This window comes from Aotus nancymaae, unplaced genomic scaffold, assembly GCF_030222135.1.
Source record: "Aotus nancymaae isolate 86718 unplaced genomic scaffold, 86718_ANA_hifiasm-v0.15.2.pri h1tg000028l, whole genome shotgun sequence".
NCBI classification, from domain to species: Eukaryota; Metazoa; Chordata; class Mammalia; order Primates; family Aotidae; genus Aotus; species Aotus nancymaae.
The window spans coordinates 31,367,261-31,437,658 of NW_026988441.1; the positions used below are offsets into that span (position 1 = coordinate 31,367,261).

Below are 70,398 nucleotides of genomic sequence, written 5' to 3' on the forward strand. Positions count from 1 at the left end.
AGAATCACTTGAACCCAGGAGGTGGAGGTTGCAGTGAGCCCAGATCACACGACTGTACTCCAGCCTGGGCGACACAGCGAGACTCAGTCTCAAAAACAAAACCCTAAAAGTAACATGCACGGAAGGCTTTTCCATGGGCTAGGGATAATAAACATCTCACACCCGTGTGCTCCAGCCCCTGCTGCATCTGGCACAGATCTTGGGTACCCCGTGTGCCTCCTCCCTGGCCTTGTGCGGTTTCTGCTGCCTGGCCCCCATTTCACCCTTCACACTTGATCCATGCTGCCTCCTCCAGGAAGTCTGCCCTGATTCCTGGTCAACCTGAACCACCACCTTGAGACTCTCGTCACTGGATGGGGACCACATCCGTGGTCATAGCTATGACCCTATACCAGCATTTGCTGATGAGAGGCCTGCCAATCTTGGTCAAGTGGAGGGGCTGAGGGACAGCCGCAGGGCCGGTCTAATAACCCAAGACAGGGAAAAAGAAACAGGGCTTTAATGTACGAAGTCTGACAAGGCACAGACATCCTCACCAGGACCAAATAAATAACAACTCCACGGTTGCAGGAAGGCGAGGTCTGGGGAGGGGGCGGCGTCTGAGCTCTCCCAGGGCTGGTGAGCAAGCAGAGCGCCTACAGTCTGTGAGGGGCCTCCTGGGTGTGTCCTGGCCGCTGGAGCAGGTCCAGTTCCCAGGATGGGGATGACTCAGTCACTCTCAGAGTCGGAGTAGTCCGCCACGAGGGAGGAGCCGAGGCTGCAGGCGTGCCGCGTGTTTGGGGCGTCAGCTGTTTCTTGGGAGGAGCCTGCTGGGGACAGGGGCTTGTCCTGACGACTCCCTTCCTGCCCCTTCGGCCCGCTGCACTTAGGGGTCTCAGCTGTTTCCCGAGGACAGTCTCCGGGGAAAACGGGCTTGTCTTGCGCAGTCTCCTCTGGTACCCGCGGTTCTCCAGACTTGGGGGTGTTGGCCGCATGCTGTGGGCTCTCCGGGACGTTCCGAGACCGCCGCCGCACGATGCCCAGGTCCCCCACGGTGATGGGGGAGGTGGCAGGCGCAGTTCTGCGGTTCTGCGCCAGCTTCTTCAGGACGCCGCTGACCTTGCTGCTGGAGCCGGATCCGGGGGTGGAAGGGAACCAGGAGCGACTGATGATCTCGGTCCGCTTGAGCTTCTGCTTGTCCTCGTAGGCTGGAGGAAAAGAGAGGGCATTTCAGGGGCGGCAGGGGAGGAGGTCCAGAACTGCCCTCTGCTAGAGCAGAGCCCACTCATGGCTGAGGAAGCCCCCATCTCCAGGCAACTGTGAGCCTCCCTGCCCACTTTCCCCCGGCTCCCCACGCACAGTCCAGGGTGTGGAACTTCAGCAGGGCCGCCAGCCTGCGGTCATCCTCCGTCTCTGGGACCAGTGGGATGGTCAGGCTCGCCTTGGTCTGCAGGGCCTGGTCTCTCTCCTCCTCCTCCTGGATGGCTTTTTTCTTTTCCTGTGTCGGGGCCAAGAACACGGGAGACAGCAGGTGTGTCAGAGCCGGCTCCTCCTGGGCTAGCGGGCACTGCTCCAGCTCTCGGCGTCTCCATTTACTTTTCTTTCTCTTTTTTTTTGAGACAGAGTATTGCTCTGTTGCCCAAGCTGGAGTGCAGTAGCTTGATCTCAGTTCACTGCAACCTCCGCCTCCCTGGTTCAAATGATTCTCCTGCCTCAGCCTCCCGAGTAGCTGGGACTACAGGTGTGCACCACCACAACTGGCTAATTTTTGTATTTTTAGTACAGACCAGGTTTCACCATGTTGGTCGGCTGGTCTGGAACTCCTGACCTTGTGATCCACCCGCCTCGGCCTCTCAAAGTGCTGGGATTACAGGCATGAGCCACCGCGCCCGGCCTTCAATTTACTTTTCTTTTTTGAGACAGGGTCTCATTCTGTCACCCAGGCTGGAGTGCAGTGGCACAATCATGGCTCACTGCAGCTCCAACTCCTGGGCTCAAGTGATTCTCCCATCTCAGTCTCCCGGGTATCCAGTACTACAGGTGTGCACCACCATGCCCAGCTAATTAAACAATTTATTTTTGTAGAGGCTGGGCAGGGTGGCTCACACTTGTAATCCCAGCACTTTGGGAGGCCGAGGCGGGTGGCTCCCTTGAGGCTAGGAGTTTGAGACCAGCCTGGCCATCATGGCAAAACCCTGTCTCTATTAAAAATACAAAAACTATCTGGGCATGGAGGCATGCACCTGTGGTCCCAGCTAATCAGGAGGCTGAGGCAGGAGAATCTATTCAACCTGGGAGATAGAGGTTGCAGTGGGCCGAGATCGCGCCACTGCACTTAAGCCTGGGCGAAAGAGGGAGACTGTCTCAAAAAAAATAAGAAAATGCTTTTTGGCCGGGCGCAGTGGCTCACGCCTGTAATCCCAGCACTTTGGGAGGCCGAGGGGGGCGGATCATGAGGTCAAGAGATCGAGACCATCCTGGCCAACATGGTGAAACCCCGTCTCTACAAAAAATACAAGAATTAGCTGGGCGTCGTGGCGCGTGCCTGTAGTCCCAGCCACTTGGGAGGCTGAGGCAGGAGAACTGCTTGAACCAGGGAGGCGGATGTTGCAGTGAGCCGAGGTCTTGCCATTGCATTCCAGCCTGGCGCCAGGCAGCAGAGCAAGGCTCTGTCTCAAAATAAATAAATAAATAAATAAATACATAAAAAAAATAAAAAAAATTTTTTTTGTAGAGATGGGGTCTCACCATGTTGCCCAGGCTGGCCTCCAAAGCATGGCCTCAAACAGTCCTCCCACCTGAGCCTCCCAAAGCACTGGGATTACAGGTGTGCGCCACGACACGCAGCCTCATTCCACAGATACTTCTGGGACACCCACCTCGTGCTAGGCTTTGTTCTAGACTCTGGGGACAAAGCAGCAGGCAGAGAATAACCCTTGTCCGGGTGGAGCTGACCGTCTAGTGGTGAGACAGTGATAAGGAGAAAAAAAAAATGCAGGACAGTCGGGTAGTGGGTGGGCTGGGAGGTTCCATTTAAAATGTGGTGGCCACGGTCAGGTGCACCGACTCACACCTGTAATCCCCACACTTTGGGAGGCCGAGGCGGGTGGATCATATGAGGCCAGGAGACTAGCCTGGCCAACATGGTGAAAACCCGTCTCTACTAAAAATACTCTGGAGGATGAGGCAGGAGGATCACTTGAACCAGGAAGCGGAGGTTGCAGTGAGCCAAGATTGCGCCAACGCACTCCAGCCTGGGTGACAGAGTGAGACACCCAATGTCTCAAAAAAAAAAGTCCTATTTTTTATTTTTAAATTTTGAGATGCCGGGGGGGGTCTCACTATGTTGCTCAGGCTGGTCTTGAACTCCTGGTGTCAGGTAATCCTCCCAATGTGCTGGATTGTAAAAGCGTTAGTCACTATGCCCAGCCAAATTTCTACTATTTATAAATTACCCAGTCTGTGTTTTTTTTTTATTATAGCAGCTAGAATGGATTAAGACGGGGCATGATCACCATGTAGCAGATGGGGAAACTGAGGCTCAGAAGGTACAGTGGTCTGCTCATAGCTAGGATGCAGTGGGGAGGGCTGGCCCGGGCCTGGGCCCACCGTGTGTCCCCCGACCTTGGGCTGGAGCCCTGCTCACCCGGAACCGTCTCCGCAGCATGCTGTTGAGGGCGAAGTCGTCCTTCCAGGCGCTCTGAGCCTCCTGGATGTGGCTCAGCGTGGGCAGCGCCTTCTTGAGCGTGCTCCGGTCGGCCTCGCCGTGCTCCAGCCGGAACATGGCGTCCGTCTCCAGCTTCTGCTTCTTCTCATGCTCTGCAACGACCAGAGCTCGGCTGGGCCTTTGGGCCCCGGCGCAGACTCAGGGCCGGGGCCCCCAGGCAGGTAAGTGGGTGGCGCTCACCTGTGGTCAGCACCTGCTCGTTGTCCGCCATGTCCCAGCGCTCCTCCTTGCGCTGGGCGCCACTCACGATCACGTAGTCGCAGTTGGCCGGGTCAGTCTGCATCTCGATGTAGTTGACACAGAGGTGGCATTTCATCCGGAACCTGGGAGGGAGCGGTGGGCAGAAGGCAGGAGGCTGAGGCTGTGCCCCAGGACAGCCCTGTCACCTCTGCCTGCTTCCTTCCACCCGATGGACAAGATTCATTTGACAAGAATTCACTGAGCACCCACTATGTGCTGTGTAGAGCCATGGGCAAAAGGGGCACATCTGGGCACCCAGAATGGACCCGCTATCAGTGGAGCTGCGGTTGACTTACTCATTTGTTCATTCACCTGTTCATTCATTCATTCATTCACTCATCCGTTTTATTTTTTGTTTTTGAGATGGAGTTTCACTCTTGTCGCCCAGGAGTGCAACAGTGCATTCTCGGCTCACTGAAACCTCTGCCTCTCAGGTTCAAGTGATTTTCCTGCCTCAGCCTCCCAAGTAGCTGGGATTACAGGCACTGCCACCATGCCCAGCTAATTTTTTTGTAGTTTTAGTAGAGATGGGGTTTCGCCATGTTGACCAGGCTGGTCCTAAACTCCTCACCTCAGATGATCCACCTGCCTTGGCCTCCCAAAGTGCTGGGATTACAGGCATGAGCCACTGCATCCATTTTTAAAGTTCATTCAATCATTAGTTTATTTGTTCATTCATTAATGCATTCGTTTGTTGGTTCACTGATTCATTTGTTAAGTTAATTCATACATTCATTTGCTCATCTGGATCCATTTGTTAATTCATTCATCATTTGTTCATCCATTCATTTGTCCATTAGTTCATTTATTCCACAAACGCGCCCAAGACAGGCTTCTCTGTGGCAGGCTCAGTGCCAGCTGCTGGGGACATTGCTGAGTAGTGGAGAAGCCAACCTGCTTGTGGACAGGCTGATGTCCCAGCAGGGGCCACCTTGACAGCAAGGGCACAAGCAACTGGTTTTGAGTCTCACTTTAGAAAAGGTGTCTCTGAGCCGAACACGATGGCTCATGCCTGTAATCCCAGCACTTTGGGAGGCTGAGGCGGAGGGAATCACCTGAGGTCAGGAATTCAAGACCAGCCTGGCCAACATGGTGAAACCCCATCTCTACTAATACAAAAAATTAGCCGTGCTTGGTGGCACATGTCTGTAATCCCAGCTGCTCTGCGGCAGAAGAATCGCTTGAATCCGGAAGGTGGAGGTTGCAGTGAGCCAAGATCACACCACTGCACTCCAGCCTGGGGGACAAGAGCGAAAACTCCGTCTCAAAAAAAAAAAAAAAAAAAGTTCACACATGTAACTACAAAAAAAGAAAAGCCAGAAAAGTTGTCTCTGAGGGGTGGTGTTTGAGCAGAAACTCCAGGTGAGGGAGGAGCCTTGGAGCTACCTGGGTAAGAGCATTCCAGGTGGAAGCACAGAAGTGGGTGTGTCCATAGGGTGTGTGACGGACAGCGAGGAGGCCAATTAATGAGGGGACAGTGGGAGGAGGTTAGGGTGGAGAAAGGATAGGCACAGTGTGCAGGGCCTTGTGAGCCGGGAAGAGGACTTGGGCTTTTACTGAGGAAGGTGGGAGCCATGGAGGGTTGGAGCTGGGGCATGCCCTGATTGAGAAACCAGGGCGGTTTCCAGGAGAGTCCTGCAGGGAATGGCTTCCCTCCCACCCAGGCTCTTTGTAGCCCCCTCGCCCTGTGGCCACCTGACCTGCTCCCAAGACGCCACCAAGCCGCCCTTACCTGTAGATGGGGGTTGTGTAGTAATTGCCCACCTTCTTCTTTTCTGCGTTGTAGCGAACACCTGGAAGGGGGTCGGGTGGGGGTGGTTATTTCATTGCCGTCTGAATTTTGCAGATGGGTAAACAGAGGCACAAAGAGGCTCCCTGTCACTTGCTGAGGTTTCCCCAACTAGGAGGAGTCAGAGATGGGATTGGAAGCCTGAACCTGGCTTCCATGGCCAGACAGTCACTTGTGTGCCCGTCTCCTCCCTCATTCCTGATCAGGACCCTCCCACCCCCACCCCGGCGGCGCCCAGCAGTTTAGGGGTCTGATGTTTGCAGGAATGAATGGACGGGGCGGGCGGAGGCTCACCCATGCCGATGTGGTTCTTACAGCCGTCGCACCAGATGTTATAGGGCATCTCAAATCTGCAACGACAGACAGGATCTTACTTGCACTTGTCCACTTGGACACTCCCTGGGTCTCCACACCTGCAACTCCAGTTGCGGTTGTGATTCGAGGGGTGGGGCATTAGACTGCCCCAGCCTCATGAGAGTTGCTGCAGTCATATCACACAGGAAATGGATATGAGGAGAAAGAATCACAGCCACTGTAACTGAGTGGGAACCTCCCGCCCTGCTCTACAGCAGACTGACCATGTCCAGGGACAGTCGCCCTTGGGTGCTGCTGCGAGGTTTTTTTTTTTTTTTTTTTGAGACAGAGTCTTCCTGTCACCCAGGCTGGAGTGCAATGGCGTGATCTTGGCTCACCGCGACCTCCGCCTTCAGGGTTCAAGCGATTCTCCTGCCTCAGCCTCCCAAGTAGCTGGGATTATAGGTGTGTGCCACCACACCCGGCTAATTTTTTCTATTTTTAGTAGAGACAGGGTTTCTCTGTGTTGGCCAGGCTGTTCAGCCTCAAGTTATCCACCAACCTCGGCCTCCCAGAGTGCCGGAATTACAGGCATGAGCCATTGTGATTGGCTGGTGCTGTTTTAACACCTCACCACGTCAGTGAAACCAACTTCTGAACAAAGGAGGAAGCAGTTTTCAGGGCGCTGTCCGCAGGCAGTTGTGTCTGATTAGAGTTAGAAAAGCTGCTGTGTTATCGCTGTATTTCTTTATCACAGATGTATGTATGACATGGGATCCCAGCTTTCCATTTAACAGCAGTGAGATAGCTTTCCCTTTATTTATTTACTCTTAATTTTTTTTTTTTGGCTAGGGTCTCACTCTGCTGACCAGGCTGGAGTGCAGTGGCACGATCACAGCTCACCGCAGCCTCGACCTTCTGGGTTGAAGTGATCCTCTCCTGTGTTAGCCTCCAAAGGTGCTGGGATTACAGGTATGATTATTGGCTTTTTAGTTCTTTTTTTGAGACTGAATCTCACTCTGTTGCCCAGGCTGGAGTGCAGTGGCATGATCTCAGCTCACTGCAACCTCTGCCTCCCAGGTTCAAGCGATTCTCATTCCTCAGCCTTGCCAGTAGCTGGGATTACAGGTGCAAGCCACCATGCCTGGATAACTTTGGTATATTTAGTAGAGAAGGGGTTTCACCTTGTTGGCTAGGCTGGTCTCAAACTCCTGACCTCAGGTGACCCACCCCGCCTTGGCCTCCCAAAGGGCTGGGATTACAGGAGTGAGCCACTGTGCTCAGCCACGATCACTGTCTTTTTTGAGAGTCCTGTGGGATCAAGTCCAGGCTGGCCTGCTACAGGATGAGATACAACATGAAGCAGAGCCCAGTTGTACAGGTCAAGGCCCTGCTAGACCAGCCAGTCCCCAGCTAGCCAGCTCTGAAACACATGGGAACCCAGGCCAGATCAGCCCAGCCTAGCCCAGCCAAGCCCTGCCCAGCCCTTCCAGCCCCAGCAGAGGTATTTTGCTGAGCTGCAGACATGTGAGCAATAACAAATGCTTGTTTTGTTACGTGGCAGTAACTGACTCGTACAGTGACTTTCCACATTATGGAATGAAGACCCTGCAGCACTGGGCCAATGGGCACTGAATTCTCCTTGAGACTGAAGGAAGGGGGCAGGATGGTGGCGTCCTCAGGTGATGCCAGGCCTTACCGGATGATGAGGATGCCCTGTGACAGCTTCCGAGCCCGCTCCCGAAGCGGGTGGCTGTTGTGGTACCGGTTGAGAGAGCCATGCTGTGTGGAGAGGATGAGGGAGTGGATTAGTGCTGCCGAGTTGGGGGGGCTCATGCTTTTCCGCCACCCCCACTGCTTTGGGACAAGTGCCTCACAGGTGGGAGAGGCCTCGTTCTTACGTCCTGCACAATGGTGTTCACAGCAATACGGGAGGCACCCAAGTCTTACTGGAACACATGTGCTTGGAACCAGGAATGTGAGTTTCAATAGTCCCCCTCCTATTTATTTATTTAGAGATGGAGTCTTGCTCTGTTACCCAGGCTGGAGTGCAGTGGTATGATCTCGGCTCACTGCAATCTCCACCTCCCAGGTTGAAGCGATTCTCCTGCCTCAGCCTCCCGAGTAGCTGGGATTATAGGTGCTTGCCACCATGCCCGGCTCATTTTTGTACTTTTAGTAGAGACAGGGTTTCACCATGTTGGCCAGGATAGTCTCGATCTCCTGACCTCGTGATCTGCTTGCCTTGGCTTCCCAAGGTGCTGGGATTACAGACATGAGCCACTGTGCCCAGCCCCATTCCCATTTATGAACTGAAAGAGCCAGGGGACCCTGGGTGAGTGACCTCATGTTTTGCCTTCCTGAGACTCAGTTTCCCATCTGTCAACTATGTATAATGGTCATCATTACTTCCAGGTTTATGGGGAGGATGAGGTGAGGCGACAATACTGGCGAACATTCCCTGGGGACTTCATGTGTATCACTTCATTTTTTTTTTTTTTTTTTTTTTGTGGCAGGGTCTGGCTCCGTAGCCCAGGCTGGGGTGCAGTGGCGTGATTATGGCTCACTGCAGTCTCCACCTCCTGGGCTCAAGCGATCCTCCCACCTCAGCCTCTCGAGTAGCTAGGATTTATCCCTCAATGATTCTGTGAGGTCAGCTCCTTTTATTTTCCCCTTCTGACATACGCAGACACTTTGGCATAGAGAGACCAAAGTCCTATACTCAGGACTAGGCAGTGGGACACTCGGGCCCTGACTGAGCACCTACTGTGTGGGGACACAGCCATGAACAGCTCTGTCCTCATGGAGAGAATGTTCTAGTGGGAGAGATGGATAAGACACAAATAAATCAACAATAAGGGAGGGAATTCTAAGGGCTGTGAGGTTATATAAAGTGCTCTGCCATGCCACAGAGAACGAGACAGTGGTCAGGGAGGGCCTCTGTGAGGAAAGCCCTTAAGGAACTGAGGGGATGGTGAAATGGAGGAAAAGATTCCAGGGAGAGGGGACAACCAGGACGCCAGAGGTGCTGGAGCTGGGGGAGCCAGGGGGTCTGACCCTTCATCCATGCGCCCTGCCTTATCCTGGGCCCCTGCTGTAAACACACTATGCTCCTTGCCGGACATGGAGTGACAGGTCCCTCAGGAGAGCCCCAGTTACCACCCAGAAGTGAAGACAGCCCGAGCCTCATGTAATGAGCGGAGTACAAAAAGACCCTGGGGGCCGCCCATCCTTCCGCAGCAGCGGCTCTGACCCCAAGGGGGATGACGTGGGCCTTTCTGCTACTGTGGAGCTGGAGGAGGGAGCCTGCTCTTACCTTTTCAGGGTTGAAGTCCGGAGGATAGTACTTGTTGACCCCTTTTCTTTCACCCTGCAAAGCGGAACAGAGACATGACTGAGAGAGAGGCGGATTTGGTATGGCTGTGTCCCCACTCAAATCTCATCAAAAAAATTTTTTTTGATTATTTATTTATTTTATTGAGATAGAGTCTTCCTTTGTTGCCCAGGCTGAGTGCAGCGGCGCGATCTCGGCTCACTGTGATCTCAGCTCACTGCAACCTCCGCCTCCTGGGTTCAAGCAATTCTCCTGCCTCAGCTTCTCGAGTAGCTGGGATTACAGGTGCCTGTCACCACGCCCGGCTAATTTTATATTTTTAGTAGAGACAGGGTTTCACATGTTGGCCAGGCTGGTCTTGAACTCTTGACCTCAGGCGATCCACCTGCCTTGGATTCTCAAAGTGCTGGGACTAGAGGCATGAACCACCATGCCTGGCTTAATATTTGTATTTTTTGTAGAGACAGAGTTTTGCCATGTTGGCCAGGCTGGTCTCAAAACACCTAATCTCAAATGATCCGCCTGCCTTGGCCTCCCCAACTGCTGGGATTACAGGCGCGAGCCACTGCGCCTGGCCTCATAATGGTTTATTTTATGTTATATGAATTATACCTTTTAAAAAAATGAAGGAAAGAAAGAGAAAGAAGGGGACGGGGAAAGGGAAATTTAGGCTGAGCGTAGTGGATTACTTGAGGACAGGAGTTTGAGACCAGCCTTGTTAACATGGTGAAACCCTGTCTCTACTAAAAATACAAAAATTAGTGGGATGTGCTTGCTTGAACCCAGGAGGTGGAGGTTGCAGTGAGCCAAGATCGTGCCATTGCACTCCAGCCTGGGTGACAAAGTGAGACTGTCTCAGAAGAAAAAACAACCAAAGGAAACATTTTAAAAGCACCCCTGGGTGATGTTAGTGCACAGCAACATTTCAGACCCACTGCACCAAAAGAGGGTGACCCCGACATAGCATCATCTTAGAGCTGTGGGAGGGGAGGAGGGGCTGCTTCCAGGGTCCAACAGACTGGGAGAGGAGCCCAGGGCACATGAGGCTGTCTACTCACCATCTTGGCAGCTGCCTACTGGTCCTCACCCTCAGGGCGGACGGTCGGAAATTGGCCTTGTGAGCGCACTGCCCTGTCCTGGCCTCCTGCGGAGCCTCGCAGAGGGTCCACTGGCTTCCCTGCAAAGATGTCGTGGGCCGTGTGGTGGAGCCGGCTCACACAAGACTCCTGCCAGGCGTTGGAGGCATCCAAAAAGCGGCGTGTGTCTGTTCAGGAAGAGGAGTCCTGCCTACTCAACAGCCAGTGTACGCATCACATCTGACACTTTCATCTCTCTGTGGCCCCGACCGGTCCAGCACCCATCATCACTCACGTGGGCCAGCGCCGTCTTCTCGTCTCCTGCCCTGCCCCTGATGCTTGCTCACCCTACAGCGGCCCGGGGGATATTTTAAAATATGGACAGCCAGGCGCGGTGGCTCACGCTTGTAATCCCAGCAGTTTGGGAGGCCGAGGCGGGCGGATCATGAGGTCAAGAGATTGAGACCATCCTGGCCAAAATGGTGAAACCCGTCTCTACTAAAAATACAAAATTAGCTGGGCATGATGGCGGGTGCCTGTAGTCCCACCTACTTCGGAGGCTGAGGCAGGAGAATCGCTTGAACCCAGGAGGCAGAGGTTGAAGTGAACCAAGATGGTGCCACTGCACCCCAGCCTGGGCTACAAAGTGAGACTCCATCTCAAAACACACACACACAGACTCATCTGACCACTCAATCCATAGTCACTAGTTTCCTGGAGTTGTTTTTTTTTTTTTTTTTTTTTTTGAGAGGGAGTCTCACTCGTTGTTGGCTGGATTGCAGTGGGGTGATCTCGACTAACTGCAATCTTTGCCTCCTAGGTTCAGGTGATTCTCCTGGTTCAGCCTCCTGAGTAGCTGGGATTATGGGTGCCTGCCACCATGCCCAGCTAACTTTTCTATTTGTAGTAGTGGTGTTTCACCATGTTGCTCAGGCTGGTCTCGAACTCCTGACCTCATGATCCACCTGCCTCAGCCTCCCAAAGTGCTGGGATTACAGGCGTGAGCCACCGCACCTGGCCTGTTTCCTGGAGTTCTGATCACATCCCCTGTGTCTGTTCATGTCTCCCCAGCCAGGTTACACTGTGCCATATCCCCAACACCTAGGACAGTGCCAGGCCCAGATAAACGTCAACGGGGTGAGCGACTGAGAGAACTGATTGAGGCTCCATAAGGGTCACAGTCAGTGCAAGTGACACAGGTAACAAATGTGGGGGCTCCTCAAGCTAGGGGTGGTGAGACGCCCTCCCAGGTTTTGGAAGGGAGCCTTTTAGGTCAAGTAGAAGGAAGTTCAAGTTTACACTAAAGAGAGATGCTGTGAGGCAGTGAAGTGTATTCTAGAACAAAGATTGGCAAAGTTTTTCTGTCAAGGGGGGAGACAGTAAATATTTCTGGCTTTTTAGGACAGATTATCTCTGCTCCAACAACTCAACTCTGCCCTTGTAGCTAGAAAGCAGCCCCAAACAACATATAAATGAATGGATGTAGCTGCATGCCAATATAAATTTTATTGACAGACACAGAAATTTGAACTTCACATACTCGTCACCTGTCACAAAGCATTATTCTTTTGATTTTTTCCCCAACCACTAGAAAATGTAAAACCATTCTTAGGGGCTGGGCACAGTGGCTCACACCTGTAATCCCAGCACTTTGGGAAGCGGAGGTGGGTGGATCAATTGAGGTTGGGAGTTCAAGACCAGCCTGGCTAACATGATGAAACCTGATCTCTACTAAAAATACAAAACTTGGCTGGGCACGGTAGCACACACCTGTAATCCCAGTTACTCAGGAGGCTGAGGCAGGAGAATTGCTTGAACCTGGAAGGCAGAAATTGCAGTGGGCCAAGATCATGCCACTGTACTCCAGCCTAGGCGAACGACAGAGTAAGACTCCGTCTCAAAAAAAAAAAAAAAAAAAAAAAAAAAGGAAAGAAAACAAGCAAATGAACGAGGTTCTGATGGAGTGGGGGCTATGTGATGAGGTGGAGAGGCAGTGGTGCCAAGTCCTGGATATAAACTGTTCTGCTCTCATCGTAGTCTTGGATACTCCAACTATAAAGTATGCCCCTTAGCTTAGATTATTCCAAGGTTCGAACCTATAAATACTTTTGCCAACAAAATAGGTAAGTGCCTCTTGAGGCGTTAGGGGTCACGGCGCCCTGGGCTTGAATCCCAGCTCCACTCAGCTGGGTGACCTTGGTCAGTGTCTGCACTTCCCCGGGCTTGTATTTCGTCCCTAGTAAAGGGCGAATGATGACAAGACTGACTTTCTGGGGTTGCTGCGAATCAAATAACACACGGGAAGAGCCTGCAAAGAGCAAAAATATTCCGTTTACAGGAGCGTGAGGGTGTGCGTGTCTTAAGATGGTTTTACTGGCTCAGTAAATGACAGACGGGGCTATGGGGGGGGTGCGTGTAGATATCTCTGGTCCTTCGTGCAAAAGTAATTACCGACCCTGTTTGTCCTGGGCTTCCAGCTCGGGCTCGGAGTGCCACCGTGCTGCTGCCCATCTGCTTGACTTGGGGCAAACTGTTTTCTCTAAGCCTCGCTTTCCTTATGTGTAAAACAGCTGGTTAAGGCATTTAGAGCAGCGCCTGACACCGAATTAAACGTTGGCAGTTTAGTAATTTATCTTGCTCACGGTTTACAAGCATCATTTTTAAACAATCTGGTGAGGTAGGGACTTATTGGTCCCATTTTCCCGATGCGGAAACCAAGGGGCCTTTCAGGCATAATATGGATGCGGGCTAGGATGGGGCCGGGGCCCGGGCACTTGGGTCGGGGGTCTCAGCTGGGGCCTCGGGGACTTTGGTCGTGGCTGGGACCTGGGCCGGCTCCGGGCATCCAACTCGGGTCCTCAGCTCCGCGTCCCGCGACGCGGACGGGCGAGCCAGGCGGCTCCTAGGCCAGGGTGAGGCGGCGGCTGGACCCCGGCCTTCCCCGATCCTCCGCACTTACCTGCCCTCCTCCCGACGTCACGCCCCGACCGTGCCCGGAAGTGAGCGCTGGGAGCTCAGTGAAACTGGGCGCCCTCTTCGCACCACCCAGACGCCGGCGCCAGGCGGGGCGAGACAACAGCACCGCGCTGATTGGCTGAATGCCGATATGCCGCGCGTTCTGTGACGCCGGAGTGGACCAATCCGAGCATTCCCCGCCCAACCGCGCTTACGGCAAGATGCCGTATCCTCTGTCCCGCCCAGTACGTGAGGCCCAATCCGAGGCCCACCTGCTGGCACCGCCCTCCCAGGAGTGTTGGCCTACGCGCGGCAGGGGGTCAGCTAGGGTGAGCAAACTATAGCCCGCGTCCCGAAGCGCACTAGGCCGTGTGTTTGGACGGCTAGTGAGCTAAGAATTGTTTTTCCAGTTTGTTTTTATTTTTTATTTTTGAGACAGGGTCTCTCTCTGTCGCCCAGGCTGGAGTGCAGTGGAGCAGTCATAGCCCACTGCAGCCTCGAACTCCTGGGTTCAAGCGATCCTCCCACCTCAGTCTCCCAAATAGCTGGGACGACAAGCGCGCGCCACCGTACCCGGCTAATTTTTAAAATCATTTGCTGCTGGACGCGGTGGCTCACGCCTGTAATCCTAGCACTTTGGGAGGCCGAGGCAGGCAGATCATGAGGTCAGGAGTTCAAGACCAGCCTGGCCAGCATGGTGGAACCCCGTCTTTACTAAAAAAAATACGAAAATTAGCCGGGTGTGGTGGCGGGCGCCTGTAATCCTAGCTACTCAGGAGTCTGAGGCTGGAGAATCGCTTGAACCCGAAAGGCGGAAGTTGCAGTGAGCCGAGATTGCGCCACTGCGCTCCAGCCTGGGCAACAAGAGCGAGACTCCATCTCAAAAAATATATATATATATTTGCACAGGCAGAGGGTTTTACTATGTTGCCACAGCTAGTCTCGAACTCCTGGACTCAAGCAATCCGCTGGCTCCCAAAGTGCTGGGATTATAGGCATGAACCACCGCTCTGTTTTTGCATTTTAAAATGTTTAGGTGGGAGAAAAGATATTTTGTGACTCGTGAAAATTAAAAAATCCAGTTTCAGCGTCCATAAATAAAGTTTTATTGGAATACAGTGATATGCACTTTGATCTGCTGATCTGCTGATTGCTTCAAAATAAGGGCACTTGAGGGGAACAGCAAATGCAGGAAGGAGGGGTTTTTCTCTGAACTGAATTTATCTTATCTGCCTAAAGACAGAAAGATGAATCCTTTCTCACGGTCTTATTAACTAGGGAAGAGTGAAACCACTCCCAGTAATCTATTCTGAGGGCTGCTCTGAGACAACTTTTTTTTTTTTTGAGACAGAGTTTTGCTCGTGTTGCCCAGGTTGGAGTGCAATGGCGCCATCTCAGCTCACCACAACATCCACCTCCTGGGTTCAAGCGATTCTGCCTCACCGCAGCCTCCACCTCCCGGGTTCAAGCGATTCTGCCTCACCGCAGCCTCCACCTCCCAGATTCAAGCGATTCTGCCTCACCGCAGCCTCCACCTCCCAGGTTCAAGCGATTCTCCTGCTTCAGCCTCCTGAGTAGCTGGGATTACAGGCATGTGCCACCACACTGGCTAATTTTGTATTTTTAGTAGAGATGGGATTTCTCCATGTTGGTCAGGCTGGTCTTGAACTCCCAACTTCAGGTGACCTGCCAGCCTTGGCCTCCCAAAGTGCTGAGATTACAGGCGTGAGCCACCGCGCCTGGCCTGAGACAATTTTTATTACCTGCAAGACTTTTTATTTGCTTAACAAGACAGACTTTTTCATCATACAATTTGTCCCCTCACGCTCCCATAACTTGTGTTGCCACCACCCTCCCAGAAGCCCCAAACCCTTATTCTTTTCTCTGATACTCTTTTTCCTTTGTTGAAAGGGAATCTCCCTCTGTTGCCCAGGCTGGAGTGCAATGGCATGATCTCAGCTCACTGCAACCTCCACTTCTGAGGTTCAAGTGATTCTCCTGCCTCAGTCTCCTGAGTAGCCGGGATTACTACTCAGGCGCCTGCCACTATGCCCAGCTAGTTTTTGTAGAGATGGGGTTTCATTATGTTGGTCAGGCTGGTCTTGAACTCCTAACCTCAAGTGATCCGCCTGCCTCGGCCTCCCAAAGTGCTGGGATTACAAGCTTGAGCCACTGTGCCCAGTTACTCTGATCCTTTTCGGAGTCTTGTATTTTATGGGACTCTCCTGCATAGGTACATAATTAAATATGCCTTTTGTTATGTTTACATGTCAGTTTAATTCGTAGCCCAGCCAAAGATCCTATAAAGGTGAAGGGAAGCCATTTTTCACCTACCTACAACAGCTGGGCCCATTCATTTATCTGTTTCATTTACCTACTGTCTATGGCTGCAACAGGGCTGAATTGAATGGTTGCAGCACAGTAAGAGAGAGCCCAAAGAGTCTGAAATATTTACCATCTGGCCTTTTTCAGAAGTGGGTGGATAACTTCTCTTAGGGCCTCCAAAGTAGCCTGGCCCTGCCTTCTGCACAGGTGAATGGCTTTTGAATTTACTTTTTTTCTTTTTTTTTTTGAGACGGAGTCTTACTCTGTTGCCCAGGCTGGAGTGCAGTGGCGTGGTCTCAGCTCTCTGCACCCTCCGCCTCCTGTGTTCAAGCAGTTCTCCTGCCTCAGCCTCCCAAATAGCTGGGATTACAGACACCCACCACCACACCTGGCTAATTTTTTTTTTCCCCTCAGGAGAGTCTCACTATGTCACCAGGCTGGAGTGTAGTGGCGCGATCTCAGCTCACTGCAACCTCCGCCTCCTGGGCTCAAGTGATTCTTCTGTCTCAGCCTCCTGAGTAGCTGGGACTACAGGTGCACACCACCACGCCCAGCTAATTTTTGTGTTTTTAATAGAGATGGGGTTTCACCATGTTGGCCAGGAGGGTCTTGATCTCTTGACCTCGTGATCCACCTGCCTTAGCCTCCCAAAGTGTTGGGATTACAGGCGTGAGCCACCGCGCCCGGCCTATATTTTTAGTAGAGATGGGGTTTCACCATGTTGGCCAGCTGGTCTCAAACTCCTAACCTCATGTGATCTGCCTGCCTTGGCCTCCCAAAGTGCTGGGATTACAAGCGTGAGCCACCGTGCCCGTACTGAATTTACTTTTATGCCCTGTAGAGCCTCACAGAATCTGTTTGTTCATTCAATGGCTGTTCATTAGGCACCTGCTATATGTCAGGTCTGGGGGATTCAGAGAAGAAAGAACACCTTCTCTCAGCGATGAAGGAGACACTTCAATTGACAGTTTCTCAAAAGCAGGATCAGAAGTGATCACGATATTGCTACTGTTACTCCTGCTATATTATTCAGTACCAAGCTCCATCTCTGTTCCAAAGCCGGGTTCTACTGACAAGTGAATTCTCATGGAATCATGGTGCTGCATATTGAGTGCTCTCTATTCACTAGGCACCACTGAGCAATGCTCGGTACTCACTTACATGCATAACCCCAGAAAATGCCCCTAGAACGTGGATACTTTTCATCATTTCTGTTTTACAGATGGTGAGACAGGCCCAGAGAGGTTTAAGTAACTGGCTCAAGGTCACACAGTGAGTGAGGGGTGGAGGAGCTGAACTACGACTGCTCATGCTACACCTTGTTCCCTTCTCCTCTGAGCTATCTGTTTTGGGTTGTATGCCTTCAACAAATCTTTAACAAGTACGAGGGTATAGTGTTTGGAGTGGGCTGGAGTGAGACCCTGAGACAGGGCAGGGATCCCCTTTTTTTAGGGGACCCCAAGCATGGAAATAAAGGAAATTCCTGAGTTCCTTCAATGGAAATTCCAGGCACCTAGCTAGCCCTGAGAAGTAAATAAGTAACTCGTTCAACAACAAAGTTGTAATGACCTAAAACAAAAGCTAAGGAAGTTAGGGTCCCAGAGATGTTTGTTTTTTTAATAGAAATGAAAGATACCATCTTAACACATGTCCCTGAATTGTCTTTCAGGGGCTTGGAGCCCCACTGAATAAAGCCAATGGCACATAGAACCCAGATAAGGCGGAAATGAAGACTAAACTTTAGCTATCCCCTTTTTGTTCCACATTTCCTCCTGAGGGGCTTGGAGAAACTTCCCCTAACTAGCTAACATTTTTCTACTGACCCCCGATTTTTTTTTTTTTTTTTTAGCTGGAGTTTCGCTCTTGTTACCCAGGCTGGAGTGCAATGGCATGATCTCGGCTCACCGCAACCTCCGCCTCCTGGGTTCAGGCAATTCTCCTGCCTCAGCCTCCCGAGTAGCTGGGATTGCAGGCACGAGCCACCATGCCCGGCTAATTTTTTGTACTTTTAGTAGAGACGGGGTTTCACCATGTTGGCCAGGATGGTCTCGATCTCTTGACCTCATGATCCACCTGCCTTGGCCTCCCAAAGTGCTGGGATTACAGGCGTGAGCCACCGCGCCCGGCCTGACCCCAAATTTTTAAACAAAGCTTCTCTTCCTTAACCCATTGCAAATCAGAAGATGTTTAAATCTTTTTCTTTTCTTTTTTTTTTTTTTCCGAGACAGTCTCGCTCTGTCGCCCAGGCTGGAGTGCAATGGTGCGATCTCGGCTCACTACAACCTCCAACTTGCTAGGTTCAAGCGATTCTCCTGCCTCAGTCTCCAGAGTAGCTAAGATCACAGGCATGCACCACCATGCCTGGCTAATTTTTGTATTTTTAGTAGAGATGGGGTTTCCTCATGTTGGCCAGGCTGGCCTTGAATTCCTGACCTCAGGTGATCCTCCTGCCTCGGACTCTCAAAGTGTTAGGATTACAGGCATGAGCCACAACACCCAGCCTAGAAGATGTTTAAATCTATTTATGAGGCCGGGCGCGGTGGCTCACACCTGTAATCCCAGCACTTTGGGAGGCTGAGGCGAGTGGATCACGAGGTCAAGAGATCGAGACCATCCTGGTCAACATGGTGAAACCCTGTCTCTACTAAAAATACAAAAAATTAGCTGGGCATGGTGGTGCGTGCCTGTAATCCCAGCTACTCAGGAGGCTGAGGCAGGAGAATTGCCTGAACCCACGAGGCGGAGGTTGCGGTAAGCCGAGATTGCACCATTGCACTCCAGCCTGGATAACAAGAGTGAAACTCCGTCTCCAAAATAAATAAATAAATAAATAAATAAATAAATAAATAAATAAATAAATAAAAATAAATAAAGAAATCTATCTATGACCTGTAAGCCCCCACTTTAAGATATTCTGCATTTTTTTTTTTTTTTTGAGACACAGTTTCGCTCTTGTCGCCCAGGCTGGAGGGCAGTGACACGATCTCGGCTCACTGCAACCTCTGCCTCCCGGGTTCAAGCAGTTCTTCTGCCTCAGCGTCCCACGTAGCTGGGATTACAGGCATCCACTGCCACACCCAGCTACTTTTTGTATTTTTAGTAGAGATGGGGTTTCACCATGCTGGCCAGGCTGGGCTCGAACTCCTGACCTCAGGTGATCTGCCCGCCTCAGCCTCCCAAAGTGCTGGGATTACAGATGTGAGCCACTGCGCCCAGCAAACATCCACCTGCTTTTCTATGTACTCCACAGTGGCTGGACTGGGATAATGGGCCAGAAGATTCTATGAATACATGGGAAGAACAGGAACTTGAAGAATTGGGATCCTGCTCCTAGAAAATGGTCTGATCAGTATAATCCAAACCGAAGACACTAGAACAAAAGCTGGAGTGCAGGGAAGTGGCCAGGCACGGTGGCTCATGCCTGTAATCCCAGTATTTTTGGGAAGTTGCAGTGGGAGGATCGCTTGAGCCCAGGAGCTCAAGACCAGCATGTGCAACATAGCGAGATGCTCTCTCTCTCTCCTTTTTTTTTTTTCCTACAAAGACCACAGGTAGATAGTGAGATGCTCTCTCTACAATAAAAAAGTTTAAAAACTAGGCTGGGTGTTGGATCATGTGCTTGTAGTCACAGCTACTGTGGAGATTGAGGCAGGAGGATTGCTTGAGCCCTGGAGTTCGAGGCTGCAGTGAGCTATGATGGTGCCACTGCACTCCAGCATGAGTGACAGAGAGAGACACTATTCTCTCTCTCTTTTTCTTTTCTTTTCTTTTTTTTTTTTTTTGAAATGGAGTCTTGCTGTGTTCCTCCTCAGGCTGGATGGAGTGCAGTGGGATGATCTCAGCTCACTGCAGCCTCCGCCTCCCGGGTTCAAGCAATTCTCCTGCCTCAGCCTCCCAAGTTGCTGGGATTACTGGCGCATGCCACCATGCCTGGCTAATTTTTGTATTTTTAGTAGAGACGGGATTTTGCCATGTTTCCCAGGCTGGTCTCAAACTCCTGACTTCAGGTGATCCACCTGCCTCAGCCTCTCAAAGTGTTAGGATGACAGGCGTGAGCCACTGCACCCGGCCGCTTGGATGTTCTTTAAATTGCTACCTTTTTGGGTCCTTGTTATAGTAGCTTAGTTTAGTTTAGGTTATGTTTTTTTTTTTTTTTTGAGACGGAGTTTTGCTCTTATTACCCAGGCTGGAGTGCAATGGCGTGATCTCGGCTCACCGCAACCTCTGCCTCCTGGGTTCAGGTAATTCTCCTGCCTCAGCCTCCCGAGTAGCTGGGATTACAGGCATGCGCCACCATGCCCAGCTAATTTTTTGTACTTTTAGTAGAGATGGGGTTTCACCGTGTTGACCAGGATAGTCTCGATCTCTTGACCTCGTGATCCACTCGCCTCAGCCTCCCAAAGTGCTGGGATTACAGGCGTGAGCCACCGCGCCCAGCCAATTTTTTTTTTTTTTTTTTTTGAGACAGGGTCTTCTTGTTCAGTCATCCAGACTGGAGTGCAGTGGCATGATCATGGCTCACTGCAGCCTCAACCTCCTGGACTTAAGCAATCCTCCTGACTCAGTTTCCCAATTAGCTGGGGCCACAGGCATGCACCACCATGCCTGGCTAGTTAAAAGAAAAATTTTTTTCATAGAGACAGGCATCTTGCCATATTGCCTAGGCTTGTCTTGAACTCCTGGTTTCATGCAACCCTCCTGCGTAGGCCTCCCAAAGTTCTGAGATTACAGGTGTGAGCCACCATGCCAAGCCAGCTTTATCATTATTTTTGAGATGGAGTCTCACTCTGTCACCCAGGCTGGAGTGCAGTGGTGTGATATTGGCTCACTGCAACCTCTGCCTCCCAGGTTCAAGCAATTCTCTGCCTCAGCCTCCCAAGCAGCTGTGATTACAGGCGCCTGCTACCATGCCTGGCTAACATTTTTTGCTTTTTTTTTTTTTTAGTAGAGATGGGGTCTCACCATGTTGGCCAGGCTGGTCTTGAACTCTTGACCTCGTGATCCACCTGCCTCAGCCTCCCAAAGTTCTGGGATTACAGGTGTGAGCCACCACGCCTGGCCTATTATTATTACTATTATTATTATTTTTGAGACAGAGTTTTGCTCTTGTTGCTCAGGCTAGAATGCAATGACACAATCTCAGCTTACTACAACCTCTGTCTCCCGGGTTCAAGTGATTCTCCTGCCTCAGCCTCCTGAGTAGCTGGGATTACAGGCTTGCGCCACCATGCCTGGCTAATTTTGTATTTTTAGTAGAGACAGTGTTTCATTATGTTGGCCAGGCTGGTCTCGAACTCTTGACCTCAGAGTTGATTTACCTGCCTTGGCCTCTGAAAGTGCTGGGATTACGGGCATGAGCCACTGCGCCTGGCCTATTTTTTTTTTATACTCTGCTAATAGAGTTTGCGACATAGAACACTAATGTTTCTTTCTCCTGGAAGCTCCTCCTTCATTTTCCTTCTTCCTTTTTGGCTCTCTCCATCTGTTCTGGGAAAGTTAACTTTCTCCTGTCTTGGAGTATCCCTCATTGAGTACTCTATCTTTCTGACTGTCTGCTTTTGAGTACTGCTTTCGAGAGAGAATAGTAGAAGTTGTAAGAGACGTGTGTGACAAATTTGGCATCCTGTAAAACCAAGAGGATTACCAGTTTTTTAGAAAGCAGCATGAATCAACCTCAATTATTCGTAAGTAAAATTAGAGTAGTTTCAAGCTGTCACTTCTTTCTGTCCTACACACGTTATTCAAATAAGTTGCTGGAAGAATGTTGTTTGGGTTTACAATAGGGAATTATGGGGACACAAATCTGGGTCTAAATCAGTGAAATGTAAAATGGGAAATTGCTTAACTCTTAGAGGCGGCATAGTGTAGTGATCGAGGGCTAGACTGTGGCAGTGGGTTGTCTGGTTGGAGCCTTATATCTGCCATTTTTTGGCTGTGTGGACTTGGGAAAGCTCCTCAACTTTTCTGGTCCTGATATGGTTCAGATCTGTGTCCCCTACAAATCTCATGGCAGACTGTAGTCCCTAGAGCTGGAGGTGGGGCCTGGTGGGAGCTGATCGGATCCTGGGGGTGGAGTTCTCATGGTACCATCCCCCCTTGGTGCTAGACAGTGTGTGGGTTATTGTGGATCTGGTTGTGTGGAAGTGTGTAGCACCTCCTGCCTCACTCCCTCTTCTCCTGCTCTGGCCATATAAGACATACCTGCTTCCCCTCCTTCACCTTCGGCTATGACTGTAAGTTTCTTGAGGTCTTCCCAGAAGCCAAGCAGATGCCAGCATCGTGCTTCCTGTACAGCCTGTGGAACCGCAGCTGTACCGTGGGTAAAAGAGCTAATTAAACCTCTTTTCTTTGTAAATTACCTAGTCACAGGCATTTCTTTTTTTTTTTTTTTTTGAGATGGAGTCTGGCTCTGTCGCTCAGGCTGGAGTGCAGTAGCGTGATCTTGGCTCACTGCAATCTCTGCTTCCTGGTTCAAGAGATTCTCCTGCCTCAGCCTCCCAAGTAACTGGGATTATAGGTGCCTGCCACCATGCCCAGCTAATTTTTTTTTTATTGTATTTGGGCTCTGGGGTACACGTGCATGTCCCGCATCCTGCAGGATTGTTGCATAAGTACATACGTGCCCTGGTGGTTTGCTGTCTCCATCCCCCCTCACGGTTGCCTACATCAGGCATTTCTCCCGGTGTTATCCCTCCCCCTCCTCCCCAACCCCCGCTGTCCCCCCACCCCTCCCGTCCACTCCCCCCGACCTAGCCCTGTGAGTGTTGTTCCCTTCCCTGTGCCCAAGTGTTCTCATTGTTCATCACCTGCCTATGAGTGAAAACATGCGGTGTTTGGTTTTCTGTTCTTGTGTCAGTTTGCTGAGAATGATGGTTTCTAGGTTCATCCATGTCTCTACAAAGGACGTGAACTCATCGTTTTTTTATGGCTACATAGTATTCCATGGTGTATATGTGCCACATTTTTTATTTTTTGTCCAGCCTATCATTGATGGGCATTTGGGTTGGTTCCAGGTCTTTGCTATCATAAACAGGGCTGCAATGAACATACGTGTGCATGTGTCTTTATGATAGAACAATTTATAATCCTTTGGGTATATACCCAGTAATGGGATTGCTGGGTCAAATGAAATTTCTATTTCTAGGTCCTTGAGGAATCACCACACTGTCTTCCACAATGGTTGAACTAATTTACACTCCCACCAACAGTGTAAAAGTGTTCCTATTTCTCCACATCCTCTCCAGCATCTGTTGTCTCCAGATTTTTTAATGATTGCCATTCTAACTGGTGTGAGATGGTATCTCAATGTAGTTTTGATTTGCATTTCTCTAATGACCAGTGATGATGAGCATTTTCTCATATGTTTGTTGGCCTCATGTATGTCTTCTTTTGTAAAGTGTCTGTTCATGTCCTTTGACCACTTTTGAATGGGCTTGCTTTTTTCTTGTAAATCTGTTTTAGTTCTTTGTAGATTCTGGATATCAGCTCTTTGCTAGATGGGTAGATTGCAAAAATTTTTCCCCATTCTGTTGGTTGCCAATTCACTCAAAGGACTGTTTCTTTTGCTGTGCAGAAGCTGTGGAATTTGATTAGGTCCCATTTGTCTATTTTGGCCTTTGTTGCCAATGCTTTTGGTGTTTTGATCATGAAGTCCTTGCTTACGCCTATGTCCTGAATGGTTTTGCCTAGGTTTTCTTCTAGGGTTTTTATGGTTTTAGGTCTTCTTTTCTTTTTTATTAGTGTAGTTAGGGGTCTGTCTATTTTGTTGATCTTTTCAAAAAACCAGCTCCTGGATTTATTGATTTTTTGGAGGGTTTTTTGTGTCTCTATCTCCTTCAGTTCTGCTCTGATCTTAGTTATTTCTTGTCTTCTGCTGGCTTTTGAGTTTTTTTGATCTTGCTCCTCTAGCTCTTTCAATTTTGATGATAGGGTGTCGATTTGAGATCTTTCCTTGTTTCTCATGTGGGCATTTATTGCTATAAATTTCCTTCTAAACACTGCTTTAAATGTGTCCCATAGGATCTGGTATGTAGTGTCTTCATTCTCATTGGTTTCAAAGAACATTTTTATTTCTGCCTTCATTTCATTGTTTATCCATTGGTCATTCAGGAGCAAGTTGTTGAGTTTCCATGTGATTGTGTGGTTTTGAGTGCTTTTCTTAATCCTGAGTTCTAATTTGATTGCACTGTGGTCTGAGAGAGTGTTTGTTATGGTTTCCATTCTTTTGCATTTGCTGAGGAGTGATTTACTTCCAATTATGTGGTCAATTCTAGAGTAAGTGCAATGTGGTGCTGAGAAGAATGTGTATTCTATGGATTTGAGGTGGAGTGTCCTATAAACGTCTATTAGGTCTGCTTGGTCCAAATCTGCGTTCAAGTCCTGGATATGCTTGTTGACTTTTGGCCTTGTCGATCTGTCCAATATTGTCAGTGGAGTATTAAAGTCTCCCACTATTATTGTGCGGGAGTCTAAGTCTCTTTGTAGGTTTTTAAGAACTTGCTTTATGTAACTGGGTGCTGCTGCCTTGGTGCATAAATATTTAGGATAGTTAGCTCTTCTTGTTGCATTGATCTTTTTACCATTATGTAATGTCCTTCTTTGTCTCTTTTGATCTTTGTTGGTTAAAAGTCTGTTTTATCAGAGACTAGGATTTCAACTCCTGCTTTTTTTGCTCTCCATTTGCTTGGTGAATCTTCCTCCATCCCTTTATTTTGAGTCTATGTGAGTCTTTGCATGTGAGATGGGTCTCCTGAATACAGCACACTAATGGGTCTTGAGTTTTTAATCCAGTGTGCCAGTCTGTGTCTTTTGATTGGGGCGTTTAGGCCATTTACATTCAATGTTAATATTGTTATGTTTGAATTTGATCCTGCCATTTTGTTACTGGCTGGTTGTTTTGACTGTTAATTGACATGGCTCCTTCATTGCATCGTTATTCTTTACCATTTGGTACGTTTTTGCAGTGGCTGGTACCGGTTGATCCTGTCCCTGTTTAGTGCTTCCTTCAGTAGCTCCTGTAAGGCAGGTGTTATAGTGATGAAATCTCTCAGCAATTGCTTGTCCATAAAGGATTTTATTTCTCCTTCACTTATGAAGCTTAGTTTGGCTGGATATGAAATCTGGGTTGAAAGTTCTTTTCTTTAAAGATATTGAATATTGGCCCCCGCTCCCTTCCAGCTTACAGGGTTTCTGCCGAGAGATCCGCTGTGAGTCTGATGGTCTTTCCTTTGTGGGTGACTCGACCTTTCTCTCTGGCTGCCCTTAGGATTTTTTTTCTTCATTTCAACCCTGGTGAATCTGACGATTATGTGCCTTGGGGTTGCTCTTCTTGAGGAGTATCTTTGTGATGTTCTCTGTATTTCCTGGATTTGAATGTTGGCCTGCCTTGTTGGTTGGGAAAGTTCTGTTGGATAGTATCTTGAAGAGTGTTTTCCACCTTGGATTCATTCTCCCCGTCACATTCAGGTACGCTGATCAAGCGTAGTTTTGTTTTTTTCAAACAATCCCATAGTTCTTGGAGGCTTTGTTCATTTCTTTTCACTCTTTTTTCTCTAATCTTGTCTTCTCATTTTATGTCATTGATTTGATCTTCTATCTCTGATATCCTTTCTTCTGTTTGATCTATTTGGCTGTTGAAACTTGTGTATGCCTCGCGAAGTTCTCGTGCTGTGTTTTTCAGCTCCATCAAGTCGTTTATGTTCTTCTGTAAGCTGGTTATCCTAGTTAGCATTTCGGCTAGCATTTCCTCAAGGTTCTTAGTTTCTTTGCATTGGGTTAGGACATGGTCTTTTAACTCAGAGAAGTTTGTTCTTACCCACCTTCTGAAGCCGGCTTCTGTCAATTCGTCAGATTCATTCTCTTTTTTTGTTCCCTTGCTGGTGAGGAGTGGTGATCCCTGGGAGGAGAATAGGTGTTCTGTTCTTTGATGGTTTCATCCTTTTTGGGCTGTTTTTTCCCATCTGTGTGGATTTATCTCCCTTTAATCTTTGAAGTTGGTGATTTCAGGAGGAGTCTCTGAGTGGATTATTTTTTCTGTTGAGGCGGAGCTGTATCTTTTTTGGCCTGTAGAGGGCGTTGCTGGGCTCTCGGGTTCAGTTAGGTTGCTGGGTGAGCGGTCCTTTCTTGGAGTTTGTTTGCAGGTGAGATTGGCCCCGCCTTCCCAATGACGTCTCTCCCAGAGCTCGATCTTCCTGGTTGGTGTCAAGCTGGTGTGTTTGCTGCCAAGCGCTCTAGCAAGGGCAGTTTGAGCTCTGTGGAGGTGGGGCCTGCCAGGCTTTAGGGTCTGTTTCCCTGCTTTGGACTCTGCCTCCCTCTGTGGGATGGTCCGGCCCCCCGGCATTAGTCGAAACTCCCTCCCAGGTCCCTGAGATAATCTGTCATGCCTGGCGGTAGCCGCTGCTCAGATTTCCATTGACTACCCGTGGCGCTCCACTGTCTGGCAGGGCTCTCGTGGACCGTGGGTTGCAGGAGGGATGAGGTAAGCACAGGATCCGAAACGGAGCACCGAGGGGGTGAAGTCCCCCGACCCTCCGAGCCGGCTGCACCTTTCAGGTGGGGACGTGCCCCCCAAACTTGATTTGCCCCCCTGGGCGGCTCTAGCCCTGCGGCTCCTTCCCTGGGCCTACATTCAGTGCCATATGAATCCCACAGAAAAGAACCTGGCACCTCGTTTGGAATCGTTAAGTCCTCTAGCCTTCTGAGTCTCATTCGCTGGGAGTTGCATTCAGGTGCTGGATTCTCTTGGCCATCTTGGCGCCTCTCTCCCTAATTTTTGTATTTTTAGTAGAGCCAGGGTTTCACCATCTTGGCCTGGCTGGTCTTCAACTCCTGACATCGTGATCCACCTGCCTCAGTCTCCCGAAGTGCTGGGATTACAGGCATGAGCCACAGCGCCCGGCCAGGTATTTCTTTATAGCAATGCAAGAATGGACTAATACAGGGCCTCATGTCCTCATCTGTTACATGGGATTGTCTTAGTTCTTGGATCACTACAACCTCCACCTCCGGGTTCCAGCAATTCTCATGCCTTAGCCTCCTGAGTAGCTGGGATCACAGGCATGTGCCACTACGCCTGGCTAATTTTTGTTTGTTTGTTTTTTGAGACAGAGTCTTGCTCTGTCACCCAGGCTGGCGTGCAATGACGTGATCTCTCTCAGCTCACTACAACCTCCACTTCCCAGCTTCCAGCCATTCTCCTGCCTTAGCCTCCCGAGTAGCTGAGACTACAGGTGTGTCCCATCACACCTGGCTAATTTTTTGTATTTTTAGTAGAGACGGAGTTTCACTGTGTTAGCCAGGATGGTCTCAATCTCTTCACCTCAGGTGATCTGCCTGCCTCACCCGCCTCAGCCGCCCAAAGTGCTGGGATTACAGGCATGAGCCACCACATCTGACCAAACAATTCTTTCTCTAATTGTGGCAAAATATACACAATGTAAAATGTACCATCTTTTTTTTTTTTTTTTTTTTTGAGACGGAGTTTTGCTCTTGTTGCCCAGGCTGGAGTGCAATGGCACGATCTCAGCTCACCGCAACCTCCGCCTCCCAGGTTCAAGCAACTCTCCTGCCTCAGCCTCCCGAGTAGCTGGGATTACAGGCATGCGCCACCACACTCAGTTTTTGTATCTTTAGCAGAGAAGGGGTTTCTTCATGTTGATCAGGCTGGTCTCCAACTCCTGAGCTCAGGTGATCTGCCCACCTCGGCCTCCCAAAGTGCTGGAATTACAGGCATGAACCACGGCACCTGGTCAAAAATGTACCATCTTAATCTTTTTTTTTTTTTTTTGGAGATGGAGTCTCGCTATTGGGAGATGGGGTTGCCCACGGTGGTCTCAAACTCCTGGCCTCCAAAAGCCTTGGCCTCCTAAAGCACTGGGATTGCAGGCATGAACCATTGCCCCCAGCCCATCTTGACAGTTTTTAAGTGCCCAGTTCAGTGACATTAAGTACATTTCACCTCGCTGTGCATCCGTCACCACTATCTTTCTCCCGGATGTTTTCATCTTTCCAAACTGAAACCCTGTACCCATTGAGCAATAATTCCCCATTCCCTTCTTTCTCACAGTCCCTGGCAAGCACTATTCTACATTTTTGTCACTGTGAATTTGACTACTCTGCATATGTGGTTATGCATTTCTGGCGAGAATTCCACAGAAATGATGCGTCCTTTTGAGTATAGCCTACAAGCGGACATATGATAAGATGGGCTGATGTTAACTGTGATCAGTTACGCCCTGGGGTCTTCTGTCTTTTTTTTTTTTTTTTTTTTTGAGATGGAGTCCCGCTCTGTCATCCAGGCTGGAGTGCAGTGGCACATTCTCGGCTCACTGCAACCTCCGACTCCCTGGTTCAAGTGATTCTCCTGCCTCAGTCTCCCGAGTAGCTGGGATTACAGGCATGCACCATCACACCCAGCTAATTTTTGTATTTTTAGTAGAGACAAGGTTTCATCATGTTGGCCAGGATGGTCTTGATCTCCTGATCTCGTGAACCACCCAACTCAGCCTCCCAAAGTGCTGGGATTACAGGCATGAGCCACCGTGCCCAGCCTTTTTTTTTTTTTGAGGCAGGGTCTCACTCTGTCACCCGGGCTGGAATGCAATGGCACATCTTGGCTCACTGCGCCCTCCGTTTCCCAGGTTCAAGCGATTCTCCTGCCTCAGCCTCCTGAGTAGCTGGGATTACAGGCCCCTGCCACCACACCCAGCTAATTTTTGTATTTTTAGTAGAGACGGGGTTTCACCATGTTGGCCAGGATGGTCTCCATCTCCTGACCTCAGGTGATCTGTCCGCCTCGTTCTCCCAAAGTGCTGGGATTACAGGCATGAACCACTATGCCGGGCTGATAAATATTTCATAAATAATAGAACTAAGGAAAGTATAATAACGGAAGTTCAGGAACTAAGGTATACCCTCCAGCTTCCTGAGGACCATCACGTTCCACTTCTGCCTATAGCGTGGTCTATTCTCCATACTGCCGCCAGGGGGAGCCTTTGTTTTTCCTTCTTAGCGAAAGTTTTCAAATTTGTATATCAAGTTTTTTCTTTTTGAAATTGAGCCAGACAGGGTGACTCTTTCCTTTAATTTCAGCACTTTAGGAGCCAAGGCGGTAGGATCACTTGAGACTAGGAGTTTGAGGCCAGCCTGGAAAACACAGTAAGACCTCATCTCTACAAAAATACATAACTGTAGCTGGGAGTGGAGGTTGGTGCCTGTAATCCTGGCTGCTCAGGAGGCTGAGGTGGGAGGATGACTTGTGCCCAGGAGATCGAGGCTGCAGTGAGCTGAGATCGTGCCACTGCACTTCAGCCTGGGTGACAGAGAGAGACCCTATTTCAATAAACAAACAAAAGTTGAACTGAAATTCACAAAACATAAAATTAAGTTTAAGACTGGGCGTGTTGGCTCATGCCTGTAATCCCAGCACTTTGGGGGGTTGAGGTGTGCAGATCACCTGAGGTCAGGAGTTCGAGACCAGGCTGGCCAAAATGGGGAAATTCTGTCTCTACTAAAAATACAAAACATCAGCCAGGCATGGTGGCGGGTGCCTGTAATTCCAGCTACTCGGGAAACTGAGGCAGGAGAATCACTTGAACCCGGGAGGCAGAGGTTGCAGTGAGCCAAGATCATGCCACTGCACTTCAGCTTGGGCGACAAGAGCAAAACTCTGTCTCAAAAAAAAAAAAAAAAAAAAAACCATGAGTTTAAAAAGAGCAGTTTAAAGGCAGTACATTTGCACTGTTATGCAACCGCCACAACATTAAAAAACAAACAAACAAAAAACCAACACCACAAAATTAGACAAAGTCTCCCTATTGTGCCCAGGCTGATCTCGAATTCCTGGGCTCCAGTGGTCCTTCTGCCTTGGCCTCCTGAAACTAAACAGAGGTGGTTAGCCAACTCTGATCACTTGGGACGGTTTTTGAGGCCAGGAGTTTGAAACTAAATAGAAAATGTTCTGAAACTAAACAGAAGTGGTTAGCCATCTGTGATCCCAAGTGATCACCTGGGAGTCTCGAGCCCCCAAGTGATCACAGGTGGCTAACCACCTCTGTTTAGTTTCAGAACATTTTAATCACCCCAAAGGAAACCTGTTGTCAGCAAACTTGTGTTGAAGGCAGTAGCCAGAACCCCTGTAGTAGGAGGGGGTCCTGGGGAGGTGTTCTGCGTGTGGCGTTGGGGGTCATCATTCGCTCTGCCCTTCTATTATTCTATTTTGCTTTCCGCCTCTTCCCATTGAGGTCTGAGCTGGGTAAACAATTAACTGACTCACTCATTGATTTGTTCATGGATGATCATTTATTTTGTGTCAGGCGTTGGAGCAGATGGCAGGGTTACCAGGACGGAATCACTTGCCCTTGCACTCAAGGTAGTTTCACCTGACAGGAGAGACAGATGAAACAGCAAGTGGTATAGGCCAGGCATGGTGGCCCGCGCCTGGAATCCCAGTGCTTTGGGAGCCTGAGGTTGGAAGATTGCTGAAAGCCAGAAATTTGAGACCAGCCTGGGCAATACAGCAAGACCCCTGTCTCTACAAAAAAATTAAAAAATAAAAATTTGCTGGCTTTGGTGGTTCATGCCTGTAGTCCCAGCCACTGGGGGGCTGAGGTAGGAGGATCCCTTGAGCCCAGGAGGTTGGGGCTGCAGTGAGCTACGATCATGCCACTGCACTCCAGCCTAGGCAACAGAACAAGATCTGTTTCAAAAAGAAAAATGTGATATATATTAGAGGCCAGCAAAGTATTGCCTGAGGGCCAAATCTGGCCTCCTGTGTTTCCTTGTAAATAAAGTTTAATTGGCACAGAACTGTCAGAGGTGTCTGAACCAGAGCAACTCCACATTGAATAGGGGCTGGGTAAAATAAGGCTGACACCTGCTGGGCTGCATTCCCAGGAGGTCAAGGCATTCTCCGTCACAGGGTGAGATAGGAGGTTGGCACAAATACAGGTCCTAACGACCTTGATGATAAAACAAGTTGCGGTAAAGAAGCTGGCTAAGGGTTCGATGAAGTACGTGGAGGCCGGGCTTGTGGGGCACCTGTGGTGAGGGTTCTGAATCCCGCCGGGAGATGAGGAACCTGGGGCCACGAGAGGTGAAATGATGACTTATCCAAGTCACGCAGCTAATTAAGTAGCAGAGCTGGGGTTAGAACGCAGGTTTCCTGCCTCCGAGGATTGTTAAAATGAATCTTCGGAGCAAACTCCTAGTGACTTCTTAAGGCAAATCATCTGACGACCAGTTGTGGTGAAATTGAATTCTGGACTGGATTATCAAGCGGTCCTGGCTTGCCTGGATGGCTACATGAGTATGGTCCTGGAGCAGACAGAAGAAGAAGTAAGTGGACAACTGAAGAATGAGTGTGGGGATGCTTTTTTCCGAGGAAACAATGTGCTGTACATCAGTACACAGAAGAGAAGGATGTGAAAACACCAAGAGAGCAACACTTTTCGCAGTTGGATATGTGTGTGTGTGTGTGTGTGTGTGTGTGTGTATTTTTGAGTCTCGCACTGTAGCCCAGGCTGGAGTGCAGTGGCATGATCTCGGTTCACTGCAATCTCTGCCTCCTGGATTCAAGCAATTCTCCTGCCTCAGCCTCCTGAGTAGCCGGGACTACAGGCATGTGCTACCATGCCCAGCTAATTTTTTCTGTATTTTTAGTAGAGACAGGGTTTCATCATGTTGGCCAGGATGGTCTGAATCTCCTGCCTCAGCCTCCCAAAGTGCTGGCATTACAGGCGTGAGCCACCTTGCCCAGCCAGATAGAGTATTTTATGAATTTTTTCTAATTTTTGCTGCTTTTGTGACATAATTTGTCTTCTTTATAATAATTGATTTTTCACTAACGTGAATAAGATAAATGTTTACAATTGTAGGTTTAATTGTGAAGTGTTCTTTCACATTTACGTTTCAGTCACTTTCTTTTACCTCTTGTCAGTGTACAGAATGCTAAAAGAATTTAAAAAAGACAAAATATATCTCTTCCTACAGGATTATTTAAAAAAAAAAAAGAAGCCATCTAAAACCCACCGACACCAAGATGGTAATGAGAGTGACCTCTGGTCGTCCTCACTGCTACAATCCCACCAGCGCCATGACAGTTTACAAAGGCCAGGGCAACGTCAGGAAGTTACCCTCTATGGCCTAAGAAAAGGAGGCATGAATAATCCACTTCTTGTTTTTAGCATATCATCAAGAAATAACCGTAAAAATGGGCAACCAGCCACCCTCTTTTATTCCTTCACTTTCCTAATAAACTTGCTTTCACTTTTTATGGACTCGCCCTGAATTCTTTCTTACGTGACATCCAAGAACCATCTCTGGGGGGTCTGGACCCCGACCCTGTCCCTGTAACAGAGCCTTGCTCATTTCTTTCTGTGTCGTCTATGACTGTTTTCACGCTGCCATGGTAGAGTTGAGTTGCTGGGGCAGAGACCCTCTGGCCTGCAAAACTAAAAATATTTACTACCTGGCCCTTTAAGGAAAAAGGTTTGCTAACCCCTTGGGGCGAATTTAAAGTGTGGACAGAAAGCCTTGGAGACTGAAAGGGTCAACTAATAGCTGGGGTTGGGGATGGTTGCAAGGGTGGAAAAGGGTTGCTGGGGCTAAAACTTAGGTAAATAAATGCATAAACCTTAGCATATGGCTTGATGAGTTTTTTGCATATTGTGGGAAGTAAAAAAGTTCCTCTTCAGAGTTTCCCTTCTTGTTAAAGAATAAATCCTTCTTTTTTTTTGTTTTTTTTTTTTTGAGATGGAGTTTTGCTCTTGTTGCCCAGGCTAGAGTGCAGTGGCACGATCTTGGCTTACTGCAACCTCCGCCTCCCAGGTTCAAGCAATTCTCCTGCCTCAGCCTCCTGAGTAGCTGGGATTACAGGCATGCGCCACCATGCCCAGCTAATTTTGTGTTTGGGCTCTAGGGTACATGTGCCCGTCCTGCATCCTGCAGGATTGTTGCATAGGTACATACATACCATGGTGGTTTGCTGTCTCCATCCCCCCTGCCTCTGTTGCCTACATCAGGCATTTCTCCTGGTGTTATCCCTCCCCCTCCTCCCCACCCCCCCTGCTTTCTCCCCTCCCCTCCCCTTTACCTCCAACCCAGCCCTGTCAGTGTTGTTAACTTCCCTGTGCCCAGTGTTCTCATTGTTCATCACCCACCTTTGAGTGAGAACATGTGATGTTTGGTTTTCTGTTCTTATGTCAGTTTGTGGAGAATGATGGTTTCTAGGTTCATCCATGTCTCTACAAAGGACATGAACTCATTGTTTTTTATGGCTGCATAGTATTCCATGGTGTATATGTGCCACTTTTTTTTGTCCAGTCTATCATTGATGGGAATTTGGGTTGGTTCCACATCTTTGCTGTCGTAAACAGCACCACAATGAATATACGTGTGCACGTGTCTTTATGATAGAACGATTTATAATCCTTTGGGTATATACCCAGTAGTGGGATTGCTGGGTCAAATGGAATTTCTATTTCTAGGTCCTTGAGGAATCGCCACACTGTGTTCCACAATGGTTGAACTAATTTACACTCCCACCAACAGTGTAAAAGTGTTCCTATTTCTCCACATCCTCTCCAGCATCTGTTATCTCCAGATTTTTTAATGATCACCATTCTAACTGGCATGAGATGGTATCTTAATGTGGTTTTGATTTGCATTTCTCTCATGACCAATGATGATGAGCATTTTTTCATATGTTTATTGGCTGCATATTTGTCTTCTTTTCAAAAGTGTCTGTTCATATCCTTCACCCACTTTTGAATGGGTTTGTTTGTTTGTTTGTTTGTTTTTTTCCCTGTAAATCTGCTTTAGTTCTTTGTAGATTCTGGATATTAGCCCTTTGTCTGATGGGTAGATTGCAAAAATTTTTTCCCATTCTGTTGGTTGCCGGATTACTCTAATGATTGTTTCTTTTGCTGTGCAGAAGCTCTTATGTTTAATTAGGTCCCATTTGTCTATTTTGGCTTTTGTTGCCATTGCTTTTGGTGTTTTAGTCATGAAGTCCTTGCCTATGCCTATGTCCTGAATGGTTTTGCCCAGGTTTTCTTCTAGGGTTTTTATGGTGTTTGTTCTTATGTTTAAATCTTTAATCCATCTGGAGTTAATTTTTGTATAAGGTGTAAGGAAGGGGTCCTGTTTCAGCTTCCTGCATATGGCTAGCCAGTTTTCCCAACACCATTTATTAAACAGAGAATCTTTTTCCCATTGCTTGTTTTTGTCTGGTTTGTCAAAGATCAGATGGTTATAGGTGTGTGGTGTTGCTTCTGAGGGCTCTGTTCTGTTGGTCTATGTCTCTGTGTTGGTACCAGTACCATGCTGTTTTGATTACTGTAGGCTTGTAGTATAGTTTGAAGTCAGATAGCGTGATACCTCCAGCTTTGTTCTTTTTGCTTAGGATTGTCTTGGCTACACGGGCTCTCTTTTGGTTCCATATGAAGTTTAAAGTGGTTTTTTTCAGTTCTGTGAAGGTCAATGGTAGCTTGATGGGGATAGCATTGAATCTATAAATTATTTTGGGAAATATGGCCATTTTCACAATATTAATTCTTCCTAACATGAGCATGGAATGTTTTTCCATCTGTTTGTGTCCTCTCTTATTTCCTTGATCAGTGGTTTGTAGTTCTCTTTGAAGAGATCTTTTCCCTCCTTTGTTAGTTGTATTCCTAGGTACTTTATTCTCTTTGTAGCAATTGTAAATGGGAGTTTGCTCATGATTTGGCTCTCTGTTTGTCTGTTATTGGTGTATAGGAATGCTTGTGATTTCCGCACATTGATTTTGTATCCTGAGACTTTGCTGAAGTTGCTAATCAGCTTAAGGAGGTTTTGGGCTGAGACGATGGGGTCTTCTAAATATACGATCATGTCATCTGCAAATCAGGACAATTTGGCTTCCTCCTTTCTTATTGAATGCCCTTTATTTCTTTTTCTTGCCTAATTGCTCTGGCTAGAACTTCCAGTACTATATTAAATAGGAGTGGTGAGAGAGGGCATCCTTGTCTAGTGCCAGTTTTTAAAGAGAATGCTTCTAATTTTTGCCCATCCAGTATGATATTGGTTGTGGGTTTGTTGTAAATAGCTTTTATTGTTTTGAGATACGTTCCATCAACACCTAGTTTATTAAGAGTTTTTAGCATAAAGGGCTGTTGAATTTTGTCAAAGGCTTTCTCTGCATCTATTGAGATAATCATGTGGTTTTTGTCTTTGGTTCTGTTTATGTGGTACATTATGTTTATAGATTTGCATATGTTGAACCAGCCTTGCATTCCCGGTATGAAGCCTACTTGATCATGGTGGATAAGCTTTTTGATGTGCTGCTGGATTCAGTTTGCCAGTATTTTATTGGAGATTTTTGCATCAATGGTCATCATGGATATTGGCCTATAGTTTTCTTTTTTAGTTGTGTCTCTGCCAGATTTTGGTATCACGATGATGTTGGTCTGATAGAAAGAGTTAGGGAGGATTCCCTCTTTTTGTATTGTTTGGAATAGTTTCAACAGGAATGGCACCAGCTCCTCTTTGTATGTCTGGTAGAATTTGGTTGTGAACCCGTCTGGACCTGGACTTTTTTGGTCGGTAGGCTATTAATTGCTGCCTGAACTTCAGACCTTGTTATTGGTCTATTCAGGGTTGCAACTTCTTCTTGGCTTAGTCTTGGGATTGTGCAAGTGTTCAGGTATTTATCCATTTCTTCCAGATTTACTGGTTTATGTGCATAGAGCTGTTTGTAGTAATCTCTGATGGGAGTGTGTATTTCCCAGGAATCAGTGGTAATCTCCCCTTTATTATTTTTTATTGCATCTATTTGATTCTTCTCTCTTCTTTTTTATTAGTCTAGCTAGGGGTCTGTCTATTTTGTTGATCTTTTCAAAAAACCAGCTCCCGGATTTATTGATTTTTTGAAGGGTTTTTTGTGTCTCTATCTCCTTCAGTTCTGCTCTGATCTTAGTTATTTCTTGTCTTCTGCTGGCTTTTGAGATTTTTTGATCTTGCTCCTCTAACTCTTTCAATTTTGATGATAGGGTGTCGATTTGAGATCTTTCCTTGTTTCTCATGTGGGCATTTATTGCTATAAATTTCCTTCTAAACACTGCTTTAAATGTGTCCCATAGGATCTGGTATGTAGTGTCTTCATTCTCATTGGTTTCAAAGAACATTTTTATTTCTGCCTTCATTTCATTGTTTATCCATTGGTCATTCAGGAGCAAGTTGTTGAGTTTCCATGTGATTGTGCAGTTTTGAGTGCTTTTCTTAATTTTGAGTTCTAATTTGATTGCACTGTGGTCTGAGAGACTGTGTTATGATTTCCATTCTTTTGCATTTGCTTAGGAGTGACTTACTTCCAATTAGGTGGTCAATTCTAGAGTAAGTGCAATGTGGTGCTGAGAAGAATGTGTATTCTATGGATTTGAGGTGGAGTGTCCTGTAAATGTCTATTAGGTCCACTTGGTCCAAATCTGTGTTCAAGTCCTGGATATGCTTGTTGACTTTTTGTCTCGTTGATCTGTCCAATATTGTCAGTGGAGTATTAAAGTCTCCCACTGTTATTGTGTGGGAGTCTAAGTGTGTTTGTAGGTCTTTAAGAACTTGCTTTATGTAATCTGGGTGCTCCTGCATGGGGTCCATAAATATTTAGGACAGTTAGCTTTTCTTGTTGCATTGATCCTTTTACCATTATGTAATGCCCTTCTTTGTCTTTTTTGGTCTTTGTTGGTTTAAAGTCCATTTTATCAGAGACTAGGATTGCAACCCCTGCTTTTTTTTGCTCTCCATTTGCTTGGTAAATCTTCTTCCATCCCTTTAGTTTGAGTCTATGTGAGTCTTTGCATGTGAGATGGGTCTCCTGAATACAGCACACTGATGGTTCTTGAGTTTTTATCCAGTTTGCCAGTCTGTGTCTTTTGATTGGGGAGTTTAGATTCAACATTAATATTGTTATGTTTGAATTTGATCCTGCCATTTTGTTACTGGCTGGTCGTTTTGCCCGTTAGTTGACGTGGCTCCTTCACTGTGTTGTTATTCTTTACCATTTGGTTCATTTTTGCAGTGGCTGGTACTGGTTGATCCTTTCCCTGTTTAGTGCTTCCTTCAGTAGCTCCTGTAAGGCAGGTGTTGTAGTGATGAAATCTCTCAGCAATTGCTTGTCCATAAAAGATTTTATTTCTCCTTCACTTATGAAGCTTAGTTTGGCCGGATATGAAATCTGGGTTGAAAGTTCTTTTCTTTAAGGATATTGAATACCTGCCCCCACTTCCTTCCAGCTTGCAGGGTTTCTGCCAAGAGATCCACTGTGAGTCTGACAGTCTTTCCTTTGTGAGTGACTTGACCTTTCTCTCTGGCTGCCCTTAGGATTTTTTTTCTTCATTTCAACCCTGGTGAATCTGATGATTATGTGCCTTGGGGTTGCTCTTCTTGAGGAATATCTTTGTGGTGTTCTCTGTATTTCCTGGATTTGAATGTTGGCCTGCCTTGTTTGGTTGGGAAAGTTCTCTTAGATAGTATCTTGAAGAGTGTTTTCCACCTTAGATTCATTCTCCCCGTCACATTCAGGTACGCTGATCAAGCATAGATTCGTTTTTTTTCACACAATCCCATAGTTCTTGGAGGCTTTGTTCATTTCTTTTCACTCTTTTTTCTCTAATCTTGTCTTCTCGTTTTATTTCATTGATTTGATCTTCTATCTCTGATATCCTTTCTTCTGTTTGATCTATTTGGCTGTTGAAACTTGTGTATGCCTCGCGAAGTTCTCGTGCTGTGTTTTTCAGCTCCGTCAAGTCGTGTATGTTCTTCTGTAAGCTGGTTATCCTAGTTAGCATTTCGGCTAACATTTCCTCAAGGTTCTTAGTTTCTTTGCATTGGGTTAGGACATGGTCTTTTAACTCAGAGAAGTTTGTTCTTACCCACCTTCTGAAGCCGGCTTCTGTCAATTTGTCAGATTCATTCTCTTTTTTTGTTCCCTTGCTGGTGAGGAGTGGTGATCCCTGGGAAGAGAATAGGTGTTCTGTTCTTTGATGGTTTCATCCTTTTTGGGCTGTTTTTTCCCATCTGTGTGGATTTATCTCCCTTTAATCTTTGAAGTTGGTGATTTCAGGAGGAGTCTCTTGAGTGGATTATTTTTTCTGTTGAGGCGGAGCTGTATCTTTTTTGGCCTGTAGAGGGCGTTGCTGGGCTCTCGGGTTTAGTCAGGTTGTTGGGTGGTCGGTCCTTTCTTGGAGTTTGTTTGCAGGTGAGATTGGCCCCGCCTTCCCAATGACGTCTCTCCCAGAGCTCGATCTCCTGGTTGGTGTCAAGCTGGTGTGTTTGCTGCCAAGCGCTCTAGCAAGGGCTTCAGTTTGAGCTCTGTGGAGGTGGGGCCTGCCAGGCTTTAGGGTCTGTTTCCCTGCTTTGGACTCTGCCTCCCTCTGTGGGAAGGTCCCTCCCGCTGGTGTTAGCCCAAACTCCTGCCCAGGTCCCTGCGACAACTTGCTGTGCCCAGAGGTAGCCGCTGCTCAGATTTGCATCCACTACCCATGGCGCCCCACCGTCTGGCAGGGCTCTCGTGGACCGTGGGTTGCAGGAGGGATGAGGTAAGCACCGGATCTGAAACGGAGCCCCAAGGGGGTGAAGTCCCCTGACCCTCTGAGCCGGCTGCACGTTTCAGGTGGGGACGAGCCCCCCACCCCCTGTCTTGATTTGCCCCCCTGGGCAGCTCCTTCCCTGGGCCTAAATTCAGTGCCGTATCAGTCCCACAGAAAAGAATCCGGCACCTTGTTTGGAATTGTGAAGTCCTCTGTGTTTTTTGAGACGGAGTTTCAGTCTTGGTGCCCAGGCTGGAGTGCTGTGGCGCGATCTTGGCTCACCCAAACCTCCGCCTCCTGGGTTCAAGCGATTCTCCTGCCTATGGGCATGTGCCACCATGCCTGGCTAACTCTATATTTTTAGTAGAGACAGGGTTTTGCCAGTTGGTCAGGCTGGTCTCAGACTCCCGACCTCAGGTGATCTGCCCACCTCGGCCTCCCACAGTGCTGGAATTACAGGTGTGAGCCGCCAAGCCCGACCTCAAGGTAGTTTCATTTGACAGAGGAGGAGACAAAAGCGTTGTCAGCTGTGTTGTCCAGGCTGATCTCGAACTCCTGGGCTCAAGTGATCTTCCCGCTTTGGCTTCCCAAAGATGAAAGGCAAGGTAATCGTTGCCTGCTAGGGTTACAGGCAGGACCCATGGTGCCCAGCCACATTCAATGTTTGATAGCAGAGTAGAATGACTATACTTAAAAAAATGTATTGTATTTAGGTGATGAATACCTTAAATATCCTGATTTAATCGCCATGCATTATATACACATAAAAAGATTCTCATGTACACCATAATTTGCACAAATAAAGTATTCCTTCTCAGCCAGATGTGGTGGTTCATGCCTGTAATCCCAGCACTTTGGGAGGCCAGGGTGGGTGGATCACTTGAGGTCAGGAGTTCGAGACCAGCCTGGCCAAGATGGTGAAACTCTGTCACTACTAAAAATACCAAAATTAGCTGGGTGTCCTGGCAAGTGCTTGTAATCCCAGCTGCTTGGGAGGGTGAGGCATGAGAATTGCTTGAACCTCGGAGGTAGAGGTTGCGGTGAGCTGAGCTGGTGCCACTGCACTCCAGCCTGCATGACAGTGAGAGACTTAGGTGATGGACACACTAAATATCCTGATTAAATCACTATGCATTATATACATGTAAAATATTTCTCATATACACCATAACTTGCACAAATGAAAAAAGTATTCCTGGCCAGGTGTGATGGCTCACGCCTGTAATCCCAACACTTTGGGAGGCCGAGGCAGGTGGATCACCTGAGGTCAGGCGTTCGAGACCAGCCTGACCAACGTGAAGAAATCCCACCTCTACTAAAAAGTACAAAAAAAATTAGCTGGGCATGGTGGTGCATGCCTATAATCCCAGCTACTCGGGGGCTGAGGCGGGAGAATCGCTTGAACCTGGGAGGTGGAGGTTGCGGTGAGCCGAGATTGCGCCATTGCACTGCAGCCCAGGCAACAAGAGCGAGACTTCAAATCAAAAAAACAAAAGGAAAAAAAGTATTCCTCCTGTCTAACTGAAACTTGTACTCTTAGACAAAAACCTCTCCACCCCCCATGGCTCCCTGTTTAGCTCCTGGTAACCATTGCTCTTCTCTCTGCATCTTTGAGTTCAGCTTTTTTAGATCTCATATGGGAGTGAGATCATGTGGAATTGGTCTTTGGCTTTTGCTCTTAGCATAATTTCGTCCAGCATTTTGATTGCATCCTAATGCTGGCCTCAGTGCCTGGAGGCAGGCTTTTGTCTGACAAGCTTCTCCCCAGCAGCGCTTAGAGCTGCTCTCCCAAGCTGAGGCTAATGGGAGGGCACAAGGGCTCTGTCATCGCATCTGGGTTTCCGGCTGGTCTTGAACTCCCGACCTCAGATGATCTGCCCACTTCAGCCTTCCAAAGAGCTGGCATTACAAGTGTGGGCCACGGCACCCGGCTGCCTTTTTTTTTTTTTTCTTCTGAGATGGAGTCTCGCTCTGTTGCCCAGGCTGGAGTGCAGTGACAGGATCTCGGCTCACTGCAACATCCGCCTCCCAGTTTCAAGCAATTCTCCTGCCTCAGCCTCCCGAGTAGCCGGGACTTCAGGTGTGCACCACCATGTCTGGCTAATTAATCTTATTTTTTGTAGAGATGAGGTCTTGCTATGCTGCCCAGGCTGGCCTTGAACTCCTGGCCTCAAGTGATCCTCCCTCCTTGGTCTTACAAAGTGTTGGGATTATAGGAGTGAGCCACCACACTCGATCCCACCTGGATTTTTTTAGAGGATAAATTGTATTATGTGTTTAGTCTTTGCCTTAGAATGGGTACAGGTGGGACTGGCTGGCTCTCTAGGCATGAACTCATATAGGGATGGTTTCCCATGGGTTTTCATGTCTTTAGCAACTTTGTTGTCTCTCTTTTTTTTTCTTTTTGAGATGGAGTTTCACTTTGTTGCCCAGCCTGCAGTGCAGTGGTGTGATCTCAGCTCACTGTACCCTCCACCTCCCAGATTCAAGCATTCTCCTGCCTCAGCCTCCTAAGTAGCTAGGATTATGGGCATGCACCACCATGCCTGGCTAATTTTTGTATTTTTAGTAGAGACGGGATTTCACCATGTTGGCCAGGCTGGTCTCGAACTCCTGACCTCAGGTGATCCGCCTGCCTCGGCCTCCCAAAGTACTGGGATTACAGGTGTGAGCCACTGCGCCTGGCCCCAAGTGTTCTCTTCTATTTTGTCTTAGTTTTGCTTTTCTGATAGTTTATTTGGAAAAATGGTTTCAGGAAGCAGTAACAGGGATGTTGGGAGAGGCAGACAGGTTAGGAGAAAAAGCCAACAAAGGGTGCGTTATTGAGCTACACCTGCAAGGAAATGGTGCAGAAGGAAACTCAGAATAGTCCCCCTAACGGATGAGGGTGGGCAGTGGGACATTCATTTATTGACTCTCATTCTGCACTGGTTGAGAGTTACCTCCTAGGGGCTTTATCTTTTCCTAACTCCTGGCAGCATCTGCACGCAGATAGCCTTCAGTAGCTGCAGAAAAGCTCCAAGGCAGAGAAATGAGTGACTGTGGCCGACACTTGAGGTGGGAGGCAGTCCGGGTGCATGGAACTTGTGCTGCTTCTACAGGGCAGGGATTTTCGCCTGTTGTGTTTACTGCTCCATTCCCATTGCCTTAGACAAAATCTGAGCATGTAACACAATAAATGCTAAAGAAATGCTTGATGGAGCCTAACTGCTAATGCTTTAGTTCAGGTCTTTGTGACTCATCTGGGTTCTGTCGAAGAGACAGAACTGAGCCGGACACCAGTTACAAGTGGTAAAGACAGTTTTTTTTTGTTTTTTGTTTTTTTTGAGATGGAGTCTCGCTCTGTCATCCAGGCTGGATGTGATCTCAGCTCACTGCAACTTCTGCCTTCCGGGTTCAAGCGATTCTCTTGCCTCAGCCTCCTGAGTAGCTGAGATTACAGGTACACACAACCATGCCCGGCTAAGTTTTGTATTTTTGTTTTTTTAGTAGAGACGGGATTTCACCATGTTGGTCAGGCTGATCTTCAACTCCTGACCTTGTGATCCGCCCGCCTTGGCCTCCCAAAGTTCTGGGATTACAGGTGTGAGTCACCGTGCCCAGGCAGTAAAGTAAAGACAGTTTTATTGAGTACTGTTGCAATAGGGGAAAAGAGACTTCAGCAGAGAAGGGAGCTTAGTTTCCAAAACGGCAAAGACAGATTGGCATTTACAGCCGATGAGCAGAGCGAGGGGTTTAGTGGATGAAAAATGACTATGAGGGTTTCACGATGTTGGCCAGGCTGGTCTCGAACTCCTGACCTCAGGTGATCTGCCTTAAAAAAAAAGAAAAATGACTAGGAGGAGACATCAAGCACAGGAGGATTCTTTTTTAATAGAGACAGGGTCGCACTATGTTGCCCAGGCTAGTCTTGAACTCCTGGCCTCCAGCAATCTTCCTGCTTCTCCCTCCCGAAGTGCTGGGAATACAGGCATGAACCACTGCACTCAGCAGATAGGGGAATTCTTGCCAAACCAATTGCTGTAAACAATGTTTGTGTCTCCTTCAAATTCGTGTGTATGTGTGTGTGTTTGAGACGGAGCCTAGCTCTGTCGCCCAGGCGGGAGTGCAGTGGCACAATTCTCCACTCACTGCAACCTCTGCCTCCGGGGTTTAAGTGATTCTCCTGCCTCAGCCTCCCAAGTAACTGGAATTACAAGCCCATGTCACCATGCCTGGATAATTTTTGTATGTTTAGTAGAGACAGGGTTTTGCCATGTTGGCCAGGCTGGTCTCGAACTCTTGACCTCAGATGATCTCCCTGTCTTGGTCTCCCAAAGTGCTGGGATTACAGGCGTGAGACAGTGAGCCTGGCCCAAATTCATGTTTTGAAACCTAATCCCCAATATCATGGTGTTTGGAGGCAGGGCCTTAGGGAGGTGATAAGGTTATGAGACTGAAGCCCTCATGAGTGGGATTGGTGCCTCTATCAGAGAGACCCCAGAGAGGTCCCTCAACCCTTCTACCATGTGAGGACACAGTGAAGATGGCCATGTATGAACCAAGAAGCAGATTGTCAGCAGGCACTGAATGTGCCGGTGCCCTGCTGTTGGACTTCCCAGCCTCTAGAACTGTGGGAAATGAATTTCTGTTGCTTTTAAGCTACTCAGTCTGTGTTACTTTGTTAGAGCAGCCCACGTGGATTAAGATACTAACTTCAAAGGATTCTTGCTGAAGGCCAGCCAGGATGATAAAATATTAAGGGTTGGGGTATAACTTAGCAGGATTCTTTGCCAAGACTGGCAGAAGCAGGCTGAGGACAGGACCCAAGAATGATGTCTAGTTGAAAAGAGAGATCAGGCCAGGTGCAGTGGCTCACACCTGTAATCCCAGCACTTTGGGAGGTGGAGGTGGGCGGATCATGAGGTCAGGAGATTAAGACCATCCTGGCTAACATGGTGAAACACTATCTCCACTAAAAATACAAAAAATTAGCCAGGCGTGGTGGTGTGTGCCTGTAGTCCCAGCTGCTCAGGAGGCTGAGGCAGGAGAATCGCTTGAACCCGGGAGGTGGAAGTTGCAGTGAGCTGAGATTGCGCCACTGCACTCCAGCCTGGGCAACAGCGCAGTGGCTCATGCCTGTAATCCTAGCATGTGGGGAGGCTACTTCGAGTCTTGCTTGAGCCCAGGAGTTCAATACCAGCCTGGGCACCATAGACCCCATCACTCAAAAAAAAAAAAAAATTAAAAAATTAGGCGGGCATGGTAGTGCACGCTTGTGGTCCCAGCTACTCAAGAGGCTGAGCCGAGAGGATCGCTTTAGCCCTCGTGGTTGAGGTTACAGTGAGCTGTGATCACTGCTGCACTCTAGCCTGGGTGACAGAACGAGACCCTGTCTCAAAAAACAAACAAAAAAGAAAAAGAGAGTATTAATGCTTTTATGGCCTTTTTTTTTTTTTTTTTTTTCCGAGATGGATTCTTGCTCAGTTGCCCAGGCTGGAGTGCAGTGGCATGATCTTGGCTCACTGCAACCTCCACCTCCCGTGTTCAAGCGATTCTCAGCCTCCCGAGTAGCTGGGACTATAGGCACCCACCACCAAGCCCAGCTAATTTTTGCATTTTTAGTAGAAATGGGGTTTCACTATGTTAGGCAGGCTGGTCTCAAACTCCTGACCTCGTGATCCGCCCGCCTTGGCCTCCCAAAGTGCTGGGATTACAGGCATGAGCCACTGAGCCCGGCTTTTTTTTTTTTTTTTGAGACAAGGTCTCACTCTGTTGCCCAGGCTGGAGTGTAGTGGTGTAATCTCACCTCACTGCAACCTCCACCTCCTGGGTTCAAACATTTCTCCTGCCTCAGCCTCCTGAGTAACTGGGACTACAGGTGTGCACCACCACACACAGCTAATTTTAGTAGAGATGGGGTTTCACCATGTTGGCCAGGCTGGTCTCAAACTCCTGACCTCAAGTGATCCGCCTGCCTCAGCCCTCCGAAGTGCTGGGATTACAGGCGTGAGCCACAGCGCCGGCCCTTTCATGGCCTCTTAACTGGAGTTTTTGCATCCTATCTCCTTTCTCCTCCTCCACATACTACAGCTGGATCTTTTGGAGGTGCAAATCTAATCAGATCATCTCCCTATTTAGCCAGCCTTGAATTGGATCTGGACTATGTCTTCATTCTCGTTTTTTTTTTGCTATAACTCATGCTCACTGCATGGACCAGCCACACTGAACTCTGGGCTATGTCATTCATGCCTGTGGGCCTCTGCATAATGTTTTCTTTTTTTTTTTTTGAGATGGAGTCTCACTCTGTCTCCAGGCTGGAGTGCAGTGGCAAAATCTCTGCTCAGTGCAATCTCCGTCTCCCAGGTTCAAGCAATTCTCCTGCCTCAGCCTCCCTAGTAGCTGGCATTACAGGTACCCACCACCATGCCCGGCTAATTTTTGTGTTTTTAGTAAAGGTGGGGTTTCACCATGTTGGCCAGACTGATTTCGAACTCCTGACCTTGTGATCCACCCACCTCAGCCTCCCTAAGTGCTGGGATTACAGGTGTGAGCCACCATGCCTGGCTTTTTCCATTTTTCCTACAGGCATTCAAAGCTATGCCTTTCCCTCCTAGCACAGCTTTAGCTGCATCTCAAAACATTTTTTCATGTATGTTCATTAGCATTCAGTTCACAATATTTTCTAATGTCCACTGTGATTTTTTTTCTGTGACCTAGGAGTTATTTAGAGATGTGTGGTTAAATTTCCAAACAATTGTAAATTTCTAGTTATCCTTTTTGTTGTCGATTTCTAGTTTAATTCCACTGTGCTCATACTTTGTAGGATTTCAGTTCTTCAAAATTTGTTGAGACTTGCTTGACAGCCCAGCATATGGGCTATTGCGGGGGCTCTTCCAAAAGTAGCAATCATTTATTTTTGCCCACATGTCTGAGGACTTGGCTGATGTGGGTGGGGACCAGCTGGACAGCTTTGATGCATGCTTTGGCCTCTTTCTGCAGGTTGAGTTTAGGTCAATTCTGCATGTATTCATTCTTTTTCTTTTTTTTTTTTTTGAGACGGAGTTTTGCTCTTGTTACCCAGGCTGGAGTGCAATGGCACGATCTCGGCTCACCACAGCCTCCGCCTCCTGGGTTCAGGCAATTCTCCTGCCTCAGCCTCTTGAGTAGCTGGGATTACAGGCACGCGCCACCACGCCCAGCTAATTTTTTGTATTTTTAGTAGAGACGAGGTTTCACCATGTTGACCAGGATGGTCTCGATCTCTTGACCTCGTGATCCACCCGCCTCCCTCCCAAAGTGCTGGGATTACAGGCGTGAGCCACCGCACCTGGCCTCTTTTTCTTTTTTGACACATAGTCTCACTGTGCTGCCCAGGCTGGAGTACAGTGGTGTGATCTTGGCTCACTGCAACCTCCACCTTCTGAATTCAAGTGGTTCTCCTGCCTCAGCCTTTTGAGTAGCTGGAATTACAGGCACTTGCCACCATGCCTGACTAATTTTTTTTTTTTTTTGGTAGAGATGGGGTTTCACCATGTTGGTCAGGCTGGTCTGACACTCCTGACCTCAGGCGATCTGCCTGCCTCGGCCTCCTGAAGTGCTGGGATTACAGGCATGAGCCACCTCGTCCGGCTGGCGTGTATTCATTCTGAGGCCTTGGCCAAAGGAATAGTGACAGAGATAAGAAGGCAAGTCAAAACATGGGAGGCTTCTTGAGGGATGCTTGGAACTGGTTACCTGTTGAGCAAAGCTGGCCCCACACCCTTAAGTCAAGAAGCAAGGGTTCTGCCTTTGGTGAGAATAGTAGCCAAGTCCCATGGCACACAGAGTGTGGATCTACAGAGGGCTGAAAAAACCGGAACAATAATTCAACTAGCTCCTGTAACCCCAGCTACTTGGGAGGCTGAGGTGGGAGGATCTCCTGAGCCCAGGAGTTTGAGGCTGCCGTGAGTGATGATTGCACCACTGCACTCCAGCCTGGGCAGCACAGCAAGACCCTGTCTCAAAAAAAATTCAATCAAGCATATCATCACTACTTCTCTGTTTCCCTCACTGGACTCCAAGCTCCCAATGGCAGGAACTGGAAGAAGCTACTGTGTTTTCCAGAGCTTGGAACATAAGCACTCCATGAATGCATACCGTGTGCATCAGCTAATCACAGGAAGCTGGAGTATTTTGGCGCTCTGACAGACTTGGATTAGGTGATGCTGCTTCTCAGACGCTGGGAAAGGGTCCTGATGCTGCAGCGGAGTGCTGACCCAGATTTGGAGGGAGATGAAAGGAGTGTGTTTTCATGCCTCGTTTCTGCCCTCCTCTTTCAGCTTCTCAGAGTCTCCACTCAACATTTAATCACTCTGGCATTTGTCTGACATGCTGTGAAAGGGTGTTTTGAACAGCTCTATTTCGGGATTTTGGCAACGTCACCTCCCCACCCATCAACTCCTTCCCCTCAATCTGTTCCCATGAGGGCAGAGAAGTGTTACTTGTCCTGTTTGTTGACTGGGTTGGGGAGGGGGGTGGGGTGGTGGCGATGGTGCTAATTTGTCTTGCAGATGCCTCTGCCTGGACATCCTTGTTTTCCTTCCATTTTTTTCTCACCAGCTTTAAAATATTCTAACAACCCACATTCCAAGATTCACATCTATCCCAAGGTTCCCTGGCTCCTAAATGACTTATGCAAATGTTGAAGGAGTCTCTTACTTTCTGAGGAGGAAAGCGGCTCTTTAATCTGAACTTCACGACGTTGGTGAAAACACACTTGCAGGTAGAGTTGGAAATGGGGAGGAGCATCGTGGTTAATATATAAGCGGCGACCAAGTGGTTTCTGAGATTCTCAAATCTTCCTCCGTTTCCTTCATTAGACTCTCACGAGGAGGATGTGTTGATACCCAGAGTCCATGCTTGAAATAATCAAAACACTGGCGATAGACCAGGTGGCTTCCTTTATCTTTTCTTTGTTTTGAGGCAGTGTCTTGCTCTGTCTCCCAGGCTGGAGTGCAGTGGCGCGATCTCGGCTCACTGCAACCTATGCCTTTCCGGTTCAAGCAATTCTCCTGCCTCAGCCTCCCAAGTACCTGGGATTACAGGCATGCACTACCATGCCTGGCTAATTTTTTGTATTTTGTAGAGATAGAGTTTTACCATGTTGGTCAGCTGGTCTTTAACTTCTGGTCTTCAGTGATCCGCCCACCTCGGCCTCCCAAAGTGCTGGGATTACAGGTGTGAGCCACCACACCCAGCTCTTTTTTTTTTTTGCGACAGGATCTTGCTCTGTCACCCAGCTTGGAGTGCAGTGGTGTGATCTCGGCTCACCGCAACCTCCGCCTCCTGGGTTCAAGTAATTCTCCTGCCTCAGCCTCCCGAGTAGCTGGGATTACAGGTGCCCACCACCACGCCTGGCGAGTTTCTTTCTTTCTTTCTTTTTTTTTTTAGTAGAGACGGGGTTTCGCCGTGTTGGTCAGGCTGGTCTCAAACTCCTGACCTCAGGTGATCCGCTTGCCTCTGCCTCCCAAAGTAATGGCATTACAGGCATGAGCCACCATGCCCAGCCGTGACTTTTTTTTCAATATTTTAATTTGAAGATGTTCAAACCTATAGAAAAATTACAGGACAATGAACACCCAGAAACCCTTCACCTAGACCCCTTAGTTGTTTATGTTTTCCACAGAGGTTCATCTGTCTCCCTCTGTCTCTCTCTGCAGACATACACAGCTATGTATGTATACACATACATATACATTATTATTATTATTTTCCTGAGTCTTTTGAGAGTTGCAGACATGCTGATCCTTCACTCTCAAGTACTTTAGTGTGCATCTCTTAAGAATCAGCACATTCTGCAGCCGGGCGCAGTGGCTCATGCCTGTAATCCCAGCACTTTGGGAAGCCGAGGCGGGTGGATCACCTGTGGTCAGGAGTTTGAGACCAGCCTGGCCAACACGACAAAACCCCGTCTCTACTAAAAATAAAAAAAATAGCAGAGCGTGGCGGAGTGTGCCTGTAGTCCCAGCTACTTGAGAGGCTGAGGCAGGAGAATCAATTGAACCTGGGAGGCGGAGGTTGCAGTGAGCTGAGATCGGGCCACTACACTCCAGCCTGGGAGACAGAGCAAGACTCCATCTCCGAAAAAGTTGCAGAAGACACAATGCCTGTTACTCCTCAATACTTCAGTGTGTCTTTACTAAACCCAAGAGCATTCTTTTGTAAGACCCTTAAATGACTGTCAAAATCAGGAGAAGTTTGCTCTAACCACCAACTAATGCCAAGGCCTTGTTCATAATTTGCCAATAGCCCCATCATGTCCTTTAGGGGCTCTTCAGCCTCTTTCAGCTGAAGGGACCCAACAACTGTCTTTCCTCATCTTTTCGTCTTTCCTCATTCCCCAGTCTTTCCTCATCTTCTATGACCTTGACACTTTTAAAGAGTTTGAAGGTGACCAGTCGCGGTGGCTCATGCCTGTAATCTCAGCACTTTGAGAGGCCAAGGTGGGTGGATCCCTTGAAGTCAGGAGTTCGAGACCAGCCTGGCCAACATAGCAAAATCCCGTCTCTACTAAAAATACAGAAAAATTAGCCGGGCGTGGTGGCATGTGCCTGTAATCCCAGCTACTCAGGAGGCTGAGGTGGGAGAATTGCTTGAACCTGGAAGGCAGAGGTTGCAGTGAGCTGAGGTCATGCCACTGCATTCCAGCCTGGGTGACAGAGTGAAACTCCACCTCAAAAAAGAAAAAAAAAAAAAAAACATAAAAAAACAAACCTACAGAGCTGTCGTGCCCCTCACCAAAGCCCTGGTATTAGGACTGTAGCAGCTCCCCATTATCTGAGAGACAATATATTTATTCCAAGATCCTCAGTGAGTGCCTGAAACCACAGACAGTACTGGATCCTATGTACGCTGTGTTCTTTCCTACGCATATGTACCTAGGATAAAGTTTAACTTATAAATTAGGCTCTGTAAGAAAATTAACAGCAATGATTGAAAATACAGTGGAACAATTGTAGCAAATAATTACAGTTATGTGAATGTGGTCTCTCTCTCTCTCTCTCTCTCTCAAAGTATCTTTTTGTACAGTACTCACCTATTTTCAGACTGCAGTTAGCCACGGGTAGCTGAAGCTACACAATGTGAAACTGCAGGTAAGGTGTTGATGGGGGGACTGCTGCGTTCCATGAAATTGATGTCAAAATCCAGAGATTGAGGCATAAGGACTACAAGATCTGTGGATGCAGAGAATTCTAGAGACTGAGGAATGGGATTTGAACCCAAATAGGATATCACAGAAAGGAAGAAAGAAATGAAAACCTGGTCGGGCGAGGTGGCTCACGCCTGTAATCCCAGCACTTTGGGAGGCCAAGGTGGGTGGATCGCGAGGTCAGGAGATCAAGACCATCCTGGCTAACATGATGAAACCCCGTCTCTACTAAAATACAAAAAACTAGCTGGGCATGGTGGTGGGCGCCTGTAGTCCCAGCTACTCGGAAGGCTGGGGCAAGGGAATCCCTTGAAACCTGGGAGGCAGAGGTTGCAGTGAGCCAAGATTGTACCACTGTACTCCGGCCTGGTGACAGAATGAGACTCCATCTCAAAAAAAAAAAAAAAAAAGAAGAAAAAGGAAAACTTAGGCGATATTTCAAAGTCAGATCCTCCAAAAGTTCTAAAAGTTTGATATTCCAAAACAAGTCTTCTATTACTTTTAGAGGTGGGGGTCTTGCTCTGTTGCCTGGGCTGCAGTGCAGGTTACAATCATTGCTCATTGCAGCCTCAAGCCCCCGGGCTCAAATGATCCTCTCACCTCAGTCTCCCAAGTAGCTGGGACCACAGGTGTGCGCCATCATGCTCGGCTAATTTTTAGATTTTTTTGCAGAGATGAGGTCTCCCTATGTTGTCCAGGGTTGTCTTGAACTCCTGAGCTCAAGCGATCCTCTTGCCTCGGTCTCCCGAAGTGCCAAGACTACTGGTATGAGCCACTGCCTCTGGCTTGTTTTTGTTATTTTCAATTATCACTTTTGACATTTTATATTTTAGGATGATACCTGCATTTTTATTTTATTTTTTAAAATTCTATTATTATTATTATTTTATGAGATGGAGTTTTGCTCTTGTCACCCAGGCTGGGGTGCAATGGCGTGATCTTGGCTCACTGCAACCTCTGCCTCCTAGGTTCAAATGATTCTCCTGCCTCAGCCTCCTGAGTAGCTGGGATTACAGGCACCCACCACCATGCCCAGCTAATTTTTGTATTTTTAGTAGAGATGGGGTTTTGCTATGTTGGCCAGGGTGGTCTTGAACTCCTGACCTAAGGTGATCTGCCTGCCTCGGCCTCCCAAAGTGCTGGGATTACAGGCATGAGCCACTGCGCCCGGCGGATAGCTGCATTTTTATGCATCACAAATTTATTGCAATGGTTTGTTTGGGCAAAGGCAATCATGCACGGCAGAGAAAATCAGGCTGTTAAAAAAGTCCAATGTTGCTAAATTTAATATATGTAAACCTCTAGGACTGTGCCTGAGCTGTTATGATAATTATTTTTCTTTTGCAAAAGTTTTTTTTTTAAACTTCTTATCCTGCTCCAGGCATTTAGGCGTTCACACGAGACGTCTGTGTGCCAACCTTTCATGTTCTAATTTGATGAATGTGACTTTTCAAACTGAGGACACAACAGTGTAGAGAAGAGGAAAAACTGGAAGTAAATTTGGATATAATCAGTTGTGGGCGCAGAGAACCGTTTCCGTGCTAAGGACAGACCAAACATAAGCAAACAGGCCATTTGTTAATTTCAGTGAGTTTGTTGGCAGAAAGAGGCAGGAGGGTGATGCCAAAAGCTTTTCCAAGTTTAAATTCAGGACAGCAGGTTCCCCAGGAGTGGGGAAGTTTTAGAATTCTTGCTCCCATTCTCACTGGAACTTTTTTGTGATCTTCAGGGGTTGCCACATGGAGGGAATTAATTCCAAATTCCCTCTCTGCTTCTCTTCCCCGAATTATCATCCAGACTGAAATTGGAATTAGCGTTTTTTTTTAAAAATTATTTATTTATTTTTGAGATGGAGTCTCACTCTGTCGCCCAGGCTGGAGTGCAGTGGCGGGATCTTGGCTCACTCCAACCTCCGCCTCCCGGGTTCAAGTGATTCTCCTGCCTCAGCCTCCCGAGTAGCTGGGATTACAGGCGCCCACCACCACGCCCCGCTAATGTTTGTATTTTTAGTAGAGATGGGGTTTCACCATGTTGGCCAGGCTGGTCTCAAACTTCTGACCTCAGGTGATCTGCCTGCCTCAGCCTCCCAAAGTGCTGGGATTACAAGCGTGAGCCACTGCGCCCAGTTCATTTTTTAATTTAATTTTATTTTTGAGTTGGAGTCTTGCTCTGTTGCCCAGGCTGGAGTGCAATGGTATAATCTCAGCTCACCACAACCTCTGCCTCCTAGGTTCAAGTGATTCTCCTGCCTCAGCCTCCCAAGTAACTGGGATTACAGGCACGTCCCACCACACGTGGCTAATTTTTTTTTTTCTGTATTTTTAGTAGAGATGGGGTTTTATCATGTTGGCCAGGCTAGTCTTGAACTCCTGACCTTGTGGTCCACCCGCCTCGGCCTCCCAAAGTGCTGGGATTACAGGCATGAGCCACTGGGCCTGGCCCATTTTTTTTTAAAAGAGAGGGTCTTACTCTGTTGCCCATGCTGGAGTGCAGTGGTGTGATCATAGCTCACTGCAGCCTTGAACTCCTGGACTCAAGGGATCCTCCTGCCTCAGCCTCTTGAGTAGCTGGGACTACAGGCATGCGTTGCCACACTGGCTAATGGAAAACATTCGTTTTTGTAGAGATGGGTGTCTCACTATGTTGCCCAGGCTGGTCTTGAACTCCTGGCCTCAAGTGATCATCTTGCCTCGGCCTCCCAAAGTGCTGGGATTATAGGCATGAGCCACCATGCCTGCCCCCAATTTTTTTTTGATGAGGGCATAGATTGCAGAGACCTTTCCATCCAGGCTTCTAAATGGGGAAACTGAGGCTCACATGGGCAAAGTGACTTATGTACATCACTGCTAGGAGAGGTTCTTAGCTATATCCTCTTTAAAAAGAAGCTTGATATTCATCACATAATAAATACATTTTCCATGGGGCATGGTGGCTCACTCCTGTAATCCCAGCATTTTGGGAAGCTGAGGTGAGTGGATCACTTGAGCCCAGGAGTTCAAGACCAGCCTGGGCAACATGATGAAACCCTCTCTCTACACAAATACAAAAAAATTAGCTGGGGGTGGTGGTGCATGCCTGTAGTCCTAGCTACTCAGGATGCTGAGGTGGGAGGATTGCTTGAATCCAGGAGGTCAGGGATGCAGTGAGCTGTGATTGCACCATTGCACTCCAGCCTGGGCAACAGAGTGAGACCGTGTCTCAAAAAATTTTTTTTCTTCTCAAACAAATGGGATCAGCAAAGTGCTGCCTACCTATCTTTGGAAGTTCTTTGCTAAGTTCTGTGAGTTTCTCTCAGCGAATTATGCAAATTGTAGCTGGGGATAATGATGTGTAATGTTTGCAAGATTCCCTGAAAATTCATCCTTTTTCCAAAAATGATGCTTGCTAGACAGCGTAAGGCTATATTCAGTAGCAATAACAAACAAATCAGAAACTTCAGTGGCTTTATACAGCACAAGCTTGTTTCTTATTCCTGCAAGGCTGGTTGGCAGGGCTCGCCTCCAAGTGGTGATGCAGAGATCCAGTCTTCCTCCATTTTGCATCAGCACCGTCTCTCACATGGCTTCCAAAGCCACCTCAGGAGGGAAAGAGAAGGACAGAGGAATGTGTCAGCTCTTAACTGCCTCATCCCAGTGGTGATAACCCATTGGCTGGAATGAGTCACATGGGTCTGTCTCATCTGCAAGGGGTTCTGGGAAATGTAAGGGAACCTATAGTGAGCACTAACACATGGTTTATTATTTCTACTGGAAAGTAGAGAGAGACCTGCCTTTTAGGACCTTGAATATGGCAATATAATTATGTTTGTGTATCACCAGGATAATAAAAGGGTCAGAACACTTTTTCTTCTCTTTTTTTCCTTTGAGACGGGTCTCACTTTGTCACCCAGGCTGGAATGCAGTGGCACAATCATGACTCACTGCAGCCTTGAACTCCCAGACTCAAGCAATTCTCCTGTCTCAGCCTCCAGAGGAATTGGGATTACAGATGAGCACCACCATCCCTGGCTAATAAATTTGTGTGTGTGTGTACAGATGGGGTTTCACCATGTTGCTCAGGCTGGTCTGGAACTCCCAGGTTCAAGTGATCCTCCTGCCTTGCCCTCCTAAAGTGTTGGTATTACAGGCATGAGCTACCACACCCAGCCATAGAACATGTTTCCCTTTAGACACAGCCATCTGGACATGCTATTGATCTTCAGCATACATAGCTGGCAGATACTATGTCCTTCACAAGACCAAGTAAACCACATTTGTTTGAGGGTGACATCCTGCTCAGAGATTTAAACCTCTGGCTTTCAGCAGAGGGTGAATACAATGAGGGTAAGTCAGTCAGGATAGGCTAAATTTCCATTCATTTCAGTTATTTATTGCTGAGGAACAAACTGTCCCCAAACTCAGAGGCTGAGAACAATGACGATGATGATTTCTCATGACTCTATGCTTGGCTGAGCTCAGCTGGGCAGTTCTTCTGTTCCATGTGGTGTAGGCTAAAGTCCCTCATTGGAAGGTGAGAGAGCTGGGGTATTTATTCACCAACTTTTGTCAGTTACTAGTTGAGAGCTGCTCTCAGGGGCATTCATTCTGTGGCTACATGTGGCAAAGTGGGACTCAATGGCAAACAGAAGGCCCAAGTTTTGGCACTTGGGAAGCAGTCTATTTTGCAGACTTTGAAGACGTAAGGGCAAGGGGGTGTGGCTAGAATTCCTGTGCAATTAGTAAAAACCAGATGGAAAATGCAGCATGGTCATTGTGGCAGAGACTGCTAATTCCACTCTCAGCATTCATCCTCCTTCCCTCCCTCCCCTCCTCTCCCTCCCTCTCCCTCCCTCTCCCTCCCTCTCCCTCCCTCCCTCTCTCTCTTCCTTCCTTCCCTCCCTCCCTCCTTCCTTCCTTTTTTTTTTTTTCTTTTTTTCTTTTTTGAGACAGGGCCTCACTCTGTTGCCCAGGCTGGAGTGCAGTGGTGCGATCTTGCCTCACTGCAGCCTCCACCTCCCAAGCTCCAGTGATCCTCCCACCTGAGCCCCCCAAGTAGCTGGGACCATGTGTATGCACCACTATGCCCTGCTGGTTTTTGTTTATTTTTTGTAGAGAAAGGATCTTAGTATTTTGCCCAAGCTGGTCTCAAACTCCTGGCTCAAGCGATCATCCTGTCTCAGCCTCCCAAAGTGTTGGGATTACAGGTGTGAGCCACTGTGTCCGACTCTATTCTTCTTCTTCTTCTTCTTCTTTTTTTTTTGAGATGGGGTCTCGCTCCATCACCCAGGCTGGAGTGCAATGGCACGATCTCGGCTCACTGCAACCTCTGCCTCCTGGGTTCGAGCAATTCTCCTGCCTCAGCCTCCCGAGTAGCTGGGATTATAGGCACCTGACATACTAATTTTTGTGTATTTTTGGTAGAGACGAAGTTTTACCATATTTGTCAGGCTAGTCTTGAACTCCTGGCTCAAGTGATCCTCCCGCCTCGGCCTCCCAAAGTGCTGGGATTACAGGCATGAGCCACTATGCCCGGCCTAGTCTTCTTTTTGACAGAACCCCTACCTTCATATTTATTGGGGTTAACAATGTGTTCAGCTAGAAAACTACATTTCCTAACTTAATGCAGATAGCAGTGGCCCAATGAGCTGTAAATGGAAGTTATTGAATGAGGCTTTTAGTAAAGTCTTTAATGATGATGGCTCAGTTGAGAAGTGTGCCCTTTAGCCCTAGCCCCTTTCCTCTTAATATTGCCTGGAACATGGATATGATGCCTGGTGCCCTTGCAGCCATTTTGTGGTCATGAGGCAATCTTGAGCATGGAAGCCAACGATGACAGAGCAGAAAGTTAGAAGATCTTTAGGTCCTTGATAATTGTGGAGCGGCCTTGCCAGCCATGAACTGCCTACTGCGGTGCACCTACATGGGAGAAAAGTATACCTCTGCCCTGTTTAAGCCACTGTTGTTTTTCTCTTCTATGCAGCAGAATTGAATTCTAACTGATATATATATATTCACATTCTGAAAGGGAAAAAAAGAACTATTACTAAAATACTTCATCTTCCCTCCTTTTCTCTCCTCCTCCTCCTATTGTTTTCCTCCTCCAATTTCTTCTTTGCTAAGATGTGCTTAAAGGGTCTGGATATTCTGGCCAGGTGCCGTGGCTCACGCCTGTAATCCCAGCACTTTGGGAGGCTGACGCGGCTGGATCACTTGAGGCCAGGAGTTTGAGACCAGCCTGGGCAACATAGTGAAACCCTGTCTCTGTTAAAAATACAAAAAATTGGCCAGGTGTGGTGGCACATGCTTGTAATCTTTGGGATTGGAAGCTATTTGGGAGGCTGAGGCAGGAGAATTGCTTGAACCTGGGAGGCAGACGTTGCAGCGAGCTGAGATCAAGCCAGTGCACTCCAGCCTGGGCAACAAGAGTGAAACTCTATCGGAAAAAAAAAAAAAATAGAAAAAGGGTCTGGGTACTCCTTGCTGGGTTGTCGCTGGAATCAAGTGAGACAGTGCTCTTGGGGCACATGGAGTAATGCCTGGCGCCTAGAAAGGACCCAGAAATTAGCAGTGCTTAGTATTCTAAAGTAGAATAAGTCAGAAATTACACTTCCTGGTAATGGAATACTTTTCAGTGCTCAGTGCTACATGTTTTGATTAATCCGTGGCTCAGCGCGACTCTCCCAGGGGAAATAATGAACCATATTGCTTTTCAAAAATCCCTGGCATTCGGCTATTTATTCTTGTTATGTGAAACCCCTAGACGGTCTGCTTGTTTAATTGCCCTGATTGGAGCTGTAAGAAATTGCGTGGAACATCTGTAAGCCAGGTTTTTATGACACAGGCTTTTGACGAACAGCGGAGAATGTTGTGATCCCAATTTTGACCGGTGCAAGCCTCTTTCAGTTTGTTCACATGTTCATTAAAAAAAAAAACAACAGCACTTTAGTCTTTAAAAGTGTTTTCCTTGCTTTCTGAGACAAGTTGATATTCTGAACTCTGCCTGTTATTTGCAGGGCACAGAGTTTTGTTTTGGTCCTTGTATTCTCGGTGCTGAGAACAGATCCTGACACCGAATGAATGAATGAATGAATTTTTGCATTTCACTCATTCCTCTGCCTATTCCATCATAGCGCAATTTTCTCTATTGATTAAGTCAGAAATCACACCTTGGGCATTACTGGGCCACTCCATAGGCTCTGGGAGGTTCAACCTCCCCTCTGACACCCCTTCATTGCAGCTCAGCCCAGCTGGGCCCAACTCTGGGATCCTCAGGCTAAAAAGAGCTCAGTGCAGCCTTAACAGCTCCCAGGATCCTGGCTATTTTTAGGATAGAGGGAAGGATGAAGGATGCATGTGACTGAGGGTCACCGCCAGGAACGTCTCCTTCCACCATCCAGAGATGCCCATATCTGGGAAAGACTCAAATCCCGGAAGTAGACGATCACACCCACACGATATGCTTTCCCTCAATTCTGGATTTTGAAGGCCGGGCAGCTCACACGCCCTGCTGGAGATGAAAGAGTGTAGCAGAGTCAAATCAGAGAAGTCATGAAGGTTCTATGCAGACGCTGAACTCTTATTACCAACTGCTGAGCAGTAGTTATTGGATAACTACTGTCCCTTGGTGTCCAAGGAGGATTAGTTCTGGGACTCCTGCAGATACCAAAATCTGTGGACGCTTAAGTCCCTGATATCAAACAGCATAGTATTTGCATATAACCTATGCATATCTGTCTGCATTTTGAGACAGAGTTTTACTCCTGTCACCCAGGCTGGAGTGCAATGGTGTGATCCCGGCTCACTGCAACCTCTGCCTCCCAGGTTCAAGTGATTCTCCTGCCTCAGCCTCCCAAGTAGCTGGGATTACAGGCGCCCGCCACCGCATCTGGCTAATTTTTGTATTTTTAGTAGATCGCGCAAATGATCCTCCTGCCTCAGTGTCTCAAAGTGCTGGGATTACAGGTGTGAATCACTGTGCTCGGCACCCAGGGGCTTTCTTTAAAGCTGCCAAAGACTGCATAGGAGGCTGGAAGTATCAGAGAAATAACAGCCGTGTTCTTATCCCCTAATAAGCAGCCCTAATGAGTGAAGGATGGGAGCTGGTGGATCAATACCCCAACTTCCTCTCCTCTCAAGTGGGATGACTCTCAGGTGTGTGTTCCACTCAGTTCCCAGCATTTTCCAGCAGGACTGAACCCCTGTTGCCCACAGAGGTAACTTGCTTATCACGCACCTTTATGGGCTGTCCTCTCTTCTCTGTGTCATTCCCTAATTCCCTGCTGGTATCTCCTGGGGTCTCTCTTTTTTCTTTTTTTTGAGGTGGAGTCTGGCTCTGTTGCCTAGGCTGCACTGGAGTGCAGTGGCACAGTCTTGCCTCACTGCAACCTCCACCTCCTGGGTTCAAGCAGTTCTCTGTCTCAGCCTCCTGAGTAGCTGGAATTTCAGGCTTGCCACCACGCCTGGCTAATTTTTGTATTTTTATTAGAGGCGGGGTTTCACCATCTTGGCCAGGCTGGTCTTGAACTTCTGACCCTGTGATCCACCTGCCTCAGCCTCCCAAAGTGCTGGGATTACGGGTGTGACCCACCGCGCCCGGCCAGCCCTGGGGTCTCTCTTAAACAATCTACTTGCCCATGAGCCCTTGGGTCATCGTCTACTTCTAGGGAACGTAAATGAAGATAATTGCATTCCGTGGCAGAAGCCCGCAGACCCATGAATTCAGGAGCCAATATTAGCACCTAGAGGTTCCTTGGAATTCTCCTAGTCACCTGGGGAAACTATTCCTCCAAGATAAGAGCCCGGTAGGGCGGAGGTCCCCCAGTCTGAAAGCCAGCTCTGTTCAATTTCCTTCCTTGATATTGTGGGAAAAAAGCCTTCACTGGAGCTCAGCACATCCTTTCTCCTGGTCACTCGAGTGTCATTGCCAAACATCCAAGCGCATTCACGCCGGATAAAAAGTTCACGGGAAGTTCATCCTTGGCATGTCTGTGTTAGATCAACCTTCCTCCTTGGAGGCCAGCTAGAGGGTTCAGAGCCAAGGTCATACGGCAAACAGCTCTGGCTACATGCCATCTCTGCCATCGTCCTACAGACATTCTCAAACGACACTGGGACACTCGCCCAGGAGCCAAAGCAGTGAGCTTTGGGTTGGCCAAGGGTGCTCGCCCTGGGAGGCTAGTGTTGGGAACAGTCCTTGTGTTAAGACAACTCTCAGTTGGACAATTCCCCGCAAAAGGGAAGTCTGAGTGCTAATGGGAAGGCGTGGTATAGCCAGAAGTCTAGCCATGTCGGCTACCCAAGGGGAAGGAGGGCTTTGTCACCTTCATGATTTCTTTGTTGCATTTACAGATTTTTCCAGTGCAAAGAAAAAAAAAAAAAGTATCCTGCTAGAGCAAATGCTGCTCGTGTTCCTGCTACTGCCCCTTTGGACGACCCTGGACGTCATGTGCAGGTTGTTCCTTTTTATTTTGTTATGATTGTTTTTAGACATAGAGTCTCATTCTGTTGCCCAGACTGCAGTGCAATGGCACAACCGTAGCTCACTGCAGCCTTGAATTCCTGGGCTCAAGCAATCCTCCCACCTCAGCCTCCCAAGTAGCTGGGACTACAGGTGTGCGCCACCACACCTGGCTAATCATTCTTATTTTTTGCAGAGACGGGTTATCATGATGTTGCCCAGGCTGGTCTCAAATGCTTGGCCTCAAGTGATCCTCCCGCCCTGGCCTCCCCAAATGCTGAGATTATGGGTGTGAGCCACTGTGCCTGGGGCAGGCATCTCTTTTACACTGATAGGTCACTGCATCTCTCTGACTGTATGATTTTCCTAGGGCTGTTTTAACAAATAACCACAACACTGGCTTTAAGTAATAAAAAGCTATTGGCCGGGTGCAGTGGCTCAAGCCTGCAATCCCAGCACTTTGGGAGGCTGAGGCAGGTGGATCATGAGGTCAGGAGTTCAAGACCAGCCTGCCCAGCATGTTGAAACCCCGTCTCTACTAAAAATACAAAAAATTAGCTGGGTGTGGTGGCACACACCTATAGTCCCAGCTACTCAGGAGGCTGAGGCAGGAGAATTGCTTGAACCCAGGAGGCAGAGGTTGCAGTGAGCAGAGACCACACCACTGCACTCCAGCCTGGGCAACAGAGCGGGACTCCATCTCATAAAAAAAAAAGGAAAAAGAAAAAGAAAGCTATGGTGTTGTAGCAAAACAAAACGTACTAAGACAGTAAATATGCTAGTCCTTGACCTTGGACTTTCAGTCCCCAGAACTGGAAGAAATAGTTTTATTTTTTAGAAGCCACCTAGTCTGTGGTTCCGGTTCTTTCTTTTTGTGTGTGTGAGACGGAGTTTCACTCTTGTTTCCCAGGCTGGAGTGCAGCGGCATGATCTTGGCTCACTGCAACCTCCACCTCCCAGGTTCAAGCGATTCTCCTGCCTCAGCCTCCTGAGTAGCTGGGATTATAGGCACGCACCACCACACCCAGCTAATTTTGTATTTTAGTACAGACAGGGTTTCTCCATGTTGGTCAGGCTGGTCCTGAACTCCTGACCTCAGGCGATCTGCCCGGCTTGGGCTCCCAAAGTGCTGAGATTTCACATGTGAGCCACTGGGCCTGGCCCTTTGTTTTTGTTTTTCTTTTTGTTTTTTGAGACAAAGTTTTGCTCTTGTTGCCCAGGCTGGAGTGCAGTGGCATGATCTCGGCTCACTGCCACCTCTGCCTCCTGGGTTTGAGCAATTCTCCTGCCTCAGCCTCCCGAGTAGCTGGGATTATAGGTGCCTGTCATCACACCCAGCTGTTTTTTATATTTTTAGTAGAGACAGGGTTTCACCATGTTGGTCAGGCTGGTCTCGAACTCCTGACTTCAGGTGATCCGCCTGCCTTGGCCTCCCAAAGTGCTGGGATTACAGACGTGAGCCACCACGCCCAGCTAGACAGTGAGAAAGCCAAAAGCACTGTAAAATGAATGCCTTCAGAGCGGCCCTCAAACAATGCGCGAGAGACTGGTGGGTCGATATTCTGCGTCTCCACTCCTCAGTGGGATGATTCCGAGGGAATCTGCTGCATGGTCTCTCAGAGAACCTTGGAGGGATTGAGCCTGATTGCTGAGTGTGGGAATGTGTCTTGTTGCTCAGCGTGGGATTGTGCCTCGTTCCTTGGCGTGGGAATGTGCCTCGTTGTTCGGTGTGGGATTGTGCCTTGTTCCTTAGCGTGGGATTGTGCCTCGTTGCTTGGAGTGGGATTGTGCCTTGTTCCTTAGCATGGGAATGTGTCTCGTTCCTTAGTGTGGGATTGTGCCTTGTTCCTCAGCATGGGAATGTGTCTCGTTCCTTAGCGTGGGATTGTGCCTCGTTGCTCGGCGTGGGAATGTGCCTCGTTGCTCGGCGTGGGAATGTGCCTCGTTGCTCGGCGTGGGAATGTGCCTCGTTGCTCGGCGTGGGAATGTGCCTCGTTGCTCGGTGTGGGAATGTGCCTCGTTGCTTAGCGTGGGATTGTGCCTGGTGGCTCAGCATGGGATTGTACCTCGTTGCTTAGCATGGGGATGTGCTTGTATCAGACAGACTCTGAGATGGCCTCCAATCGTCCCTGCCTCCTGGTATTCATTTCCCATTCAATCCATTTCTTTGCAGCATGGGTGTACTTCCAATCCACAGACTATGGCAAAGGTGATGGAAATGTTATGTCATGATTATGTCGTAAGTTCTATGATTATGTCATAAAATTGTCACTTCTGTCTCACTTGCAGACTCTTGCTGCTTTTGATGAAACAAGCCACCATGGTGGGGAGGGTCCCATGACAAGGAACTGAGTTCTGCCTCCAGTTAAGAGCCAGTGAGGGCCCTCACTCTAACAGCCTGCAAAGAACTGAATCCTGCCAGCAACTATGTGATCTTGGAAGTAGAGTCTTCCCCAATTAAGCTTTGAGTTGAGACCACAGCCCTGGCTAAAACCTTCTTTGCAGCCTATGAGAGGCCCAAGAGCTGAGGACCCACCTAAGATGTTCCAAGATTCCTGACCCTCAGAAACTATTAGATAATAAATACGTGTTATTTAATGTCATTTAAGTTTTGAGGGTAATTTGTTATGCAGCAATAGCTAGCTAATACATTATCCCACCTTTTATTGGCTTCCTTTCCCTGTCTTGCTTTCTAACTCTTTCATCCTGCTACCTAAGATCACCTCCCCCATGAACTATACTGAAATACTCATCTCCACCTCTGGTCTTGAGGGAACCCCAACTAAGTCATCTGCCATTAGGATTATGGGCCAGCTTTTATTTGTATGAAAATCAGTGTAAGTTGGCAAACATCAAAGAACATATAGAGTGTTAAAGCTTCTGCTTGGTGGTTGATAACGGCTGGATTTGCACTCAGCATCCATCCCAGCCTCTTTCCAGTGTATTTTCTTGCAGTGCAGAGGCTGAACATCTAAACATGGCATTTTAAAGAATCCCTTGCAGCTAGGGTGCTGGATATGAATTCATTTGCACCAACTGGAAGCACTCTAGATTCAGAAGGTGGGAGTGAGTTGGAGCCTAGCTCTTTTCTGCCTCAGCCCTTTGTGCTGTGAGAATGGTTGGTGAGACCTTGGTTTTAAATTTTGATTTTCTAGCAGAATTTGTTTCCGGTCTCTAGCTTTGTGAATTTTAAGAGATGTCTGCAGTTGTAGCATCAGCTTTCTCTCTCTTTCTTTTCTCTCTTCCGTCCTTCTTCCTTTTTTCCTTCCTTCCTTCCTCTCTTTCTTTTTTCTTTCTTTCTTTTCTCTCTCCTTCCTCCCTCCCTCTCTCTCTTTCTTTCTTTCCTCTCTTCCTTCCTTCCTTTCCTCCCTCCCACCTGCCTTCCTTCCTTCCTCTCTGCCTCCCTCCTTCCATCTCTCCCTTTCTTTTCTTTCTTTCTTTCCTTTTTTCTTCTTTCTTTTCCTTCCTTCCTTTCCCTCTCCCTCCTTCCTTCCCTCCCTTCCCCCTTTCTCCCTTCCCCCTTTTTTCTTCCTTCCTTCATCTCACTTTGTCGCCCAGGCTGGAGTACTGTGGCATGATCTCAACTCACTGCAGCCTCTGCCTCCTGGGTTCAAGCAATTCTCCTGTCTCAGTCTCCTGAGGCAGGTGTGCATCACCATGCCTGGCTAATTATTTTTATTTTTAGTAGAGATGGGGTTTCACCATGTTGGCCAGGCTGGTCTCGAACTCCTTGAGCTCAAGTGATCCACCCGCCTTGGCCTCCCAATGTGCTGGGATTACAGGCGTGGGCCACCATACCCGGCCACCATCAGCTTCCTGATACCTGAATTGCAGCCCTGGAGTTGTGGTTTTGAACTTAACTTTTTGGGCAGTGGCCCCTCTATTTCCTCCTCTATTAATTAATTAAGGGAACAACTGCTGCTGTAACAGATAAGCCCCATAACTCAGTGTGTTTTAAGACAATAGAGGTTATTTATCAGAAATTGACAAAAAGAGACCATAGAGGGAAGATTTTTGCTCATGCGAAATTCTGTCGGGGTGTCTGACCATTGGTTTCCTGTGCGAGTGAGTCCAGGACCTCCAAGAAGCAGAGGTCAAGATGAGCTCAGCCATGTGAGAGATTCACCAGGGGCAATGCTGGTGTGGGGAAATGGGGATGAAGCCAGTGATGCTGGGAGAGCTGTTGACGGTGCACAGACGGCAAAGAGTAAACGAGAGGGAAGAAAGGACCGTGGGGTGGAAGCATCTTAGACTGCAGGACGCTTCTGAGACTTTGGCCAGGCCATTGAGCCGAAGTTGCGTGTCCCAGAAAAGTTCTGGGTCTCCTGGGACCTGGCTTGCCACAGTGTCCCTGCTCTGCTCAGGCCCGGGTGAGGAGCAGCCCCTGGGAAGCATGGCCTCGGTTCCTGTGAAGTGCTGGACTTCAGAGCTCAGCATCTAGGGTGCTTGTTCAATCACACTTCCTGCAGAGCCCAGAGGTACATTTGCATGATCATCAGCCCATGATTTCAGAAATCCAAAGTCTTTCCATCTTGTGGCTCCCCCATAGCCAAGGCCTTGGAATTTTGCTTTCAGTGGATGAAGACACAGAATTAGAGCTATGGAGCATCTATGGGAGGCTTTTTTTTTTTTTTTTTTTGTCACCCAGTCTGGAGTGCTATGGTGCAATCTTGGCTCACTGCAATCTCCACCTCCCGGGTTCAAGCTATTCTCCTGCCTCAGCCTCCTGAGTAGCTGGGATTACAGGTGCCCGCCACTACACCCGGCTACTTTTTGTATTTTCAGTAGAGATGGGGTTTCACCATGTTGGTCAGGCTTGTCTTGAACTCCTGACCTCAGGTGATCCACCCGCCTCAGCCTCCCAAAGTGCTGGGATTACAGGCATGAGCCACCGTGCCTGGCATCTGTGGGAGGTTTTGCGCACCACACCCAGAAGTGATGCACGTAGCTTCTGCTGACATTCCATTGACCGTTCCTAACTGCAAGGGAGGATGGGAAATAGAGCTGGGCTCCAATAGAGCGCATCTGAGATTTGGAACTAGGTTTCAGGCCAGGTACGGTGGCTCACGCCTGTCATCCCAGCACCTTGGGAGGCTGAGGCAGGAGAGTCACCTGAGGTTGGGAGTTTGAGACCAGCCTGACCAACATGGAGAAACGCCGTCTCTACTAAAAATACAAAATTAGCCGGACTTGGTGTTGTATGCCAGCTACTCGGGAGGCTGAGGCAGGACAATCCTTTGAAACTGGGAGGCAGAGGTTGCGGTGAGCTGAGATTGCACCATTGCACTCTGGCTCAGGCAACAAGAGCGAGTCTCCAAATCAAAAAAAAAAAAGCATTCCTCCTGTCTAACCGAAACTTGTACTCTTAGACAAAAGTCTCTCCACCCCCAACCACTCCCGTTCAGCTCCTGGTAACCATCATTTTTCTCTCTTCATCTTTGAATTCAACTTTTTTAGATCTCACATAGGAGTGAGAATCTTTTTTTTAGATCTCATATAGGAGAGAGGAGTCTTTTTTTTTTTGAGACGGATTTTGCTCTGCCACCCAGGCTGGAGTGCAGTGGCATGATCTCAGCTTACTGCAACCTCCGCTTTCCAGGTTCAAGCGATTCTCCTGCCTCGGCCTCTTGAGTAGCTGGGACTATAGACGCACGTCACTATGGCCCAGCTAATTTTTGTATTTTTAGTAGAGACGGCAACCATGTTGCCTAGGCTGGTTTTGAGCTCCTGACCTCGTGATCCACCCGCCTTGGCCTCCCAAAGTGCTGGGATTACAGGCGTGAGCCACTGAGCCGGGCCAGAACCATCTTCTGCTAATGACTGACAGAAGTCGTCGATCCATCCCCAGCCCCCTTGCCCTTCCAGTGGGGTAACTGTCAGGTGGCTTTCTACCTCCCGTTTTCCAGGGGATTAAGCCCCTATTGCCCACAGCAGTAACTCCCTTTCGCTGTGTCCTTTGCTGGCTGCTTTTTCTTCCTCGTCTTTCTTACTTATTCTCTACCGATGCTTCCTGGGGCTATTTCCTAAATCGTCTACTTATCCTCAAATCCTCGTCTCATGCTTGGCTCCTGGGGGAATTCAAATTAAGATGTTCTCAAAGTAGATAAGTACATTGAGAATCTTAAGTCTATGCAACTTGAACATGATTGTGTGTGTGTGTGTGTGTGTGCACGCTCGTGTATAGAAAGCATAATTTAAGCCAGGTGCAGTGGCTTATCCCAGCACTTTTAGAGGCCAACGTGGGAGAATTGCTTGAGGTCAGAAGTACAAGACCAGCCTGGGCAACATAGCAAGATCCTATTTCTAAAAAATTAAAAATAGATTAGCCCAATGAGGTAGTGTGTGCTTGTAGTCCCAGTTCCTCTGGAGGCTGAGGTGGAAGGATCACCTGAGCTCAGGAGTTTGAGGTTGCAGTGAGCTATGATCGTGTCACTGCACTCCAGCCTGGGCAACAGAGCGAGACCTCGTCTCTAAAAAAACAATAATAATTTTAAAAAAGCGGGCCTGGTTGCTTAAGACTGGGTGCAGTGGCTCACGCCTGTAATCCCAGTACTTTGGGAGGCTGAGGTGGGTGGATCACCTGAGGTCAGGAATTCGAGATCAGCCTGGCCAACATGGTGAAACCCCATCTCTACTAAAAATACAAAAAATTAGCTGGGTGTGGTGGCAGGGGCCTGTACACCTGTAATCTCACCTACTCGGGAGGCTGAGATCATGCCACTGCACCCCAGCCAGGGCAACAAAAGGGAAACTCCATCTCAAAAAAAAAAAAGAGAGAAAAAGAAAGAAAGCACAAGTTTGAAAGGGATAAACTTTACAAAGAATTGAAATTGTTGCAACAAATTTGTCTTACCCAGGAGGCTGAGAGTAGGAGGATCGCTCGAGCCCAGGTCAAGGCTGCAGGGAGCCATGTTTGCACCACCGCACTCCAGTGTGGCGGACAGAATGAGATCTTGTCTCAAAAAAAAAAAAAAAAAAAAATAAGACTTTGTTTTGCAGTCTCCTCTAGCACACGGAATAGGACCCCAGTCGAGCTGTGTGTCTCAGAAATCGTTGGGTTGTTTGTGATTCGAAGTGGGGGAAAGCAAACCAAGGAGATGCTTTTGCCAGCAACCTAGCACGACTAACAATTCTTTTAATATTTTGAAATGGGTCGTGGAGGAGTCGGCAGCTCCCCACCTCCCTTCAGGGTGCAACCGGATGGAACCGCAGACGTTTCTGAGCACAAAGAAAAGTCACAAACCCGTTATGCACCCGCTGACACCATCAAAGGAGAGTCTCCATCTTTTGACCCCATTTTGGAAACTAGCAGGCTGTCAATATCTGTTAAAGGGCTGAACGGTTTCCTTGCCAGACCCGACTTTAACTGGTAGGAAACTGTCGGTCTTCCAGCTCAGGAGCACCTGGGATGCTTGGCACCCCACCTGGCTTGGCTGCTTTGGGGGATGGTGGAGTGCCACCTGCCCTTCTGAGTCACAGCCTCTCTGTGGGCACACGCCATTGTCAGAGATGCCAGCTCACTGACGGGTGTCTCACTGCAGCTGCACCAACCACTGACTTGAGTCTTGAGTCACTGCCTGCTCAAGGGCCAAGAAAGAGAGGCAGAAAATGGATTCTTTTCTATTTCACAGAAGTTGGCTGGCTTTCAAGGCAAGTGTGCTTTTAAGACAAATGCTTGATTGGGCTTTGGGCACCAGTTTCTCTGCTTTTTTGCTCACTCTTGGAGCAATGTGACAAGGACACCAACCAGGGCTTGGCAGTGTCCTGGGACCAACTGGATGAGGAGAAATCAGAGCCCTGCAGTCGCTATTAGGGACTCTGTGAAACATCTGGGATTTCTTTTAGCCAAATTGCCAGGCTGTGAGAGGAGATTGGAGATAATTCCGTGGGCATTTTTAACTGTAGCATAAGACATCTGCAGGCCGGAGTGGAGTGAGAGAAATCTGCAGACATATGATTAACGTTTGCTTCCCCCGTTACGACAGAAATTTATAAGCTGTTTTTTGATACAGCATCAGACTAGCAGGCAGTGTGGGCAGCCGCACCCAGACCTCGGCCCACCTGGGTGCACCCATCTTCTGTGTTGTTGTTTTTTTTTTTTTTGAGACGGAATCTTGTTCTTGCTGCCCAGGCTGGAGTGCAGTGGCGCGATCTCGGCTCACTGCAACCTCTGCCTCCCGCATTCAAGCGATTCTTCTGCCTCAGCCTCCTGAGTAGCTGGGATTACAGGCATGTGCCACCACGCTTGGCAAATTTTGTACTTTTAGTAGAGACGGGGTTTCTCCATGTCGGTCAGGATGGTCTTGAACTCCCAACCTCAGGTGATCCGCCCACCTCCCAAAGTGCTGAGATTACAGGTGTGAACCGTGCCTGACTTTTTTTTTTTTGTATTTTTAGTGGAGACAGTGTTTCCCCATATTGACCAGGCTGGTCTTGAACTCCTGACCTCGTGATCCACCCACCGCGGCCTCCCAAAGTGCTGGGATTACATTACAGGTGACGTGCACCTGTAGTCCTAGTTACTCCAGAGGCTGAGGAAGGAGCATCACTTGAACCTGGGAGGCGGAGGTTGCAGTGAGCTGAGATCGCTGAGATGGCGCCAGTGTGCTCCAGCGTGGGCGATAGAGCGAGACTCCGTCTCAAAAAACAAAACAAAATAAAACAAAACAAACAAACAAAAAAGAGGCAGCAGGCCAAGGTGCGGTGGCTGGCACATGTAGTCCTGGTGCTTTGGAAGGCTGAGGTAGAAGGATTGCTTGAGCCCAGGAGATTGAGACCAGTCTGGGCAACACAGTGAGACCACCCCTACAAAAAATACATGAAAAAATAATAGCCAGGTGAGGTAGTGTACATCTGTAGTCAGAGCTACTGGAGAGGCTGAGGTGGGAGAATTCCTTGCGCCCAGGAATTCAAGGCTGCAGTGAACTATGATTCTGCCACTGCACTCTAGCGTGGGCAATACAGCAAGACCCTGTCTCTTAAAAAAAGAGAGAGAGAGGTCGGGTTCGGTGGCTCACACCTTAATCCCAGCACTTTGAGAGGCTGAGGTGGTGGATCACTTGAGGTCAGGAGTTTGAGACCAGGCTGGCCAACATGGTGAAACCCCATCTCCACTAAAAATACCAAAATTTGCCGGGTGTGGTGGTGCATGCTTGAAATTGCAGCTACTTGGGAGGCTGAGGCAGGAGAATTGCTTGAATTTGGGAGGTGGAGGTTCTAGTGAGCTGAGATCATGCCGTTGCACTCCAGCCTGGTGACTCTGTCTCAAAACAAACAAACAAAAACCAGAGAGACAGAGAGACAGAGAGACAGAGAGAGAGAGAGAGAGAGAGAGAGAGAGAGAGAGAGAGAGAGAGAGACCAGAGAGTTCTGTTTCTCTTTCTTCATGCATGAGAAAGGCCCAGTGGGGACACATGAGAAGGTAGCTGTCTGTAACCCAAGGAGAGAGCCCACTCCAGACACTGGCTTTGCTGGCACCTTGAACTGGAACTTCTCAGCCTCCAAAACTGTAAGATACGTTTCTCTTAAGTCACGAAGTCTGTGGCATTTTGTTGCAGCAGCCCAAGCTGGTGAACACAGCGCCCAAAAGCCCCTCTCCTTTGTCTTTAGGTGGGACCAGCTTTGGGGTATAATTTGTGCCTCAGGGGTCCCCGGCTGGAACAGTCTGGGTGTGAGGCTTCACCCATCGTATCTTTGTTTTGCTTCTTTGTTTTTCCTGTCCTTCTTTCCCCACCCCCTCATTGCACTTCTTTTTTTTTTAGACCACACATTTCACTCAGTCGCCAGGCTGGAGTGCAGTGGTGTGATCTTGGCTCCCTGCAACCTCCACCTCCTGGGTTCAAGTGATTCTCCTGCCTCAGCCTCTCAAGTAGCTGGGATTACAGGCACCTGCCATCACCCCTGGCTAATTTTGTATTTTTAGTAGAGACAGGGTTTCTCCGTGTTGGTCAGTGTGGTCTCAAACTCCCAACCTCAGGTGATCCAACTGCCTCGGCCTCCCAAAGTGCTGGGATTACAGGCGTGAGCCACCGCACCTGGCACACTTCTTAATAAATTATTTGCACCTGTATCCTTGTTTCAGGGACTGCTTTTAAGAGAATCTGACCTAAGAAAATCAGTGATGCAGAACTTTACCAAAGAACTTTGCCAAATTTCACTATTGAGCTGAGGGCAAAGAAACTGTCAGGACATGCATTCAGCTTGCAGAGCTTTGGTAGTTCCTACTAACGGCTGTTCTGATTCTCCTCGGGTATTAGTTAGACTAAGGAATGCCAGCTGCTGCAATAGTTAAGTCCTGAAATCTGGCAGCTTGAAACAACAAAGGTTTATTTCTCACTCATGCACAGTCTGAGGTAGGTTGGCCAGCCCTCTTCTTCCATCTAGAACGTATGGTTTCTGTTGAAAAATGCGCGCTTTGAATGAAGAGAACTTCCAAACAGGCTTTGTGTGAGCAACATGGCTGTTTATTCACCTGGGTGCAGGTGGGCTAAGGCCGAAAAGGGCGTTAGCAAAGGACAGTGGGATAGGAGTTGGTTTTATAGGTTTGGGTAGTTTTTTGGGGGCGGGGTTGTTGCAGAGTAAGTTCAGTTACAATGGCAGGGTTAGGTGAGAGGTATTTACACGATCATAAGAACAGTTAAGATGGCAGGGTTGGGTGAGGGGCTTGTCCTGGGAAGCTTCGCTGGGCCATCAGGGACAATGGCAAACGGAGGCAGAGGGTGGGAGGCTTCAGCCGAGGCAAGCAGGACCTCAGACTTTCAGGCTCCAGGCTCGCATGTGGAGACCTGACATTCCTGTCTTTTTATATATAGAGAAATAATTAGAGAAGAGGGGGTGATAACAGGTTTTAGGGGGTGGGGGCGAAGTTTCTCAAGGCTTCTTCGAGCGGGATTGGGGGCGGGGTAGAAACCTAAAAATGGGCAAGAATTTAGACTGCTGGGAGATTTTTGGGGAAAGGGGTGATATTGTGGGGTTGTTGAGGGAGCATTTGTCGTATTGACCGATTGGTTATTGCTTGTATATGATTTTGTAGGAATTGAGAGATTAATTGGAAAAACACAGGGTTTAAACAAGAGAAGGGGAAAGACAGTATTGGAGGAGGTTAACTGTGTGGAGGGAGAGCTTTTGTTTTCACGGTGGATGAGGAAGCGTGTGGTATTTATAAGCAACCACTTACTTTTATTAACAAGATTGGGTTTGAGCAGAGAACGGGAGCCAGATTCAGAGTGAAATACCAGCTGTAATTGCCTGGAAGAAACGTGGAAACCCGCAACTTAAACAAAAGCAGGGCATGTGAGAGTAAAGGAGTCCAGGGAATCTGAGCACAGTTAGACAGAAAATAGTAGAAACAGACTGTTTTTTTCATAGTAGCTCATTAGTAACAGATCCAAATAGAAACAGGCTTTTTGAGCTGTGGTTTAAGTAGCAGGGGCGACTGCATAAAGGTGGAGAAGGCGAGGGGCTGAAAGCAAGGGTGTGAGGTGTGAAGAGAACACTTTGGAGGCGGTGAGAGCTA

General features: G+C 48.2%; 1 protein-coding gene and 1 pseudogene across 2 annotated transcripts; one reads left to right on the forward strand and one right to left on the reverse strand.

Moving 5' to 3' along the window:
• Positions 1-482: 482 nt before the first annotated feature.
• YJU2B (YJU2 splicing factor homolog B) lies at positions 483-13,478 on the reverse strand. Of its 2 annotated transcripts, none has more exons than XM_012457830.3 (10): positions 13,399-13,478; positions 10,422-10,627; positions 9,346-9,399; positions 7,729-7,811; positions 6,030-6,085; positions 5,679-5,739; positions 3,887-4,029; positions 3,626-3,798; positions 1,339-1,477; positions 483-1,187 (listed from the first exon to the last, which is right to left on the reverse strand). In XM_012457830.3, the coding sequence occupies exons 2-10, from the start codon at positions 10,422-10,424 to the stop codon at positions 709-711; spliced, it is 1,191 nt and encodes a 396-aa protein (XP_012313253.1). In that variant the 5' UTR covers positions 10,425-10,627; positions 13,399-13,478; the 3' UTR covers positions 483-708. The 2 variants fall into 2 exon arrangements, with proteins under 2 accessions (XP_012313253.1, XP_012313254.1); XM_012457831.3 differs by having other exon boundaries at positions 10,422-10,540; positions 13,399-13,472.
• Positions 13,479-13,615: 137 nt separating this feature from the next.
• On the forward strand, positions 13,616-31,416 carry LOC105720949 (U6 snRNA-associated Sm-like protein LSm6; annotated as a pseudogene).
• The last annotated feature ends 38,982 nt before the right edge of the window (positions 31,417-70,398 follow it).

What these genes read in the sequence shown, in the direction of transcription:
- YJU2B (XM_012457830.3), bottom strand. An exon ending in CGGACTTCAACCCTGAAAAG is followed by an intron (nt 7,812 to 9,345) that starts GTAAGAGCAGGC and finishes CTCTCCACACAG; the next exon opens with CATGGCTCTCTCAACCGGTA. An exon ending in TAAGAACCACATCGGCATGG is followed by an intron (nt 5,740 to 6,029) that starts GTGAGCCTCCGC and finishes ACCCCCTTCCAG; the next exon opens with GTGTTCGCTACAACGCAGAA.